This window comes from Adiantum capillus-veneris, chromosome 27 (assembly GCF_014529385.1).
Source record: "Adiantum capillus-veneris isolate H3 chromosome 27, ASM1452938v2, whole genome shotgun sequence".
NCBI classification, from domain to species: Eukaryota; Viridiplantae; Streptophyta; class Polypodiopsida; order Polypodiales; family Pteridaceae; genus Adiantum; species Adiantum capillus-veneris.
In genome coordinates, this window is record NC_140957.1 from 58306367 (window position 1) to 58378455 (window position 72089).

Sequence of the window (72089 nt, forward strand, 5' to 3'; positions counted from 1 at the left end):
GCTTGTCCAACCTCAGATCCATTGAAGAATGGAGAATAAAGGTGTACCAACTCTCCAAAATAGGCAAGAAAATCTCTATAAAACCCATGAATTGTTAATATATGCTATGCTGTGGAGTTTTGTTTGAAGGTCCACTCCTTATCCAAGCTACAATCCATTGAAGCATGGAAATAAGTAAGATATATCTATAGTCCAAGATAGGATCCATTGAAACATAGAGAGAATCAAGGTCCACCACTTGTCCAAGCTATGCATGGGTAATTGATATAAGGACCACTACGTTTTCACCTATACTATGCTCTATCATGGATGGTTTCATATACCACCAATTTTCCAACCTATTTAGTAGGTTGTATTATGGGGGTTTGGTTTCAAGGTACTTCACTTGTCTAAGGTGGGTTCCATTGAACCATGGAGAGAAACAATGTCTACCACTTGTCCGAAATATGCTCCTTTAAAACATAAAAGCAAGGTCCACCACTTGTCCAAGCTAATGTTTCTCTCCATTGAAGCATGGAGAGAAACAAGGTCTACCACCTGTCCAAAATATGCTCCATTGAAACATAAAAGCAAGGTCCACCACTTGTCCAAGCTAATATAACAAATGGGTGTTGGTTACAAGGTGTACCACACTTGTCTAAACTAGTCTCCATGCAAGGTCCACCACATGTCCAAGCTATATGATCTTGGTTTGAAGGTCTACCACACCTCTTGAAATTAGGATCCATGTAAGGTCCACCTTTTGTCAAGCTATGCCTTTAGTGAGTACTAAAACTAAGTAAATTGCAGTACTTAAATACCTTTCCAAGCTCATTAAGATTTTGGTCTCTAAGGCCACCACCACATGTCTAATCTATGCTCTAATTGATTACTTATGCTAGTTCTCAAAGTCCAAACATAAGCTCCCTTCTAGCAAGGTTAGTTTAAATTTAGGCTCCAACACCTGTCTAAGCTAGGTTCAATTTATGAAGCATCACCATTTAACCATGCTACGATCTAATGTATCATATCAAGGGGGTATTGATAAAAGGTCCAAAACTTATTGAGTTCAAGCTCTTAAGTAATTAAGTCTTTGTGAGTATTAAATGTTATAGTTTTAGTCTAAAGATCCACCATTCAAAAACTCAAGTAATTTATTATTTACATTCAAACCTTGAATGCTTGAGATAAAAAATACAAACTCAATCAATACTATATAAAGCAAAATCTAACATTAAGAGTATCAAATCAGTAACAAGAAACACTAACATGCACAAGAAACTCAAAACATACGTGTCTCCATTTCCAAAAAGTCCTCCATTGACAGAGGATGTTGTTGTTGTTCTTCTTCTTCTCTTTGTGGAGAGCACTCCTCTGTAACAGGCACAATGTCATCTGATTGCGAAGTGGATTGTTGAAGTCCAGCCCATTTTTCTATATCTTCATGAGACTTAGCAAAGTCTAGCAGCATGGTCTCCACGTTTTTTGCCTCCTCCACACTATCAATTAAGCATATAACTTCTTTTTTCTGTTGTATTCCTTCTTGTGCAACCAAGGAGCCATCACCAAAAACATCAACAAGCTTGCGGTCTTCAAAACAATATGTACGAATGTAGTGCTTGACCAAAGCTCTTTTTTTGGCCTCCAAATATTGCAAATCTGACATATCGTTATCTGCTACTTGAAGAAGAGAACAATCAATTGGCATGGGATGTTCCTCTGATCTTCTTCTCAGGTCTTCAAATGCATTGCCTTGTCCCAAGAAGGCAATAACTGTTAGGAATTGAATTGCTCCTTTGCAAGGAGCTGATGGAAAGTGATGCAATGCACCACAACAATGGTAGCTCAGATTATCTCCCATGGCGTGAAAGGCACATTGCAATTTTGTGAAGTTAGTGAAATCCACAAATGCAAGAAAGACAAATCCAGGATCTGTTGACCCTCCAGCAATAGCCAAGATCCCATCCAAAGCATTGTTAAATGTCTCCTCACTCCACTTCAAATTGCCTCCAACGTTTTTTGTCATATCTAAAACACATAAGCCAATAGGCACTTTATTATTGAAGTGGCGCATCAAGTAGAGATTGCCTTCCATTTGTAGGCTCACCACATAGATTGACCATGGCAAATCTCTAGGCTCAGTTTTCTCCTTTTGAAGGTGAATTGCCCATTGCATGTATTTTATTGCTCCATCTGGAAAAGCCATTTTCTTTGTTCCACGCGTCAAACTAGATTTGATCCATTCCTCGCATAGCATTAAAATTGTTTTATAAACAACATCATTGATGTTATACATTTTGACCACCTCCTCCCAGTCTTTACATGGTGAAGACTCATTCAAATTGTTGAAGCCTTCAAGAAGTGCATCTTGAATCAATTTGTCTTGCTTCAACTGCTTGATTCGATCATACATGTCAGTTGCATCACCATCCTTTGCACTCTTTGACAGTAAAATCTTCTCATCTCTAATCTCTTCTTGAATAGTCTTTACCTCTGATTCCTCAAGGCCACAAAGGTATCTAAATACAGTTGTTGGGGGTTTCTTATTCTCCTCTTCTAGCTTTTCAATGATTTCTATCCAGCAATCATAAACTAAATCAGAGTACGTGACCATGTGTGCCTGTTTAGCAATCCAACTTGCTGCTGCACTCATTCTTGCCAATCGAAGAAAAGCCTAAAAAGAAATAGAGAAATAATTAAACTATTGAGCAAGATTTGTTAATTAAACACTATCAAAAAGACAAAGAAAATAACTTACATCCCATCCGGCACGAGATGCATGTCCCTCTGCAATTCCACTTGCTGCCTTTGGTGGTCGTCCTGAGAAGATCCATTGACTCCGTAAATGTCTCAATATTTGGCTGTAAGGTTGCTTGACATACAATGCCTGAGCCTCCTCATTTGCAATGGCAGATATAGCAGTTGCAACAAATGGAGGAGCATTCACAACAATGCGAGCCTTTCTAAATTTATACACGCTAATCAGTCTTTCAAAGATCTCTTTGTTGTTTTGTTCATTGTGAAGCAAAACTTTTGCAGCATAGATTGAATGCTGCCCATCAAGAATCCAATAATGATAATCTTTAATTTTTTGCTCCTCTACCTCTTCTACTGCCAAAGGAGTCCCCTTCTTTGATTTTGCATTTCGAACAGGCATCAAATATGCACATGCTGCAGGCTTGGTCGTACTCCGTGAAAATCCAAATAACACACTTTCAGCGTGTTTTTTATCCATAATACGTGCATTATAGTGATCAGGAGCAAGCCAACAATTTTGAATAGGGATATCAAATTCCCTATATTGGAAAGGAAAATAATTTATGTACTTATTCATTCCACCTGTATCTTTTTCTTGTCCTTTCATGGCCTCAGCTTCTAAAACATCTGGATCCACAATTCTCATCTTTGACATTGAACCCTCTGTTGATGAGGATGCCAAAGATGCCTTGTCTACATCCAAAATGGAACTAGTTCGCTTAGCTCTACTTTCTGCACTTTTGCTTGCTTCTTTGTGGATGGTGGTCGTGAAGCTTTCACCTTTTTTCGTTGTAGTGTGGCAATGATGGAGCTTTGAAGTTGATCTGCTGTGATATTTGGATTTGATTCTGCAAACTTCCATCCTCGAGAAAACATTGTCTCTTCTTTGTTTCTAGACATGCGCTCCAATGCATATGCTCCTGGAGATAGTTGAAATTCTAGATTCATTGGAACTAGAATGTCAATGCATTCCACCTCCGGATGACTATCAACTACAGAGACAGATGCTTCCACAACTTGTCCAACATCTTCAAACAAGCTGTCATTCTCCTTTTTGGCAATAAATAGATGCACCTTATGAAATTGTGCACCCTCTATACCATGTATGTCCAAATACCATTTCCTAAGATCATTGCAAGTATAGTCAACTGAGACAGCAACCCTTGCAACCTGTTTTTTTGGAGCCATCTTTCCTGAAACAAAAAAAACCAAATGTTATTTTACATATACTTTTTTGTAATGGATTAAGTTTGTGTGAATACAAGGTCCACCACTTGTTCAAGCTAGATCTAAGCAAGTATACATAGTAATCTTTTAAGCTAGTAAACTAAGGGAAGGGAGAAGTAAGGTCCACCACTTGTCCAAGCTCAGCTCTAGACAACATGGAGAGATTCGAGGTCTACTAATTGTCTAATATAGGCTAACTATATTGAAACATAGAGAGAAGAAAAGGTCCACCACTTGTCCAATCTAGGGTCCATTGAAACATGGAGAGAAGGATGCTCCACCATTTGTCCAAAATAGGCTCCATTGAAACATGAAGAGAAGCAAGATGCACCATGTCTTCGAGATGCTAGGCTCCATTGAAATACCTTAAACCCACGATATTTTGTATATGTGGGGTTTAAATTCAAGGTCCACCACTTGTCCAACCTATTATCCCTAGTAGCATGAGTGGTTTGGTCTCAAGATTCACCACTTTTCCACTCTATGTCATTATATTAAGAAGATCTGGGTGTTAAGGTCCACCACTTGTCCAACCTATAAGGCTATATCTCTAAATGGTATTATTTACCACCACTTGGAATGCACATGATAGGTTTTACATAGGGGTCTGGTTCCAAGGTCCACCACTTGTCCAAGCTAACTCTATTGAAACATAGAGAGAATCAAAGGTCCACCACTTGTCCAAGCTAGGCTCCATTGAAACATGGAGAGAAGGATGCTCCACCATTTGTCCAAGCCAGGTTCGATTGAAACATGAAGAGAAGCAAGCTGCACCATGTCTCCAAAATGCTAGGCTCCATTGAAATATCTTAAACCCATGATATTTCGTACATGGGGGTTTACATTCAAGGTCCACCACTTGTCCAACCTATTATCACTAGTAGCATGAGTGGTTTGGTCTCAAGATTCACCACTTTTCCACTCTATGTCATTATATTAAGAAGATCTGGGTGTTAAGGTCCACCACTTGTCCAACCTATAAGGCTATATCTTAAAGGGTATTCTTTCTCACCACTTGGAATGACCATGATAGGTTTTACATGGGGGTTTGGTTCCAAGGTCCACCACTTGTCCAAGCTAACTCTATTGAAACATAGAGAGAAGCAAAGGTCCACCACTTGTCCAAGCTAGGGTCCATTGAAACATGGAGAGAAGGATGCTCCACCATTTGTCCAAGATAGGCTCCATTGAAACATGAAGAGAAGCAAGCTGCACCATGTCTCCAAGATGCTAAGATCCATTGAAATACCTTACACCCACGATATTTTGTACATGGGGAGTTTACATTCAAGGTCCACCACTTGTCCAACCTATTATCTCTAGTAGCATGAGTGGTTTGGTCTCAAGATTCACCACTTTTCCACTCTATGTCATTACGTTAAGAAGATCTGTGTGTTAAGGTCGACCACTTGTCCAACCTATAAGGGTATATCTTAAAGGGTATTATTTCTCACCACTTGAAATGTCCATGATATGTTTTACATGGGGGTTTGGTTCCAAGGTCCACCACTTGTCCAAGCTAACTCTATTGAAACATAGAGAGAAACAAAGGTCCACCACTTGTCCAAGCTAGGCTCCATTGAAACATGGAGAGAAGGATGCTCTACCATTTGTCGAAGCTAACTCTATTGAAACATGGGGGTTTACATTCAAGGTCCACCACTTGTCCAACCTATTAACGCTAGTAGCATGAGTGGTTTGGTCTCAAGATTCACCACTTTTTCACTCTATGTCATTATATTAAGAATATTGGGTGTTAAGGTCCACCACTTGTCCAACCTATAAGGCTATATCTTAAGGGTTATTCTTTCTCACCACTTGGAGTGACCTATGATAGGTTTTACATGGGGGTTTGGTTCCAAGGTCCACCACTTGTCCAAGAAAACTCTATTGAAACATAGAGAGAAGCAAAGGTCCACCACTTGTCCAAGCTATGGTCCATTGAAACATGGAGAGAAGGATGATCCACCATTTGTCCAAGATACGCTCCATTGAAACATGAAGAGAAGCAAGCTACACCATGTCTCCAAGATGCTAATCTCCATTGAAATACCTTAAACCCATGATATTTCGTACATGGGGGGTTTACATTCAAGGTCCACCACTTGTCCAACCTATTATCTCTAGTAGCATGAGTGGTTTGGTCTCAAGATTCACCACTTTTCCACTCTATGTCATTATATTAAGAATATCTCGGTGCTAAGGTCCACCACTTTTCCAACCTATAAGGCTATATCTTAAACTTTATTCTTTCTCACCACTTGGAGTTACCATGATAGGTTTTACATGGGAGTTTGGTTACAAGGCCCACCACTTGTCCAAGCTAAATCTATTGAAACATAGAGAGAAGCAAAGGTCCACCACTTGTCCAAGCTAGGCTCCATTGAAACATGGAGAGAAGGATGCTCCACCATTTGTCAAAGATAGGCTCCATTGAAACATGAAGAGAAGCAAGTTGCACCATGTCTCCAAGATGCTAGGCTCCATTGAAATACCTTAAACCCATGATATTTTGTACATGGGGGGTCTACATTCAAGGTCCACCACTTGTCCAACCTATTATCCTTAGTAGCATGAGTGGTTTGGTCTCAAGATTCACCACTTTTCCACTCTATGTAGTTATATTAAGAAGATCTAGGTTTTAAGGTCGACCACTTGTCCAACCTATAAGGCTAGATCTGAAAGGGTATTATTTCTCACCACTTTGAATGACCATGATATGTTTTACATGGGGGTTTGGTTCCAAGGTCCACCACTTGTCCAAGGTAACCCTATGGAAACATAGAGAGAAGCAAAGGTCCACCACTTGTCCAAGCTAGGCTCCATTGAGACATTTAGAGAAGGATGATCCCCATTGGTGGAAGATAGGCTCCATTGAAACATGAAGAGAAGCAAGTTGCACCATGTCTCCAAGATGCTAGGCTCATCGAAATACCTTAAACCCAGGATATTTTGTACATGGGGTTTACATTCAAGGGCACCACTTGTCCAAGCTATTATCGCTAGTAGCATGAGTGGTTTTGTCTCAAGATTCACCACTTTTCCACTCTATGTCATTATATTAAGAATATGTGGGTGTTAAGGTCCACCACTTGTCCAACCTATAAGTTTATATCTTAAAGGTTATTCTTTCTTACCACTTGGAGTGACCATGATAGGTTTGATATGGGGGTTTGGTTCCAAGCTCCACCACTTGTCCAAGCTAACTCTATTGAAACAGAGAGAGGATCAAAGGTCCACCACTTGTCCAAGCTAGGCTCCGTTGAAACATGGAGAGAAGGATGCTCCACCATTTGTCCAAGATAGGCTCCATTGAAACATGACGAGAAGCAAGCTGCACCATGTCTCCAAGATGCTAGGCTCCAGCGAAAAACATTAAACCCATGATATGTCATAGATGAGCGATGGAGCATTCTCTACCCACATCAAACCATGATCATGCTGGCTACCACGGCTCTGGAACTCCGTGATGAAGAAGAAGTTTTGCACCTTGCCGCATATGGAGGAATCAGTGCGCAACAAGCGTTTCATTGCGTTAAACCTGTTAACATAGAAACGAGCGGTCGTAATGGGATCGGCACGAATGAGACGACACTGGTATGAACTCAAACTCTCCCCAGGCTCTTGGCTCAGTGGGACCAGCTTCTTTAGCGCAGCAAGAAGCTCTTTCCATCTCCTCTCTGCGGAGGAGAATGTGACAAAAAATGTAGGTGGCCCAAGTTGTCGAATCATTGCGAAAACATTCTTTTTCATCTTTTCCTTGTAGTCAGGGGATGTGCGGAGTGCCTCGAAGTCTCTAGATCCTAGTGTTGAGCTGACGAATCTTTCTATGTTTCTGTCGTCTACTACTTGTCTTGCAGTCAACGTTGCACCGGCTAGCTTTCCCTTGCGCATTCGCACCCAAACAGAGGAAGCAACTTGGCGTGACATAATTTTGATAGACTTGAAAAATAAGTTCTCGATGCCCAATGCGAATCTTCTATCAACATTCATGAGCTCCCACTTTGCAATTTCTTGGTAATCTTTCATTGCGGCTTCTCTATATTTTCTAGGGGACCCAAAGAAAAGTGTTGGGAAACACAATTCCTCACAATACTCGTCTTTGAAAATGCTCAATGGAGAATTGCCCTCGCAAGGTGCAACATGAAGAATCTTGCTACTATAATCAACAACCTCTGCTGCACTTGTGACCTCGTGAAGCATGACATCAGTCTGCTCTTCCTCAACCTCATCATTGGTTGTAGTGTTGCTAAGGGTATTCGTAGAAGCTACACTTAGGCTAGAAAGATGCACAAGCCACTTGTTGTTGATGGTGACACCTTCTCGGATGTAGAGAGGTGTGGGTAGCAGCGTAGTGGTTGCACGCATCGTGAGCAGAGGTCGCACAACGCCACTTAAGTAACATCTATCATATTCAAGTTTTTGTTTGATTCCCACAAGAACAGAAGCCTCGTCCTCCATGAAGCGAGGTAGCACATCATGGCTCTTTTCCAAGTTGGCAAGCACATTCACGACACTACCTCTAAGCCCGTATTGCCCATCGTATGTAAGCTCACGTATCTTAGCGAAGGGGATACGAATGGAGACCAAGCGTGCCTCTACAGTGTTCAGGTCCGACACGTATGGAAGTGCTGGATTGAACCCTGCCTCTTGCAAGGCCCATAGACGTTCACTATTGCTTGACAAGTGTTTCTTGCATCGAGCGTAAGCAAATGCATCCCCATAACGTCTTCGCTTCCTTGAAGTGGATTCTGCAGCTGAAGGTAGAAGCTGGCGTGTTAGCTGACGGCGAAAAAGCAAGCGTCCACATTTTTCGCATGGTGTAATGGGCGTGTCTTTGATAGTTTTGTTATATTTCTTGATCGGCTTGCTCAGACTAGCACCGACGTGTCGTGTTTGCGCACCAGTGACCAGAGCATGGTGGATACATTACGAAACAGCTCATCTTCATCTCCAGCTCCATTTTTTCTCACAAAGATCCCCGATTTCAAGCAATATTGTGATGGCTATCTTTGTGATACACAAGACATACTTGTTGGACATTCCAAACCGCTTCAGTTCAGGTTCTTTATGCAGGATGAGACACCAATGATGCAATATAAGGCACATGTAGGGGTATCAAGTTGGAGTGGAAGTATTCGCCTTTGGAAAACAGACACAGAAGGCAAGCCAATGTTACCACATGGAGATCCACCTCTAGTACAAATGGCGGAGTATGTCAAGGCCCACGAAGAAGTCATTTTGGGGCTAAAGAACTATATAAAATTTTGGAAAAATTTAGGGAATGGTTCAAGTATTCCGCGATATTATAGACCCGTGATAGATTATTGGAGTAAGGTAATTGAAGAGATTGGAAAAGCAATCATATCAGAGGGAGTCTTGTATGAAATGTTTTGGCCAAAAACTCAAGAATATTCTCACCTACAAAGCACTACAATGAATTTGCAACAAGGAGCAGAAAGATTCCTAGGCCTTGAAGAGTTGAACGATCATTTTTGTGGGCCTCAACGAGATAGGCCAAGGGAAGAGTTTGACCCTATGTCTGATGTGCACCAAGGTGACTTTCTTATGCTTGTTCCGAGTGACACAGAAATCTATCCAGTGTGGCTTGCAATGGCTTTATCTGACATTGATAATGAGCCTACATCACCAAACTACAGAAAACTCTTGATTCAATATTGGGCACCTTGCGCGAGAAAAAGTGGGATGACAGATACTCAAGCTTACAGCAATTGTTGGAAGGGTTATTGGGCTGTCAACTATAAGGACCCACAAGTGTGGGAAACTGTAGATGCAATTGTTTGGTCCTGGAGACCCAACAAAGAAGGACATTTTCTAGAATAAAGATTCCAGAAAGGCATGCTCTAAAAGCCAAAGAAGGCCTCACTCGTGCACATCAACCACACTTGGATCAAAGTTCAGATATGGTATCAAATGTGGAGTAGAATTATGTGGAGCTTCTATTGTGACTATACTAGTCAGTTTGTAAACAAAATCTTTTTTGTATCTTCCTTTGTTTTATGTAATTTATAGTTATTATTCAAATCCATGTGTTGTACATCCTCTTGACTTTTGGTGTTTATCAACACCACAATCCTATGAGATTTTCACTTTATTTACTAACCACACACCTCAATTTTTCCCACTTTAAGTGGAAAATTCCCAAATTACATGAATTTAGTCGATTTGGAGATTCCCATAATGTGAGATTTTTACCAAAATACCTAATATGGTCTTCACATGATAAATAAACAAAGGCCCTATTTCCCCAAGTGACTTGATATTGAAGGCCACTCTAATATTAGTATAGACCTTCATTATACTCAGATTTACATTGAAAGATAACTATGAATACGTGTTAACACACATACGAAACAACATAACTCATTTACTCATATAATTGACTAGATACTATGATAGTGCAACTAATGCCACTAGCATCCACTATTGAGTAGAAAATACAACATTGAGTGTTATCCACAACAACAATATAACCATCAAAATTGTATGGTAGTAAATAAACATTTAAGCATCCCATCCAAGTATGCCCAATTGTGGGTGAGAACTAGGCATCTTCACAAATGCCTCGTTGTAAAAGCATCATCCCAACTGTCAAATCCTATGCCATTGTAGAAAAGACTAACATTGTCGCTGATGTGGAAGGCTCTGCATTGAGAACATGCAGACATCTAGCCATACATATCATCCATAGAGAAATTGTAGACAAAATGGCAAAAATAACCTCTCAAGGATGCAAGGCAAAAGCATGAATAGTGTATGGTAGCATATCCAAGGTGCAAGGTCTACCAGCATAAAAATAGGTTGTGCACCCTCTCCCTCATAAATAAGGTGCACCCTCATAAATAGGTTGTGCACCCTCTCCCTCATAAATAAGGTGCGCACCCAAAAACTAAAGCAATCATCCGACTACACCCCCAACTCACAAAACCAGATGGAAGCCCTACTCGGAGGAGTAAATTACACATCCCTCACCAAACATAATGAGCATAGGAGAAAACACACCGACATCAGTGTCTACTCTCATCCATATGATGGGGGCTACCACAAGTCTAATCATGTCCGAGTGTTGCATCACCAAGTTCCAAGCAGGAGACTTGTGTGAGCTAATATTTAGATACAATACAAGTTTCACTAGCAAGGAATAGTATTGAGTCACAAAAGCATGAGAAAGGCCTCCATCCAACCAAGAGGATAGTTGTGTGGGCCTGTACATTTGACTCTACTACACCTGAGTACAACATGTTGACCGATAGAGGTGTACTCAAAGAAGGGGATGGAACGAAAGCATCATTTTGTTGATTGCCCACACCGAAACTCCAAATCCTACTACAACTCAAACAAAAAGAAATTCTCCCATATCCAAGTCTTCAGTGACTAGCATCCTCCATCAGGAAGGCAGGATGCATGACATAAGAGTCTCACGGAAGATCGAACGAAGACAATGGGCTCTCAACAACCCATATCGAGGCATGACCATCTATGGTGGTTGGTATGCCCACAATAAAGTCCATAGAAAGACTACACTTGTTGTGACTTAAAACCTTTATAAGCTATCCAATGCATGAATTTTCATGCCACTACAAATATGCCTTTGCTAAACACTAAGGCCCATAACATCTAGTGTGCATGTATTTATCAAAAATGTATCCGAGCCTACATTTCCATGGCGGGAATGGTTTTTACTTACCAATTCTCACGGAAAAGTGTATGCTCATAGCAGACATTTAAGAAAAGGGAATATGTGTGTAAATACAGTTCCCATCGCAATTACTGTTAGAAAATATGACGTAGCTAAGTAGATAATTGAGTAGATTACTTAATGGAGAGATATAATTTTCACACACAAGAGATTATAGAATAGAGAGAGAGAGAGAGAGAGAGTACACACGATATACGTGGTTCACCCAATGTGGGCTACGTCCACAGAAAGCAGCCACTCAATGGCTTAAGTACTTCAAAACAAGAAGTAGGTTACAAAGGGATTATACCCTTTTGGAGCTTCCCGCCTTGCTTCACTCTCACCACCTCACACCCACCTTGTTGCATCAACTTCTCATTGTGAAATGTGTGTAGAAATGGCCTCCTTTTATAGGCCAAAAGGGTTGCCCTCTCTCATGAGAGGCAGCCATGTGTAACCGCCCTTGTGTAGATAAGTCCGAATTGGACCCTCCAATCCGCCCACGTGTGGCTGCCCTTGAGAAGACAAGTCCGCTTTTGAATTCGGCCATCGGCCATTGAATTCGGCCACCAACCATCGGCCATTGACTTTCGACCACCGGCGATTGACTACCGGCCACCAGCCAACTGGCCAACCGGTCGTTTTTTGACCACTTTTCGGCCGCCGTCCGACCATAATATTCCGACAAAAAGGAATATTCTGGTGAGTGATTTTTCTTCAAGCATGATGGATTCTCCTCATAATGGGACCGTTACAAATGTGCGTTTTTAACACAGAAAATTACAAGGGGTAAATCAGGCTCCATACTTAACAATCTCCCACTTGGAGATTGATCTCCAAACCAAACCTGTGACTACTTTCCATCCTGGCTTCTTATCCTTGAATGCCGATTGAAGATGAGCAAAAGCTCAACTTCTCCTGTTGACCACCTTTGTAAACATGTCTGCAGGATTTTCACTTGTATGCACTTTTCCTAGCTTTAGTTGTCCCTCTTCCAAAAGAGTGCTATGAAGTGATATCTCACCTCAATGTGTTTTTTCCTTGAATGAAAGGCTGAGTTCTTCGCAAGATGGACAGCGCTTTGGCTATCACTATACAAGACACAATTGTCTTGTTTGAATCCAAGCTCTCCTAAGAATCTGTGAAGCCACATAATTTCTTTGCTTGCCTCTGTCATTGCTACTTACTCTGCTTCCGTGGTAGAAAGAGACCACTTTCTACAACTTTGAAGCCCATCTTATTGCTGTGCCTTCAACCGTGAATATATAGCCAGTAGTGCTCCTTCGAGTATCTTTGTCACCTGCCATATCTGCATCAGCATACCCTTGAAGAAAAATACCAGTTCCTCCAAAATATAAAGCATTTGTTGTTGTCCCTTTCAGATACCTAAGTATCCACTTCACAGCTTGCCAGTGCTCTTTACCTGAGTTGTCCATGAATCTACTTACAACTCCCACTGAATGTGCAATGTTTGGCCTTGTCCAGACCATAACATACATAAGAGAACCTACCGCTGCAACATATGGAAATTTAGACATATGGGCTATCTCCTCTTGTGTCTTTGGACACATATCTTTGGTTAGTTTAAAGTGACCAGCCAAAGGTGTAAAAACTGTTTTTGCATTTTGCATTGCAAACCTTTCTAGTACCTTCTTGATGTAATCCTCTTGAGATAGCTTTATTGTCTTCTTCGTCCTTTCCCTTGATATCTTCATACCAAGTATCCTCTTTGCAGCACCTAAATCTTTCATTGAAAAAGATTTAGACAACTTCTCTTTTAGGTCTTTGATGTCCTGCAGGTTAGCACTTGCAATCAGCATGTTATCAACATACAACATTAGGATGATGAACTTCCCATCTCCCAAATTCTTTGTGTAGATGCAGTGATCCGAGTTGCATCTTGTGAATCCATGATCCAACATCCATCAATCGAACTTCAAGTACCATTGTCTTGATGCTTGCTTTAAACCATACAAGCTCTTTTTTAATCTACAAACCATTTTCTCCTTACCTTTTACTTCATACCCCTTTGGTTGAAGCATGTAAATTTCCTCGTCTAAGTCACCGTGAGGGAATGCCGTATTTACATCCATTTGCTCAAGATTTAGATCATGAGAAGCCACAAGGCTTAAGACAAGCCTAATTGAGTTCATTTTTACAACACGAGAAAATATTTCATTGAATTCAATACCTTTCTTTTGAGAAAACCCTTTTACCACAAGCCTAGACTTGTACCTTTTCTTCCCACCTTCTTCTTCCTTCAGCTTGTACACCCATTTGTTTTGAAGTGCCCACTTACCTTTAGGCAACTGAACCAACTCCCATGTTTGGTTGTGATATAGTGAATCCATCTCCACTTGCATGCTCTTTATCCATTCTTCTTTGGATTCGTGATGCATAGCTTCTTCGTATGATTCTGGCTCTCCAGAATCTGAGATCAAGAGATGGTTGAAGGATGGAACGAACCTTTCTGGACGTCTATTGCTCTTGTAGATCTTCGGGAAATACGTTGAGGCTCCTCGTTCGCTTGACGTTGTTGCACATTGTCACCGTTTGTTGTCCTTGAGTCTTCACCGTCCTCAAGCTCCATGTACTCATTACCTGTTTCTTTTGTTTGTTTTCTTTCCAAGTAATCTTTATACATATTTTGTTCATTGAAAATTACATCCCTACTTCAAATATTTTACCATCTTCAGGATTCCATAGGCGATACCCAAAGTCACCTTCTCCATAGCCAATGGAGAAACACTTTTTGGACTTTGCATCTAGCTTTGATCTTAGGCTTTTATCTATGTGCATGAAAGCCTCACACCCAAACACTTTGAGAATTGCATAATTCACCGGTCTACATGTCCATGCCTCTTCTAGAACTCCCCCATCCAATGTCATTGAGGGTGACCGATTGATTAAGTACACAGACGTACTTACAGCTTCCGCCCAAAGCTCAAGCGGTAGGCCTGCATGTAGCCGCATGCTTCGTGCTCGCTCCATGATTGTTCTGTTCATCCTTTCGGAATTGCCATTTTGTTGAGGTTTCCTTGGGGTTGTTCTTTGCCTCCGAATACCATTGCTAGCACAAAAGCTTTCAAAAGCTTGGCTGCAATATTCGCCTCCATTGTCGGATTTGAGGCATTTAACCTTAGTACCTGTTTCATTCTCCACAAAGGCTTTCCACCTTTGAAATATGAAAAACGCATCGGATTTATTCTTCATTACATAAACCCATGTTTTCCTAGTCGCATCATCTATGAATGTTACATAATACAATGAGCCACCATGTGATGGTGTACTTGCAGGACCCCAAACGTCAGAATGAACCAAATCAAGTTTTTTATTTTTTCTTCCATTTCTAGATTTTTAAAATTTTACCCTCTTTTGTTTACCATAAACATAATCTTGACAGAACTCTAAGTCCACTTCTTTCAAACCTGGTAGAAGCTTCTTTGTTTGTAGGATTTGCATTCCTTTGGCACTCATATGCCCAAGCCGGTAGTGCCAGACCGCACTGTCAACTTCTGTAGTTGTTGCACAAGCTGAAGGTTGCGTGCTAACAGTACACAAGTAAAGTGTACCAACCTTTTCTCCCTTGGCAACCACCAAAGATCCCTTTGAGATCTTCCATTGTTTGCTTCCAAATGCAATGTTGTGACCTTCATCGTCCAATTGTCCTATCGAGATCAAATTTTTGCGAAGAGAAGGAACATGCCTAACATCTTTAAGCTTCCATTCATTTTCGTTAGCAGTTTTGACACAAACTGCACCTTTGCCGACAATTTCACAAGCTTCATCATCTCCCAAGTACACATACCCAAAATTACCTTTGGTGTAATCTTGGAAATGTTGCTTGTGTGGTGTCGCATGGAATGAGGCCCCAGAATCTACTATCCAGAAATTAGACACACTATCTAATAAGAGAATTAGAGCATCTTGCTCTACTTTACCTGCCACATTGACCTCCGATGTTGGCTTGTTGTCTTGAGGCTCCGACTCCTTCTTCTTCTTGGACCAACAATCCTTCTTGACATGGCCTTCTTGCCGCAGTTCCAACATTCAAGAACTGACTTTGTGCGTGACTTGCTCCGTCTTGAGTGATCACAACCCTTTTGGTTTTTGAACCTCTCCTTAGGCCTTTCTCTTGTTTCCACTGACAGTGCAGCACTTGATGATTCTCATGTGCTTCTCCTTCGCATTTCCTCGCTTAGGAGAACACCCACAACATCATCAAACTTAAGAGTATTTGTGCCAAAAATAGAATTACTTACAGCCATCACAAGGTTGTCCCAACTATCTAGTAGAGACAATAGTATAAGGAGAGCTCGCACTTCGTCATCAAAATTTATTTTCACCGATTGAAGTTGACTTATGTTGGTGTTAAAGTCATTTAGGTATTCTACAAATGAACCATTCTCTGTCATCTTTAGATTGAACAAGCGCTTCATGAGAAATACCTTATTGGATACCGATGGTTTCTCGTAGAAGTCATCAAGTGACTTCATCAAGTCCTCCGTGGTCTTCATCTCCAAAACGTTGAAGGCCACCGTTGACGCAAGCTACCGGATTGTTCCCAGTGCCTTTCGATCAAGGACAATCCATGCTTCATCTGCCATCGTCGTCGGCTTCTTTGCAAGACCGCCTAGTGAAAAATAGAGGTCCTTTTGGTAGAGATAGTCTTCAATCTGCATCTTCCAATGTTGGTAGTTTTTTCCGTTGAACTTCTCGATCTTGAGCTTCCCTTCCTCCGACATTACTCCCATTCAATTCAAGGAAGCATTTCCTTAAGATAATTTAGCTACGAGCAAACCTTGCTCTGATACCAGTTGTTAGGAAATATGACGTAGCTAAGTAGATAATTGAGTAGATTACTTAATGGAGAGAGATAATTTTCACACACAAGAGATTATAGAATAGAGAGAGAGACAGAGAGAGAGAGAGAGAGAGAGAGTACACACGATATACGTGGTTCACCCAATGTGGGCTACATCCACGGGAAAGCAGCCACTCAATGGTTTTAGTACTTCAAAACAGGAAGTAGGTTACAAACGAATTATATCCTTTTGGAGCTCCCGCTGTGCTTCGCTCTCACCACCTCACACCCACCTTGTTACATCAACTTCACATTGTGAAATGTGTGTAGAAATGGCCAAAAGAGCTTCCCTCTCTCATGAGAGGTAGCCATGAGTAACCGCCCTTGTGTAGGTAAGTCTAAATCGGACCCTCCAATCCACCCATGTGTGGCCGTCCTTGAGAAGACAAGTCCGCTTTTGAATTCGGCCACCAGCCACACCGTCCATTGACTTCCGACCATTAACTACCGGCCATCGGCCAAACAACCGGCCGTTTTTCGACCACTTTTCGGCCGCCATCCGACCATAATATTCCGGTGAGTGATTTTTTTTCACGCACGATGGCTTCTCCTCATAATGGGGGCCTTACAAACGTTCGTTTTTAACACAGAAAATTACAAGGGGTAAATTAGGCTCCATACTTAACAATTACTAGGCAACTCTGCTAAATCATTCGGACCACAATAGAGAGTGATGATAAACCACATCTACGTACAAATAATGCAACATTTTTATTGACATGACATAGTTTGGATATAGAAATAATAGGGACACAAACTTGCAGCCTAAAAAGTCAAAACAACCATCCGTTCATGTTGTTTAACAATGCTTGTTACAGTAGCAACTCTTACTAAGTATCCAATAATTTTTTTCTACTGAAATTGTTCCCAATATAATATACTTGAAGTGATCTATTAGTGACTTTGTCATGACACATAATTTAGAAAAAGGCGCTAGTATTACTCCTAGAGACTTATATGCTCCACATGTGGGATATGTCTCATATAGTGATGTCAGGAAATATGACATTTGTCAAGTACAAGTACTTGTGTGTGGATGTAATTAAAAACATTCGACGACACGAGTGAGAGCAAGCCTCACAAACTTTGCTCCACACTGGCTAAGCTAAACTCCATGAGTTCCTAAACCATGTTGTACACCTTGTGACTAATAACAAGCACCAAACAGATCCGTACCTTGTAGGCCTATAGCGGTCGTATTGGAGGTGACTACTAAAATCTAGATCCTCAATTTGATTGGAGGAAAATTAAACACGGACAATGAAAAATTAGTAGAGGAAGTACCTGGTACTCCAATATCTTCTCCTCTCCATAATTGCTACCTGGTAGCCACGCAAAACTATGTCACTATTGCGTCAACAAAAGGTTTGCAACACTATTGCACAAAATAAAACCTTTTGTTTTATCTTGTCCACCCAAGAACCCTTGATCTTAGCTTGAAAACCCAAAATCCTTGGGCAGATTCCAAAAGGATATTGCTAAAATTACTAGGTAGATGGGTATCATCATAGGTCACCTTGCTACCAATAGTCATTTTAAGCAGGTTGGGAGAATGACCTTATCTACTAGCCCTTGGCAATTGAGAACTTCTTTCCTTGAAAGCACAAGTTTGAAGGGTCATATAAGTGACCATTGACACATACACAATGATTTGTCAATTATAAGTTTGGTAATATCCTAAAAAATACCATTCCTATAGACAAAATCGATTCTATAGACTAAGCAAAAGATCCTCTCAAGTTGTAATCTTGTTCACTATTGGATCATTTAAACAAAAATATCATTCCATTGAGAGAAATATTCTCACTGTGGATAGTGAAGCCATGCTTGTCTGCTATAGAATCAAATCATCATTTGTAGTGCATACACCTTGTGCACAGAATCAATGATATATATAGTACCCTCCAATGCAGTCACATGCACCAAGAGCAATGCAATATACCCACCTCAAGTGCTATTGAGTAGAAGGTTAAAGCTATGGGTAATTCGTGCAACATCCTCAATAGGAGAATCATCAATGAAAATTACCTAAAATGGAGAAGATCTTACCTATTCTGAAGGAATCCTGCGACTCCTGTGCATGTGAATATCATTTTTTGAATCCCTCTTGGAAATTATCAAAGAGAATAACTGACCATTAGGTGTCAATGATGTCCTTGACAAAGTTTCTGGCATCATAGTGGAACCGTAAAACTGCTTGGGTGGAATGAAGTCCACCTTACTAGCACGCCTTGCCTGCCACTCAACAAAATAGATGGATAAGCCCTTGGCTACAATGACAGTCTCAATTGGTAGTAGCTATCTACTCTTAAGTGCCTTGACTATTTAGAACTAGCATTGATAAAACACAATTCGACCTTGTCATACACAAGATACAAAGTTGTATCCCCATGATGCCAATACCCCAGCTCTTAATGCCGTGTCATCATTCCAATTCAATGAACAAGCCTTTCTTCCTTTCAAAGCACTTTATTGTGCAAGTTATGCTACTTTCCAAATTAAAGCTTTAAAACCTTGTTGCTCGTTTCATGCCAATTGTCACTAAATCCAAAAGAAAGTGCTTGTTGGAGAGTGAATTTTAGTTTGATTTGGCAATCCTTGCTTGAATCCAACTCATAGCCATGGATTTTGGCATACTTTGAGCGGTCCTATGTACCGTGTAAGCCCCTTGACTTTGTTCATGCTGGTTCCCAATGAAAGAACATTCCATATGCTGATAGCACATCTCAAACTTGGGAAGCTACTACGCCATATGCATAAAACTAAAGCCTTGCTTCACACAGTAATAATTCACTAATGAACATAAAGTAACAATTTTAGTGGTGTATCAGTCGTCAATAAACTCTGTATCAAAAACTTTGCTACATATGAAGCAAGACCCTTAAAGGCATCACTTTGTCAGCATTAGAGTTTGAAAAGCTCATAAACTCGATGTACGGACTCATGACCATGCAAGGTTAAAGGCTCCTTGCTTTGCATGGGCTTCCTCATCTATCATATTGAAGACCTGTTGTAACCTATTCGAAGCTCAGATTGAGCCCATGCAACCTCTTGCGATGTTAAATTACCCCTTATCGACATGCCTTGCCAGTTACATGGCCTATGAATGGACATCCTGGGCTTTGGGATGACCTCTTCATTCGATCTTGCCAAGCAATCCTCTTCTTTAGGTGACCCTCATGAGCCACCATAAGGCCCGTGGGAACGTTTCTTGCCGAATTCATTGGCCTAGAAATCTGCAAGCCCAAAATTAGGCCCCAAAATATGAGCCCACTTTACCACGCTGATGGTGTCCTGTTTGAGCGTTGCCTCACAAGGTTCCAAGCAGGAGACTTGTGTGAGCTAATATCTACATACAATACAAGATTTGCCAGCAAGGACCAGTACTGAGTCGCAAAAGCATGAGAAAGACCTGCATCCAACCAAGTGGATAGCTGTGTGGGCCTGTACATCTGACTCTACTGCCTGAGTACAACATGTCAACCGATAGAGGCGTACTGAAAGAAGGGACTGTAACGAAAGGATCAGTTTGTTGATGGCCAACATCGAACCTCCAAATCCTACTACAACTCAGACAACGAGCAATGCTCCCATATCCAGGTCTCCAGTGACTGGCATCCTCCATCATGAAGGCACGACATAAGAGTCTCATGGAAGATCGAATGACGATAATGGGCTCCCAACAACCATCAGAGAGCAAAATCTATGAGGACCTCATAAAAGGTGAGTCTCAAATGCACGCCATCATCCATGGCGATAATGACAGGGTAGGTGAAGTCTCTCTCTCTCTCTCTCTCTCTCTCTCTCTCTCTCTCTCTCTCTCTCTCTCTCTCTCTCTCTCTTATCTTTAACTCACCATAATCCCCTGCTTAAAAGCATATCATATGCAAATGCATGATTGACAAGGGAAATCAAGACTTGGTATTTGAGCTAAAAAAACATGTACAAATGCTGAAATCCACATGGATTAACACAAATGCATCACTGACAAGGGTCAAGACTCGGTATTTGAGCTTTTAAAAAATGTACAAACGATGAAGTCCACATGGATTAACATAAATGCATGACTGACAAGGGACATCAAGACTTGGTATTTGAGTTAAAAAACATGTATAAATGCTGAAATCCACATGGATTAACACAAATGCAGACCTTGAATCATGCATTGTTAATGCACGGTTCACGGGAAGCGTATGGCATACAACAATGAAAAAGCCATAGTCCTCTCCTATTATGACAACAACATTGGATTTTTGAGCATTTCGATGCGGCGATCAAGGTCATCAATCTGAAGAGCCCACTCGGGTTTTAAAACAATGGGTTTTGCATTCCGCCACTCACCGGAGTCATCCATTGCCCTCCCCTTTCCTCTTACAGCCCTATCATTAGGTTTGCGACTTTTGTTCTTCTTCTTGGCCTTTTCAATGGCTGCCTTCTGCAAAGCCCAAAGCACCTCTTGCCCACGCAGAGCTGGCTGAGACACGTTTGAAATATCTTCTAGTTGCGGAGACTTAACACTTTGCTGCACGACACTTGCATTGCTGGGGCTGGCGTTCGTCGTTACATGGACTGATTTGGCAACCACAGATGGAGATAATGCCTTTTCTATGGAACTGGCAAAGGGACCCGACACTGTCGCAGACTCTGTCGTATCTTCATATATCCGTTGCCATCTTTGTACTCTTCTAGAGTCTGCGATCATCTGAGAGATTCCACCAAGCTTTCCTGCCATGTCATTTCTCGTGGCCCACTTTTGGCTCAGGAAAGGGCTTTTTCGAGCATCCTCTACAGAGTCCAATCTGAAACTCAGTATCTCATCATTTTCCATTGCTATTTCTGATTGCAAACTCTCCAACAATGCCTTTGAGTTGCGGCCCTGAGCCGACATTAGGTCATCCAAAACATCAAACCCTCTTGATGAGTTCCTACCACTCCGACGCTTTATGGATTGAGCATTTTTTCCTGTTGTCTTTGCAGGTTGCGCATTTTGGCCTGCAAAACCATTGGAGGTACTGGCGCGATCTTTCTCAATATTAAAAGATTCTAAATCTTCTGTACGTGGGGCTTGCTGAAGATGGGCAGGTGGATCCAAATACAGGTGACGCCTCTGCGGCACCGAACTGACAACTTTTTTGGAAGGTGTATCCTTACGTAGAGCAGAGAAACCTCTCAATCTTTGCAAAGCTTGTTGCTGGTTATCATGTAAATCTTGGGCGCCATGCAACTGCTGCCTAAGACGACCGTTTGATCGCAAGCCTTTGAAGCCCTTATCGAATTTCTTTTCCTCAGAGGAATTCGATTCTCTGAGAGTTTCACTGCTGCTGCTCTGTGTGAGTAAATGAGCTCTGCTGACAAGAGAGGCCCTGGCAAAAAGCTCAGCTCCAGATTTCCTGCGGAAAGCTTTCACTTTGAAAGAAAAGGAAGGTTTCGGGATGCTAACCTGTGAAGCAGGCGGAAGAGGATCCGTCTCTGTGAGAGAGATGACGTGGAATGAGGGTGCGGTTAACACCATCTCAGAAAATGATCTCCTTCCTGCGCTGCCAGAGACTAGACCATAAGAACAAGACTTACGTGGCCTTCCTCTTAGCCACCATTTTATAAATTTATACCCTACATAGGCTAAGGCCTAGGTAGTTTTGAAGTTAGAACTAATTGTAACCGGCCAACCTTGGCACTAAGTAACACCTATATTTAATGCGGGGGAGAGTAATGGGATCGACGGTCGGGGTTGGGGGACAGGACCTCGAGGCGCACTAAACTTGGCTAGTGAGAAAAACAAGGCGCACCGTCGAAAAAACGAGAGGCACTAAACGTGGCCAGCGAGAAAAACGAGGGACACCGTCAAGATTTAAATCCGGGAGCTCGCAATCCAAGTTTAGGGTCACATAGGCTAACCACCTCACCCGCGCGCACATTATGTATCCAAAACTGTTTTTACGATATAATATTGTGAGTTGATATGCATTGCCTACATTGTCCAGGTTTAGTGCGTGTCCAGGTTTAGTTTTTGAGGCAAACATTTGCGGCTGCGATCCTTTCGATCTTCGTGCGTGAACTTCTCCGTCCTTGATCCCATTACCCCCCCCCCCCCCTCTTCAAATATAGGTGTCACTTAGTGTTGAGGCCGGCCAACAATGCTTCTCCAAATCAACGGCACTCGATCGGTCACACACGAAGGGCCTGCTATATATATAGCAGGTCTTATAGTGGGGCCTCGGCACTTCCGGTTAATGAAACTCGATCAGTCACACACGGAAAGCTGGGGTATCGGCACTTCGCACACTTACCACCGTCGAAGTTTTTGTAGCCGAGAGCTAAGCCTGAGGGAGCATCCAAAGCAATGTAGGAAGCCAATTGGTCTAACCCATGATTGGGCTTGTTGAAGGAGATTGTCAACAATCGGGTAAGGTGAAGGCTATGAAGAATCAACATGGCAAGAATGGTTGTGCTCACGAGCCACTTGTAAGGCTTGTGGCATTAAGGTGCTCTCTAGCATAGTATAAATAGATTCAACCCACATTACACAGGGAATTTCTTTTTGTCTTTTGCCATACGCACAATCGTGAGTGGACAGAAATTATGTTATCTCGAAAAGAATATTTTTTTGCTATACTCACAATTGTGACTCGAGGAATTATATTAACTCGAAAAGAATACAAAATCTGGTGATTTGAGTGCACAACATAATTGCATAGCTTTGAGAACTAGGCCCTCCCAAAATGAGGTCATTGAAAGGGAAGCGACTAGGGAGGATGGCACCGATGAGGATCCATGGAAGCTAATAGGCGTGCAGAGCAAAGAGACGAGAGAGAGACGAGAGAGAGAGAGAGAGAGAGAGAGAGCTTCGACACAAAAATGGAACTCTCGTATATATTGTTTTGTAAATATCTCCATAAAACCGTTGTACCTATTTTGGTTGGATTGTTCACAACTCTTTTATCTTTATTCCTTTTCGACAATTGAGATCCATTTTTGAGTGCGTAGCATGTAATTTGTAGCAACTCACCTTTGGGGGGGGGGGGGTATGTCTAAGAATACTATAGCAATTCATCTCTAAAGCTTACATAACCAACTCAAATTCTAATTTTAGCATCTTGTGTTGATAGAGAATCGGTCTTCTTATCAAAATCCACAAATATTTCTATCTTTGGAGAAATTTATAATCATAACTAGAGTGCTTCGTTAGCTATGTTCCATCGAACTGAGATCGAACAAAATATTGGAAACTGAGAGAGAGAGAGAGAGAGAGAGAGAGAGAGATTTCATGAAAGAGTGTTAGATTTTTTTACCTGAGAGTGTTTGAGATACCGATCGTCGTGGTTTAGTGGTGTACCTCCGCATAAATTGGTTACCAATTGTAGTGCTTCAGAGAGGTACCTCGCCAAAAACCACAAGGAGAGTTAAGAGTTTTGTCAAGCTCAATGTTCATGATCATACATGATCTCAATGTTATTAATTGTTTGTTGTTCCATTTTTATGTTTTTAAAAAAAAGAAAACATGCAAGTCTCCTTGCATGGGGGAGTTTGCACAATCCTCCCCAATTTTTATAATACGAAGGAACGTGCCATTCCCACGACAGCGTGCAATTTTCAGTGTGTTCATTAACTGCATTCTCAGTATCAAAAATCAGAAAATGATAATGCTTACTCACCGCGATTGAATGTATGTCGGCAATGGACTTCCTTGCATCAACGATGTTGGGCATCTCCTGCACTTAACCCGCTGTAAGAGACGACATCCCATGGAGGATATCCTTAATGAAGATTTTGTGCTATTGTGAGAACACCACAATTTGTATATATATCGATCAAACCACCACCAAGCATGAAATCGTACTCCCAACAAACGTTGACATCGTGAATTCTAATATCTATGACTGTGTACGTGATTGCATCTGTTGACCCGCATGCCTTCCAGATTCCTATGTAGACGTAGTTGATTGCGGCTGGATAGAGACCCTTCCTGCGATCTTGTGGCGACGTTCCGCGCAACAAGCTTGCATAAGGTCAATAGCCTTCAAGGTGCAAGCATAGGTGAATGCATTTGTAGAAACGCCTTCCGTTTGCATCGGCTTCATGTTGTGTGTATGATGGGGAAAGTGCATTCCAATGCTTTGCATCCACTGAAAATATCGTAGAGCTTTCTGGCCCTGCATTTGTTGCACACATCCCACAATCAGTGCATTCAAAGAGGCGACATTCCTGGCAAGAAGCTCCTCAAGGACTTTTTGTGCTTTGTCAAGCGCACCACATCTGGCGTACATATCGCCCAAGGCATTGCCAAGCACCACGTGACTAACAATATCAGTCTCAGTTGTTGTGTCCATAAGAGCATCTTGCGTAGAGCTACTTGCCTTCGAGATGCATACGTAGGTGATTGCATCTGAAGAGAGGTGCAACTGGAAAGAGGCCCTCGTGTCGCATCAGCTGAAAACAACCTAGAGCTTTCTGGCTGTTCTGTTTGCATACCTGTTTTTGAATAGTTGTGACTGACGAGCACTCTCATCACGAGATAATATAAATTGGTTGTGCTCGTCACATACTTCTATTTGATCTTGATAAGATAACTAAATCTCACCCATGTCAACATATTACGAAGTCTTTCAAGATGCTAGCATAGGTGCTTGCTTCCATAGATGATTGCATTGGAGAAAGGCCTTCTGCTTGCATATGCTTAGAATAGCCTTGACGAGCTTCCTTGCCGACATCCTGCATCGATTCGAAGTGATTACCCATCTTGTGGTTTTTCTGTGAAGGTACCAAGAAAGAAGAAAGGAAGCCGATCCCCTTTTTGCACTGAAAGGCTATAATTATGACGATTTCTCAGTTTGCGATGAGAAAGACGCCAGAGGGCCGAAATTGTAGTTTAGAGCATGAATAGCTCGATAGCTGTACGTCTTGACAAGGCGGCTGATGAAGGTCATAAAAAAAGCGAGCAAGCACTTGCCATTGGATGGTCGATGCCATTCCAGATAGGAAGCTCCTCAGCCACATTTTGTGCTTTCTCAAGCGTACCACATTTGACATACATATCGACCTAGACAATACTGCCAAGCACGACATCTTTCTTTAATAGCCTCCGACTCACAATATACTTCTGAGTTTTTGTGCCCATATGAGCATCTTGTGTAGAGCCACATGCCTTCAAGGTACGTGCAAAAGGTAATTGCATATGGAGAGAGACCCTCGCTTTGCATACTTATCGACCAAGACAGTGCCAAGCACGACATCTTTTCTCAACAACCTTTGACTAACAATACAATTGTGAATTTTTGTGCCCATATCAGCATCTTGCTTAGAGCTACATGCCTTCAAGATGCATGCATACGTGATTACATCTGTAGAGAGGCACTCACTTTGCATCTGCTGAAAACAAACTAGAGCTTTCTGTCCCTGCCTACGTGGGACAAATCTTGCAATTAGTGCATTCCAAGAGTGCACACTCCAGACAGGAATCTCCTCGAGCACTTGCGTAGAGCCACATGCCTTTAAGATGTAAGCGTAGCATTCAAGACGAAAGTATAGGTGACTGAATTTTGAGAGATACACTTGCTTTTGCGTCCGCTGAAAACAGCCTAGAGATTTCTGGCACTGCTCTTGTTGCGCGCATCCCGCAATTAGTGCATTCCAAGAGGTGACATTTCGGACAGGAAGCTCCTCAAGCACGTTTTGTGCTTTCTCAAGCGCACCACATTAAGCATACGTAACGACCAAGACAGTGCCAAGCACGACAGCTTCATGTGCCCTTGTCAAGCATATCCTACAATCAGTGTGTTCCGAAAGACGACATCCCGCACCACATGTGGCATACATATCGACCAAGGCATTACCAAGCATGGCAATTGTTGGCAACGACCCCTCACTAACAATATCATAGTGATCTTTTAGGCCAATATGAGCATCTTGATGCACGCTTATGTGATTGAATTTGGAGAGACGCCCTCACTTTGCATCCCCGTTGAAAGCAGCCAAGAGCTTTCTAGCCTTGCTCCTGTTGCGTGTATCCTGCACTGAATGCATTCCAAGAGACAACATTCCGGATAGAAAGCTTCTCAGACACATTTTTTGTGCTTTCTCAAACACACCACATTTAGCATACATATCGACCAAGGTATTGCCAAGCACGAAATCTTTCTAGCCCTACTCATGTTGTGCGTAGATCCACATGCCTTCAAGATGCATGCGCAGGTGATTGCATCTGCTGAGAACAATCTAGAGCATCCTGAAATCACTACATTCCAAGAGTCCACACTCCGGAATCTGGCGCTACTATTGTTGTGCACATCCCCAATCAGTGCATTCCGAGAAGCGACATTCCAGACAAGAAGCTCCTCAAGCACTTTTTGTGCTTTTTGAAGCGCACCACATTTGGCATACATATCGATCAAGACAATGCCAAGCATGACATCTTTCTCAAGCGCACGAAATTTCACATACATATCAACCAAAATAGTGCCAAGCATGACAACTTTTTCCAGCAGACTCTGACAAACAACATAATTGTTTTTTGTGTCCATATCAGCATAACATCTTTTTGTGTCCATATCAGCATCTTGTGCCACATGCCTTCAAGATGCATGCATAGGTGATTTCATAGGCTCTCCCATGAATACACCCCATTTGGCACATGTCGTGCAACAATAAGTGCATACCAAGCGATCGCATCCCATCCCGATCCTGGAGGCAGTTGGAGTACGTAGGTGATTGCATCTGGAGAGAGGCTCTCGCTTGGCATCTATTGAAAACAGACTACGACCTTGCTACATGATGCACGCTAGTTGATTGCAGTTGGAGTACGTAGGTGATTGCATCTGGAGAGAGGCCCTCGCTTGGCATCTGTTGAAAACAGACTACGACCTTGCTACATGATGCACGCCAGTTGACTTCCTTCTAGGCAAAAATTCTGCTAATGTGTCAACAATTAGAACCCTCAGAACACTGCTCAGCTCCAGACAAGCTAGAGGTTCATTCTCCAAAGGCTTCTCACGATGTCCCAAGTCAAAATGCCAGCAATCACTTACTGCACAACCAGGCAATTTCTTCGACAACCTGGAGGCACCGTCAAACCTTCGACCATTGCCACAACTCTATACGCAAAGCTACTAAATCCATGATCAAGATTTCACCGTAATAGTCACAGTTGAAAACAGACTACGACCTTGCTACACGATGCACACCAGTTGACTTCCTTCTTGGCAGAAAGTCTGCTAATGTGTCAACAATTAGAACCCCCAGAACACTGCTCAGCTCCAGACCAGCTAGAGGTTCATTCTCCAAAGGCTTCTCAGGATGTCCCAGGTTAAAATGCCAGCAATCACTTACTGCACAACCAGACAATTTCTTTGACAACATGGAGGCACCGTCAAACCTCCAACCATTGCCACAACTCTATACGCAAAGCTCCATCTATGTCTCATACAACGGGGAACCCACAATCCTCCAGCTATGATCAATACACGAGGGCTTTGCGAGCCCGAGAGCAACACTATGGCCGGGTCTATAGTGGCCGGCGTCACTAGAGGAGCCAACTCGGCTCAATCCAAAAAAGGAATACAATCGGGTTCGACACCCCAGGCTCACCCGAATGGCATACAACAAAATGGGCTCGAGTCTCTGTCGAGAGACTAGCCGAAAGCCTTTGAACCGGCTCGACACTCTGGCTCAGCAGAGACCAAGTGGAGAGCAAAAGATCCACAACCCCCTGCGGGTGAATTCCAGTCCACAGCCCACTGCGGGCATCGACAAGTAACCAAAAATAAGATAGGGGCCTTGTGCTGCCAGCTGTCCGAAGTGTCTTGCACGCCACAAGCAACCACACGGGATCTGCTCCCGGTTCCAACATGCGGCTCCAACTGGCCCTTTACAGGGCACTGACTGTCATCTGTGTGCAACCCTCACAAAAGGGCCTGCTTGCTGCCTGCGTTCGCTACCTGCTATGCTATGCTATGCTTTTCGCGGGAGATCGTGACCCGTTTTTTTTAGCGCTGTAAAGCGTTGCAGTAGCTTTTACAATAGCTTTGATGCGCTGTTTTTACAGTAGCGCTGCAGCCACGTGGGCTGTTGAGGGGTTAACGACACGTGGCTGCTGAGGGGCTAACGAAGTAATTAGGGGTATCTATACTATATATTAAGGAGACTGGTTTTCCAGTGCCACGTGTCGCAATTTCCTTCATCCGGCTACAGTGAGGACAGTGCGCACGCAGGGGGGGAGAGAGAAAGAGAGAGAGGCGGCCGGCCACACTAGTTTTGAGAACTTTGGAAAATTTGAAAGGCGCTTTGAGAAATAAGGATAAAATATTGGAGGTATTTTTGGAATTCTTGAAATTAGAGGGGTATTTTGGGAATTCCCACAAATTAGAGGGGTATTTTTTGGGGGGAGAGAGAGAGAGAGAGAGAGAGAGAGAGAACTCAAGACCACTTTCTAGTCACTGTCCAAGCTGTGTGTGTGTGTGAGAGAGAGAGAGGAGAGAGAGAGAGAGAGAGAGCGCTGCGCGATGTTCTGAGAATTTTTATTACAGCTTCCCAATGCTCGAGAGTAGTCCTAGTCACTCTGCAACCTTTAACTTATTAAGAGGAGAGGCAGAGAGAGAGAGAGAGAGAGAGAGAGAGAGAGAGAGAGAGAAAAGCATTGAGCAAGCACTGTCAGGGAAAGCAACGCTGGAGCCTGGAGGGGCAACCATCATCCATGAAAATGCGAAGTCTGAAAAGACACACACACACACAAGCCATCGTCACTTTAATCTTCACCCCCTGCCACCAGCAGCCTTCATGTTCTTTCTCTTCACACGACCAGGTCTGTCGCCCCCGAAGGGACTCGACAGTGCAAAATCAGTATGCTTCTGTGAAATATCCACTCTTACCAGAAAAGAGGCAACATTGACAACTTGCTTGCCAACCCTGATATGCCTCTGCTTGATAAGCACGATTTGGCCATGCTGACTTGAAGACAAGAGTCTGCAGACGACGCTCCAAGAAGTTCTCAACTGTTGATGCCAAAACATAATCAAGCTTGTTTTGGCTTTCATCTAGAAGACCATATCTGAACATGCGAAGATTTTGTGTGGGTTCTTCTCATCGAGTGCAAGCAACATTCGGGCATTGTTGCGGATGCGGCTCAATGCATATTGCACTCTCCACAATTCTCTCTTGTTACGGAGTCCATATTCCCCTACAAGCTTCAGTTCTGCATCGAGCCGCTCCTACCCATAAGGACGGCGGGGCTTCTTGAACGTATTTCCATAGTTGCGGTAGAAACTGACGTGCACCATGCTGCCGCCTCCTTCGCCAGAAGAAGATGCACTCTGAAAAACCCTAATGAGTCTCTCTCTCTCTCTCTCTCTCTCTCTCTCTCTCTCTCACACACACACACACACACACACACACACACACACACACACATCTCGAGGCTATCTCTTCTCCTCCCTGGCCAGCCAGTCCGATGGTGGGGGAGCAAGCATTTTCCATGTGAGCGTTTTCAAAGTCGAGAGCTTCCATCCATTGTGTGTATGTGTCTGTTATTTAAGGCAAGGTAAAGGCGGTGAAGGTTGAATGTGAGATGAGTTCTGGCTTTGAGGCTTGCCTGCACGCTTAATGTATGATCGAGAGCCATGGCGAGCTCACGCCCTGTAGTGGCAACAGCAGTAGGGGGCATGGTATAGATATAGTTGAAAGCCCAACATGCTAACATGCTAAAATAGGGATGGTGCCTTTTCATGATTCACCCTTCAACCTTGTCTTTGCAATGAGTATCTGTGTGTGCTTGGCCAATCAAAACTTTTTGCATCTGGGCAGGCCAAAAAATTAAAATATATACTTCAAAAAAATTATTCTCTTTTTCATTAGCAAAAAGGGAACCCATCACTAAGGCCTCCCCCCTTTGGGGCAAGCCAAAATGCCTTACATATATAAAGATGAAAACTTGCCATACAAACTCCACCTAAAAATTGACTGTGTCTACATGCCATAGGGTATGTATCCACGAGTAATGGGCTTGAACCTAACAATCTTACCTTGAAGCCTAAACTAGACGCACCACTCTCGTCACATAGAGTTTTAGGTTCGCTCTTAACCATGACTTTTAGGTATAGTCATAAACTGTGAGTTTTAGGTGTGCTCACAACCAAGGGTTTTGATATACCCACAACCTCGTGCTACAACAATGAACCCCTCCTCAAACACATAGGGTGTAGGTCAAAGGAGCTACCAACATATGGAGTTTTTGGTTTACTTCCAAACCCTTGGGTTTAGGTTTACCCAATAACCTCATGAGAAGTGGTTAACAACAAGGACTTGAACCAAACAGATTTTTGGGAGGGCTACCCCTTATTTGTGGCAATGTCTATAACCCATACAATTTTAACATGGCAATAACTGACAGTTGATAAGCTAAAACAAGGCTTTGGACAATGATGTTGACAAAAAACAAAACCATAATAAACCTATGACACTCAACAAGGAAAATTAGTTTTTGTACTTTGCACGTGTTGATTGACCAGCTGTTATAGCAAATCTTTGATTGGGGTGCTTTTCATCTATAAGATCACCTTTTGTGCGAGCAACATGTACCACAATCTTGGGAAACTATCCATGTTTGGATCTTTTGAGAAATATTATATCCACTGATTGAGCAATTATAAGAATTCATTGTTAACTGCATTAGCTCTTCCACTATTACTTGCATAAGCAAGAGTTGTGCTTGTTGTCTTGCCATAAGCTTTCATGAGCTTGGACAAATATCCACCATCTCGCCTTTGATTAAGCTATTATTGAGATCAATAACTTTTGAGATGCTAGCACAAGTTTCATCAACCACAGATACTGTAACATTTAATGGTCTAGTAACTTGTGTGTAGCGGAAAATAACATAGACATAATGAGCATTTCATTAAGAATAGATTCCTAATGAGCAAATCAAGAGTGCTTGGATAGGGATGAACAATACTTCAAAAAGACAGAGAAATTAAGCTATTGACAACAATTGAGGACCGGATTTACATGGAGTTGGTCCCCCCCTCCAAAAGGCTTTGTATTATAGGTTTCCCCCATCAAGGGATACATTTTACAATACAATACTTTGTGCTCCTTCAATAACTTGCTGGTGCAATGAAAATGGAAGCTTCAAGCATCAAGCTTACACTTGAAAACAAAACATCAATTCCCTCACGGTCTCAGACCCAAGACCTCACACACCTTCGAAGATGGTGAGAGCTAGCGGGGTATGAGAGTAGATCGAGAGGAAGAAGGAGTACTCTTACGAGAAAGAAGTATGTCTCCTCACATAATCACTCTTAATAGCTTTTCATAGCTTAGTAATTAGCATGGTAGAGGAGATGAGCATGCATTGGAGCTTGGCTCTTGGTTGGATTTGCATCACAAAGCCAAGAGTTGTTGGTGTAGGCCTCCCTTCTCACGAGCTTGGAGTAGATGATGAGATTTCCATTAAAGCTTGAGAAGGAGATAGTCTTCTTTACTTCACACATGAGATTGTGTGAGTGTGTGTGTGTGATAATGCCTTGCAAAAATCAGCCCCCTCTCTCTCTTGATCGACCCCTCTTGCTATTTGCTCATGCTAGCATCCTGTTGGCCCCTGCAAACAGGATGACCCCTGCAAAGCTTAGCAATGACAATTAGGAAGCATAAGTGATAGCCTTGTGACATGTGTCCCCGTTTCCCCTTTTGTGAGAGCTTTAGGTATTTAAATAATGCAATTAAACTCTCATTGGACCTATTAGTCTTGTGGCCAATAGGAATCAGGCAAGCCATTGGGCTGTTGAATGCTCATTGAACCCCTTGGGAGACCGTCCACCAATAGTCTTCTAAGAGCTTAATTTCTATTGGTTATTTTATCAAGTGTTTTTAAATAAATTAAACTAAATTTACTCTAGCCTAATTTTCATTGGTCCACCTCTATGGCCATCCAATAGGATTTGAATCCACCTTGGGGGCAACTGGGCTAGGAAGCTGACATGTGTCCACTATGCCCTTTGTGTAAAGGGAGCTTGGAAGAGTGTGTGTGTGTGTGTGTGTTTCTCTCTCATCCCCTACTAATATGGTTCGCCCCCTCCTTGATAGGGATGTGGGAAGACTTTTGAGTCTTCCCACAAGCATCCAATTTTCCCTAAGGCTTGACCATTGAATATTGATTTAATTTTGGAACCTTAGCATATTGGAAATCTCAATGGACTGAACCTTAGGGTCTTTGAAGCCCATTGATGCACATTGCTCTTTTGCAGATGGCCCCCTTTGGATCCCTATTTTCTCTCCTTTGGATCCTATTGTGACGGGTCTGCCAGCCTAACCAATATTCTAGCTTTTTCTCCCCTAGTACTTCCCCATATTGAATGATCAGTTTAACATGAGAAAATCATTTAAGAGAATTAGATATTAGTTATTATAACATTACCTCTCTCTTGAAATCATAGTCGTCCTCGACTTTGAGGTAGAGAAGATAAAGCCTAGGCATTAGTCCTTTTTCTAGCGGGTAGAGGATCCCTATTTTACCCTATGACATCGTTCTAGAATGGATGACTAATCCATTTGGCGCTTGAGAGCCTAAGCTGCCGCAAGGATGTCTGCACATTAGTCCTGTCAATCTTCCATAGTAGAGTGGCAAGCTCTACTTGGTGTTTGGAAGACGTCGTCTCTGCAAACTTGATCCTAAGCATGCATACTTCTTAACATTTGTGCACAATAAAGAAAAAGAGAGTCTTATAAGACAAAAAATTTGTTCATTTCAAACATTTTTTAGAGTTTCTTACTCTAGGGAAGCATTCTAAGCATTGACAAGGTTTAGGTTATCCTTTGATTGTATGCCTTGCATCCATCTAGCATCCTCAAAAGGATAGTTCTTAAACTTAATAAGATGCCATCGGATAATATTACCGCCTCTCAATACCTTGTCTTCATGTCAGAGAATGGACTCAGGCTGCATCACCTCTTCTTGGTCCTTGATCTCCGGTGGGTCTTCAGTAGTTGGTTCTTGAGGTGGCTCTCCTTTGTAAGGCTTTAATAGGCTCACATGGAAAGCATTGTGTATGAGCCAATGACTAGGCAACTTGAGTTGATAGGCCATCTCATTGATTGGTCTAAGAATCTGGAAGGTACCATAGTACCTTTTTGCTAATTTAGCATAGTACTTTTGGTGTCCCGTAGGATTCTTGCCCGTTGTGTACCTTAATCGAGCCTTGGAAAATTTAATAAGACCCAATCATTTTGTTTAAAGGCTTGAGCTCTTCTATGCTTATCAACAGCAGCCTTTTGCCTTTGCTGTGAGATAGAGATAGCGTCCTTAATCTTTTGGAAAGATTCTTGTAGGTCTCGGCTATACTCATCTGTAGAAAAGATCTTCCTGTGTACCTTAAGTAGCAGGGGACTTTTAGATCTTTCCTCAATTGCGTCAAAAGGTGCTTTTTCGATGGAGGTATGTATAGTGTTATTGTAGGCATACTCCACTAATGGTAAGTACTTCTCCCATTGGGACCTTTGATCTACTTCCATTACGTAGGCTTTTAATAGAGCAAGAATTGTTAGGTTAGCTATTTCACTTTGGCCATTCGTTTGAGGGTGGTAGGCCAAAGAAAAGTTTAGCCTTGTCCATAAATTCTCAAAGATACCCTTCCAGAAATTATTGGTCATTTAGGATCTCTATCGGACACTATGGACATTGGCAAGCCATGGTACTTGAAGATTTGTGATATGAAGAGGGTTGCCATTTGATGGGCTTTGATAGTCTTTTTGACAGTTATAAAATAAGCTTGTTTGTTGAACCTATCTACTATCGTTCAGTATTTCCATGGATAGACTTAGGCAATCCAAAGATAAAATCCAGGGATATGCTCTGCCATGGTGAATTAGGGATTGGCAAAGGTTGAAGCAATCCAGGTTGCTTCCCTCTATCAAACTTGGTCTTTTGGCATACCACACATATTCTAGTATGTTTGCTTTCATGGCAAGCCAATAGAAATATGTTTCTATCCCTTTTAGGGTAGACCGAATCCCTCTATGCCCTGCATAAGGAGGAGTATGAGATTCATACATTACTGTCTCACGTAGTGAGTTAGTAATGCATAGTCTATTTCCATAGAGAAGATAACAATCTTGTAAGGTAAATGGCTCCTCTTTCTTCCCTAGTTCAAGGGCTGAAATCACATCTCTAAATTTGGGATTTGTAGCGTATCATCTATCATAGAAAATAGATCATTGTGAGTTGCTATGGAAACTACATTTACTCTCTACCGACTTGAGAGTGCATCGGCTACTCCATTATGCTTGCCAGCAATGTGAGCAATATGAAAATGAAATTGTGAAAGGAAATTTGTCCACCTCATTTGTTTGTTGGAGAGCTTGGCCTGCATCATGAAATACTTAAGGCTTTGGTGATTCGTCCGCAGAATGAAAGGAGTCCCCAATAAATAGTGCTTCCATGAGTCTAAGGCATGTAGAACTGCGAGGAGTTCCTTTTCATATATGCCTAGAGCTTCCTCAACAAGGTCGAGCCTTCAACTTTCATAGGCTATGGAGCACCCTTCTTGGAGCAAAACAGCTCCAAGGCAATCACCACAAGCGTCACATTGGACCTCAAATGGTTTTGAGAGATCCGACAGTGTAAGCACAAGTTGAGAGATAAGCTTTTCGAAAGCATTGTTCTCCTTGGCAGACCATGTATACCTAATTTTTTTCTTTGTTAGGTCATGTAATGGTCCCGTGATTTGTGAGAACTTTTCTATGAAGCGTCTACAGTATGCACACATACCTATAAAGATTCTTAGTTCATGTAGATTCCTTGGATTAGGCCATCCTTTTATTACCTCTAGCTTTGATGAATCCATTTGGATGCCATCTTGAGAGATAATGTGACCTAAATACTGAATCTCTTGTAAGAAAAACTCACTTTTATTTTGATTAATATAAAGTTTATTCTCTCATAAGACTTGAAATATTACTTGGAGGTGGTTCTTGTGTTCTTCTAGTGAATTAGTATAGATGATTATATCATCAACCAGTAAAGGTTCGATGAGGCCTAACTAGCTTCTCCATCAAGCAATTAAATGTGGCTGGTGCATTGGTCAAGCCAAAAGGCATGACAATGTATTCGTAAAGACCAAATGTAGTGCGAAATGCGGTCTTTACAATGTCTTGATCATCTATCCTTATTTGATGGTAGCCACGTTTTACGTCAATCCTACTGAAGTAGGTCAATCCTTGTAGCTTATCAAATAGGTCTTCTACCCGTCGAATGGGAAACCTATTCTTGATAGTGATCATATTTAGTGCTCTATAGTCGACACACTATGATATGTGCCATTTTTCTTTTGCACTAATAACACGGGTGAACAAAATGGAGATGAGCTAGGCCTAACCATTCCCTTCTCAACTAACTCATGCACTTGCCGCATAATCTCCTCTTGTTGAGCTTGAGAAACTCTATAAGGAGGTTTGTTAGGCGGTGAAATTCCTGCAAGAAGTTCAATTGCATGGTTATCATTGCCTCGTTTAGGAGGTAGCTCACAAGGGATGTCATCGATAAAGACATCTTGAAACCCCTTGAGAAAATTGGATAACTCTAATTCCTTGTGATGGTTTATATTTTCTTTTGCTAAAGCATTAGGTTCATTTTGAGAATCTTTAACAAAAATCATGTACATGGAAATAGAGCTCTTTATTGACTTATTGAAAGCTTGCGTATATACAATGGGTATGGTGTTACCCAACTCCTTAGCATCTATGTACACATCTTTTTCCGTGAACCTAAAATAGATTTGCCTTTCAGGGAATTTAACATTGGCAGCCATGCGATCAAACCATGGTGCCCCTAGGATTACATCCCCATGCTTGAGAGGAGACATAAAGAAGTCCTCCTTGTCCACATAGCCTTGGACATGGAGCCTCAATTTCCCAATTAAGGGAGTGACTAAGTCTCTTGCCTCTTGAAAGCACCATCAGCGGGTAGGACATCTCCCATCTCGTAGGCTTGGATGCCTAGCTTGGTGGCCAACTCTATGAATATGAAATTGTGAGTAGAACCAGGGTCAAAGAGAATAAAAGCATCATGTTCTCTTACCTTTCCCCAAGCATGGCATAAGATCCTTTGTGGTGAGCATCCTCTTATTGGATTTTGACCAAGGTAGCTCTAGGAGGCTCATTTTGTGTATTCTTGTGGGGACACGCAAATAGGCATGCCCTGTCATAAAATCTAATATCTAACCAACCCAAATGATTTTCTCATATTAAATTGATCACTTAATGTGGGAGAATAAACGGGAACAAGTGTTAAGATATAGATATGTGCTTATAGATCTATCTCAACACGGGGCCAATGGTAAAGGGGCCCAAAAGGGAGATGGTCTATCAAAGAGAAAGGCTAACCAATGGAGCATAAGACCTTAGGGTTAGCTTCATTGAAGACCTCCAATAAATGTGTGTAAAAGTCCTTTGACCTTAGGTAAGCTAGGGCTGAGCTTGAGGTGGGAACCCGGCCCAAGCTCGAGGTGCTTGTCTTGCTTGAGGTGCTTGTCGTGCTTGAGGTGTTTGTCATGCTTGAGGTGCTTGATTAAAATGCTTGAGGTGCTTGGCTGGCTCCATGCTTGAGGTGCTTGACTTGCTGCATGATTAAGGTACTTGAGGTGCCTTGAGAAGCTTGCCTGAGATGCTTGTCGGAACACCCCCTAGTTCAAGTGCTTTGTCATGCTTGGTGAGTAAGGTGCTTGATCACCTAAAGTCAAAAGAATTCCTACAAGAGGGGGGGCGAGCCCTTTTCCTAGGGGCTAGAGAGAGAACACCCACTCACACACACAAGGGAAGCCCCAACTTGAAGAGGCAGCAAGGACACATGTCAGGCCCCTACCCCTGTTACCTTCATGTGTTGCTTGAAGCCTATTGGCTAAGCTTCAAAGGGGTCCAATGATAAATTATATGAATTATCTAATTGTTTTAGCATTTATCTAGCCCTCTCTCTCAAAAAGGAAAGGGGGACACTTGTCTCAAGGCTACCCCTACTGCTTGTAATGCCTCCTGCTCATGATTGGCTAGCCTGGGAGGGTCCAATGAGCTTCAAGCATGAGCTACAAGGGGGGGTCGACCCAAGATAGCTAGGGGCTTGCTTGAGGGGTATACTCACCCACACACACTCACAATCACTCTCATTGTGTGCTATGCAAAGTGCAAGAGCTCCCTCTCCAAGCAAGTAGAGGTTGAGAGCCTACACCAACACTCTTGGCTATGGAGTGCAAATCCAACCAAGAGCCATGCTTCAATGCTTGAGCTTGTCATCTCCTTCTTCTTCATTACTATGCTATTATGTATGCTAGCAACAAGAGTATGATAAGTGAGGAACTAGTTCTTTCTCCTATGAAATGTTTCTTCTTCCTCTTCCCTACCCTCAATCCCTGCTAGCTCTCTCCACCTTTGAAGGTGTTTGAGGTCTTGGGACTGAAGCTTGGGACAATTAAAGCTTTCTTCAAGTTCATGTTATGCTATGATTGTGATGCATGAAGCTTTCCATCTTCATTGCATCACCTAGGTCACAAGGAACACAAAGAATGTATTGTAACAAGTCTCTCTTAATGGGAGACATCATAATACAAATGCCTATTGGAGGGGGGACCGGCTCCACATAAATCCGGTCCTCAACTGTTGTCATGTTCTCTAAAGTCTCTCTCTTGCAAAAGTATTGTTCATGCCAAGTTAACTATTTGCTATGATTATGTTGCTATCTTCAATTATGTATACCCGCTATGCTCACAAAGTTATTTCTCAAAAGTATTCTCATTAATTTCCGCTATTCTCAAGTTGAATAGGCTAATTCCATTACATTGGTATCAGAGCATTTGGTTTCTCTTTTCTTGCTTAAGAAGAGAGGTCCTTAAGTAGCCTATAAATGGTTGATGTTGTCAATTATAATAGGGTAAGTGGAACTGGGATCTAATATCGGTTTTGTTAAGCCCACTATGTGGGGGATGGTGCAAACCTCGGGAGCTTTGGACTTAATAATGGAGTCTTTTTAGACTTGCCTACGGCTTTACCATTATTGAGCCATAAGAAGTCCGAAAGGAGCTAGCCCTTGGCAACTCTGCTATGTTAGACCTACTCCTCTACTCTCTATAATTAACCACTTTGAGCCGTGGGTGTAGATACTTAAGAGCCAATTTTCAAAGGCTAAGAGGAGTGGCAACTAAGGTTTTGAATTGCCAAAGCATACACTAAGTACATACATAAAATTTTGTTAACATGGCTGACAATAATCAAGAGAGTATAATGAACATTGATAGCTTTGATTTTGCACATGAAGGTGCTAATGATGATGCTCCCATGTTTGTGAATTATCTTGTGACTAGGTTGCAACAAGCTATGGGCAACCCTACCTTGCAAGCTGAAGTTACTCAACAACTTCGTGCCTATGGAATTTCCCTTCCTCTCCAAGAGGAGAGAGATCTTAGGAGGCCTCTTGAAGAGACCCCCAAAAGAAGACTCTCTCCCATTCGAGAGGAGGAATCCAAAGAGAAAGAAAGCAATGAAAGTCTAAGTTCTTCTGAAGATGTGGCTCCACGAAGAAGGCGGTCTAGACGATCGCCTACTCCTCCCAAGAGGAAAAGAGCAACCCATAGTCCTTCTCCTCATCACTCTGAAAGGCAAGAGAGGAAACAAAGGAAGAAAAGGTCTAGTAAGAGGTCACCCTCTTGTCCTTCTTCTTCACCTTCCTCCTCTTCCGATGAAAGTTATGGCTATTCTCGTAGAGAATACAAGAGGGGAGGACATCGCAAATCATTTCCTGCATGGCGAAGGTCACAAAAGCTAAAGAAGTTCAAGGAGGGAGGAAAGAGTATCTCTTTTCTCACCTACGATGGCACCTTTGGTGCTACCGACAAAGTCTTGGCCTTCATCCAGCAATTTGACGCGGCCTTTGGGGATGAGGGCTTCACAGAGTCCTCCAAGCTACGTCATGTAGCTATGCACTTCCAAAAATCAGCTCGTCAATGGTGGGCTAGCCTTCGTGGCAATGGAGAAGCCCCAAAGACATGGAAAACTCTACGAGTTTCCATCATGAAGCAATTTTTGCCAAGCGATACTAAAGATAAAGTTCTTACCGAATGGCGCGGCTTGAAGCTTCTCTCTCATGAGTCTATCAACAAGTATGTAGACAAATTTTGGGATTTACATCTCAAAGCTACTGTCTTTCAAAAGATAGACTTTGCCGAGCAAAGACAGCAATTCTGTGCGGGATTACCTAAAGAGATGGCCGAATACATCAACTCTCAACGGCCCGGTACTATTACCGAAGTAATCCACCACACCATGGTTGCTTCACGCATCAATTTCCATCAAGGGGCTAGAAGTAATGTCAAGCCCATGGAAAACAAGGATAAAAATGATGCAAAGGGGAAATCCAATGCTCAAAATAACTCCCAAGGCACTTCCAACAACAACAACAACAACAACAACAATCGGTCCAAGGAGAAGGGAGTTTACAAAAGTAAAAACAAACTCTCTCTTGAAGAGCTTGAAGCTTTTCGCAAGGACCATAAGTGTTTCAAGTGTGGAGAGCAAGGACATGGCTATCGTTCTTGCCCCAAGAAGAATACTCGCAATGAGACTCCTAGAGCTTCCACCATCGAAGCTCCAAAAGAGGATGCTCATTGCAAAGGATCATCACTCTCCTATGCTTGGGGAAAGGTAAGAGAGCATGATGCCTTCATCTTGTTTGACCCTGGCTCTACTCTTAACTTCATATCAATAGAGTTGGCCACCAAGTTGGGCATTCAAGCTTTTGAGATGGGAGATATAGTAGTCGTTGATGCAGCTTTCAAGGGACAACAAGCCTCCGTTACTCCCTTGATTGGGAAGTTGAGGCCAAATGTCCAAAGCTATGTCGACAAAGAAGACTTCTTCATCTCTCCTCTCCAACATCAGGATGTTATCCTAGGGGCACCATGGTTTGATCGCATGTCTGCCCACATGAAGTTCCCTGAAAGGAGAATTTACTTCACTTACAGGGGAAAGAACATGTATATAGATGCTAGTGAGTGTGGTCGCACTATTCCACTTGTAAATCCTCTTTCTTTTGATAAGTCAATGAAGAGCTCAGTTTCTGCGTACATGATTTTTGTCAAAGAGTCTCCAAAAGATACTAATGTTTCATCAAATGTAAATGATAGGAATCAAGAAGAGTTAGACTTGTCTAATTTTCTAAAAGGATTCCAAGATGTGTTCATCGATGATATCCCTATGAACTTACCTCCAAAACGAGGGGATGATGACCATCGTATTGAGCTCCTTCCTGGAAGCTCACCACCTAACAAGCCTCCTTATCGAGTCTCACAAGCTCAACAAGAGGAGATCATGAGGCAAGTACAAGAGCTGGTAGACAAAGGGATGGTGAGGCCTAGTTGTCATAATAATCAATATCTAATTCTCCTAAATGATTTTCTCATATTAAACTGATCATTTAATGTGGGGAAGTGCCAAGGGAGAAAAAGCTAGAATATTGGTTAAGCTAGCAGACCGGCCACAGTAGGGATCCAAAGGAGGGAAAATAGGGATCCAAAGGGGGGGCCATATGCAAAAGAGCCATGTGAAACAATGGGCCAAAAAGACCCTAAGGTTCAGCCCATTAAGACTTCCAAAATGCTAAGGTTCCAAAATTCAAAGGTTGTGTCCAAAGGTCAACCCTAGGGAAAATTGGATGCTTAGTGTGTGCCCTAAAAAGTCTTTGCACATCCCTACATGGGAGGGGGCGAGCCCCAAAGCTAGGGGATGAGAGAGAAAGCCACACACACACACACAGGCTCCCTTTACACAAAGGGAATGAGGGACACATGTCAGCTCCCTAGGCCAGATGCCCACAAGGTGTGCCCAATTCCTATTGGAAGACCCTTGAAGTGGACCAATGAGAATTAAGCTAGAGTAAATCTAGTTTAATTAATTTAAAAACATTTAATAAAAGAAACCAATGAGAATTAAGTCTCCTAGAAGACTATTGGGCAGTCTCCCAAGGGGTCCAATGAGCATTCAGGAGCCCCATGGCTTGCCTGATTCCTATTGGCCAGGAGGCAAAGGGGTCCAATGAGAGTTTAGTTTAATTATTTAATTACCTAAAGCTCTCACAAAAGGGGAAAGGGGACACATGTCAGAAGGCTATCACTTATGCTGCTTAATTCCTATTGGCTTGACCTGGGGAGGTCCAATGAGGCAAAAGCCAGACCTAATTAGCAGCTAGGGCTCGCCCAAGAGAGAGGGGGGGGCTGATTTTTGCTTGGCATTGACACACACACACTCACACTTGACCATGTGTGAAGGAAGAATACTCTATCTCCTCCCAAGCTTTAATGGAGAGCTCATCACCTACTCCAAGCTTGTGAGATAGAAGCCTACATCAACACTCTCTTGGCATATGGATGCAAATCCAACCAAGAGCCAAGCTTCAATGCATGCTCATCTTCTCTACCAAGCTAATTACTAAGCTAAGCTATGCTAATATGAGTGATTATGTGAGGAGATGTACATATTTCTCGTAAGATACTTCTTTTTCTTCTCAATCTACTCTCATACCCTGCTAGCTCTCACCATCTTCGAAGGTGTGTGAGGTCTTGGGTCTGAGAATGGGGATAATTCAAGTTGTGTTTGATTAAGTGTTTTGCTTGGTGTATGAAGCTTCCATCTTCATTGCACTAGCTAGTCTTGAAGGAACACAAAGAATTGTATTGTACAATGTCTCTCTTGATGGGAGAAACCATAATACAAAGCCTTTTGGAGGGGGACCGGCTCCATGCAAATCCGGTCCTCAACTGTTGTCAATAGCTTAATTGCTCTCTCTTTTGAAAGTATTGTCGATGCTATCTAACTAGGTGTTATGCTTTTTGTTGCTCTCTCCACCCAAGCACTCTTGTAATTCTCATTAGGAATCTATTCTAATGAAATGCCCACTATATTCATGCTAATTTTCCGCTACACATAAGATTTAGGCCATTAAATGTTACATTGGTATCAGAGCTCAAGGTTTCTCTTTTCTTGCTCAAGAAGGGAGGTCCTCAAGCTAGCTACAAATGGTTGGTATTATTAATTGCCTGTGAGTAAGTAGAATAGGGATTTTTCAGCCTTGCAGTGCGCCTGCCTTTGTGCAGTTAACGGGGCATCACCGTCGAGAGCTATGGTCTTAAATAGTGGAGTCCTAGGGGACTTGCCTACACCTTAACCACTATTGAGCTATTAGAAGCTTGACATGAACCGGTGCTGTTTTGGTGTCGAAAGACCCTCTCTTCTATTCCTTGCAATTAATGGTATTCGAGCCGCGGGTACAGTAGCTTGAGTGCTTTTTCTAAAGGGGTAAAGAGGAGTAGCAACTAGGGCTTGAAGTGCCAAAGTACACCTAAAAAGTTTACACCTAAAAGTTGTTAGAATGGCTGACAATAGTAAAGAGAGTGAAATTAATGTTGATAACTTTGATTTTGCTCATGAGCAAGCTACTAATGATGCTTCAATGCTTGTTAACTATCTTGTTTCTAGGCTTCAACAAGCCATGGGCAATCCATCTCTCCAAAGTGAAGTGCAACGGCAGCTCCGTGCTCATGGGATTCTCCAAGCTCATCACCATGACGAGAGAACACCTAGGAAGCCTCCTTGTGAGACTACCAAAAGAGGTCTCTCTCCGATTCGGGAAGAAGAAGAGAATCCATATGAAGGGCTCAAGAACTTACTTCTTGATGATGCATCTCCTTCCCAAAGGAGAACTCAAGAGCCTCCACCGAAGGAACGAGAAAGAAGCGAGTCTCCCGCCACCTCGGCGGAGATGGCTCCACGAAGACGGCGGGCTAAACGCTCTCCATCACCACCAAAGCGGAGAAGACCATCACACTCTTCTCCACGCCATAATTCAAAGAGGGATGATAAAAAGCAAGAGAAGAAAAAGGCGAGAAAGAGGACACCCTCTTCTCCATCTTCTTCATCCTCTTCCTCTTATGAAAGCTATGGTGAAGACGACAAAGATCAAGACAAGAAAAAGGCGAGAAGAGGTCACCCTCTTCTCCACCTTCTTCAAATTCTTCATCTTCTGAAGAAAGTGATGGTGCAACTTTTGAACCATCAAAAAGAAGAGGCCATAGGAAATCCTATGCCGCATGGAAGAGGTCGTCCAAGCTGAAGAAATTCAAAGAGGGAGGGAAGAGCATCTCTTTCCTTACCTATGATGGCACCTTCGGTGCTACAGACAAAGTTTTGGCCTTTATCCAGCAATTCGATGCGGCGTTTGGAGATGAGGGCTTCACGGAGTCCTCTAAGCTACGCCATGTAGCTATGCACTTTCAAAAGTCCGCCAGACAATGGTGGTCTAGCCTACGAGCCAACGGTGAAGCTCCACGAACATGGAAGGCTTTAAGAGCTTCCATTATGAAGCAGTTTTTGGCCACCGATGCCAAAGACAAAGTACTCACCGAATGGCGAAGCTTAAAGCTCTCTCCCAATGAATCCATCCACAAATATGTAGACAAGTTTTGGGACCTACAACTCAAAGCCACTGTCTTCAAAAAGTTGGATTTTGGAGAGCAAAAGCAACAATTTTGTGCGGGCTTAACCGAAGAAATGGCGGAGTATGTCAACTCCCAAAGGCCACGTACCATATCGGCGGTAATACACCATACTATGGTGGCCTCGCGAATCAATTTCCAAACGGGGGGTAAAAGAAATAATAAGCCCCCGGAAAACAAGGGTTCCAATGAGCCTAAGGGGAAGGACAATGTCCAAAAGTCTCCTAAGGGCACTTCCAACAAAGCTAAAGAGAAGGGAGTTTACAAAGGAAAGAATAAACTCTCTCCTGAAGAGCTTGAGCGTTATCGTAAAGATAACCGGTGTTTCAAGTGCGGCGAACAAGGGCATGCGTACCGCGCTTGTCCCCAAAAGAACAACCGCCAAGATCCTCCTAGAGCTTCTTTGGTTGAAATCCAAGAGGAGGAGATTCACCAAACTCACCACAAAGGATCTCCTCTATGCCATGCTTGGGGAAAGGTAAGAGAACATGATGCTTTTATTCTCTTTGACCCTGGTTCTACTCACAATTTCATATCTATGGAGTTAGCCACCAAGCTAGGCATACAATCCTACGAGATGGGAGATATCCTACCCGCAGACAGTGCCTTCAAGGGGCAAGAAGCTTCAGTCACTCCCTTAATCGGGAAATTGAGGCTTCATGTCCAAGGCTATGTGGACAAAGAGGACTTCTTTATCTCTCCTCTCAAGCATGAGGATGTAATCCTAGGGGCACCATGGTTTGACCGCCTGGCTGCCCATGTTAAATTTCCTGAAAGGAGAATCTCCTTTAAGTTCAGGGAAAAGGACATGTATATAGATGCTAAGGAGATGGGTAACACCATCCCCATTGTACATACACCAGCTTTCAACAAGTCAATAAAGAGCTCTATTTCCGTGTACATGATTTTTGTTAAAGATTCTCAAAATGAACCTAATGCTTTAGCAAAAGAAAATAAAAGCAACCAAAAGGAATTAGAGTTATCCAATTTTCTCAAGGGGTTTCAAGATGTCTTTATTGACGACATCCCTTGTGAGCTACCTCCTAAACGAGGTAATGACGACCATGCAATTGAACTTCTTCCAGGAAGTTCACCGCCTAACAAACCTCCTTATAGAGTTTCTCAAGCTCAACAAGAGGAGATTATGCGGCAAGTGCATGAGTTAATTGAGAAGGGCATGGTTAGGCCTAGCTCATCTCCATTTTGCTCACCTGTGCTATTAGTGCAAAAGAAAGACGGCACATATCGTATGTGTGTCGACTATAGAGCACTAAATAGGATCACTATCAAGAATAGGTTTCCCGTTCCACGGGTAGAAGACCTATTTGATAAGCTACAAGGATCGACCTACTTCAGTAGGATTGACCTAAAAAGTGGCTATCATCAAATAAGGATAGTTGATCAAGACATTGTAAAGACCGCATTTCGTACTACATTTGGTCTTTACGAATACATTGTCATGCCTTTTGGCTTGACTAATGCACCAGCCACATTTAACCGCTTGATGGAGAAGCTGTTCAGGCCTCATCGAACCTTCACTGGAGTGTTCTTTGATGATATTATCATCTACTCTAATTCATTGGAGGAACACAAGCAACACCTCCAGGTAATATTTCAAGTTTTAAGAGAGAATAAACTTTATGTTAATCGAAAGAAAAGTGAATTTTTCTTGCAAGAGATTCAATATTTAGGTCACATTATCTCTCAAGATGGAATCCAAATGGATCCATCCAAGTTAGAGGTAATAAAAGGATGGCCTAAACCAAGGAATCTTCATGAACTAAGAAGCTTTATAGGTATGTGTGCATACTATAGACGCTTCATAGAAAAGTTCTCACAAATTGCGGGACCATTACATGACCTAACAAAGAAAAATGTTAGGTATACGTGGTCTGCTAAGGAGAACAATGCTTTCGAAAAGCTTATCTCTCAACCTGTGCTTACACTACCGGATCTCTCAAAACCATTTGAGGTCCAATGTGATGCTTGTGGTGATTGCCTTGGGGCTGTTTTGCTCCAAGAAGGGCACGCCATAGGCTATGAGAGTCGAAGGCTCGACCCTGTTGAGCAAGCTCTAGGCATATACGAAAAAGAACTCCTTGCAGTTCTACATGCCTTAGACTCATGGAAGCACTATTTATTGGGGACTCCTTTCATTCTGCGAACGGATCACCAAAGTCTTAAGTACTTCATGACGCAGACCAAGCTCTCCGACAAACAAATGAGGTGGGCAAATTTCCTTTCGCAATTTCATTTTCATATTGCTCACATTGCTGGCAAGCATAATCAAGTAGCCGATGCACTCTCAAGACGACCGAGAGTGAATGCGGTTTCCATAGCAACTCACAATGATCTATCTTCAATGATAGATGAGTATGCTATTGATCCCGATTTTAGAGATGTGATTTCAGCCCTTGCATTAGGGAAGAAAGAAGAACCATTTACTTTACAAGATGGTTATCTTCTCTATGGCAATAGACTATGCGTTACTAACTCACTACGTGAGAAAGTAATGTATGAATCTCATGCTCCCCCATATGCGGGGCATAGAGGGATTCAGTCTACCCTAAAGGGAATTGAAACATATTTCTATTGGCCTACCATGAAAGTGAACATACACGAGTATGTTTCCAAATGTGTGGTATGTCAAAAGACAAAATTTGATAGAGGGAAGCAACTTGGATTGCTTCAACCCTTGCCAATCCCTAATTCACCGTGGGAGAGCATATCCATGGATTTTATCTTTGGATTGCCTAAGTCTATCCATGGGAATACGGGAATATGGACGATAGTAGACAGGTTCAGTAAACAAGCTCATTTTATACCTGTCAAAAAGACTATCAAAGCCCATCAAATGGCAACCCTCTTCATTTCACAAATTTTCAAGTACCATGGCTTGCCAATGTCCATAGTGTCGGATAGAGATCCTAGAATGACCAGTAATTTCTGGAAGGGTCTCTTTGAGAATTTAGGAACAAGGCTAAACTTCTCTTCGGCCTATCATCCACAAACTGATGGCCAAAGTGAAATAGCTAACCTAACCATTCTTGATCTACTAAAAGCCTATGTAACGGAAGTAGATCAAAGATCCCAATGGGAGAAGTACTTACCCTTAGTAGAGTATGCTTACAATAACACTGTACATACTTCCACAGGAAAAGCACCTTTCGAGGTAATTGAGGGAAGATCAAAAAGTCCCTTGCTACTTAAGGTACATGGGAAGATCTTCGCTGCAGATGAGTATAGCCGAGACCTACAAGAATCTTTCCAAAAGATTAAGGATGCTATCTCTATCTCACAGCAAAGGCAAAAGGCTGCTGCTGACAAGCACAGAAGAGCCCAAGCCTTTAAAGAAAACGATTGGGTCTTGTTAAAGTTTCCCAAGGCTCGATTAAGGCACACGACGGGCAAGAATCCTACGGGCCACCAAAAGTACTATGCTAAACTAGCAAAAAGGTATATGGTCCCTTCCAGATTCTTAGGCCAATCAATGAGATGGCCTATCAACTTAAGTTGCCCAATCATTGGCTCATACACAATGCTTTTCATGTGAGCCTATTAAAGCCTTACAAAGGAGAGCCACCTCAAGAACCAACTATTGAAGATCCACCGGAGATCGAGGACCACGAGGAGGTGCTGCAGCCCGAGTCCATTCTCCGACATGAAGACAAGGTATTAAGAGGCGGTAAGACTATCCGACGATATCTTATTAAGTTTAAGAATTATCCTTTTGAAGATGCTAGATGGATGCAAGGCATACAATTAAAGGATAACCTAAACCTTGTCAATGCTTACAATGCTTCCCAAGAGTAAGCAAATGTACAAAATGTTAAAAATGAACAAAAATTTTTGTCTTATAAGACTCTCTTTTTCTTTATTTGTGCACAAAAATGAAGTAGTATGCATGCTTAGATCAAGTTTGCGGAGACGACGTCTCCCGAACACCAAGTACAGCTTGTCACTCTACTATGGAAGACTGATAGGACTAATGTGCAGACATGCTTGCGGCAGCCTCAGGCTCTCAAGCGCCAAATGGACTAGTCATCCATTATGGAATGATGTCGTAGGGTAACATAGGGATCCTCTACCCGCTAAGAAAAGGACTCATGCATATGCTTTATCTTCTCTACACCATAGTCGAGGACGACTATGATTTCAAGAGAGAGGTAATGTCATAATAATCAATATCTAATTCTCCTAAATGATTTTCTCATATTAAACTGATCATTTAATGTGGGGAAGTGCCAAGGGAGAAAAAGCTAGAATATTGGTTAAGCTAGCAGACCGGCCACAGTAGGGATCCAAAGGAGGGAAAATAGGGATCCAAAGGGGGGGCCATATGCCATAGAGCCATGTGAAACAATGGGCCAAAAAGACCCTAAGGTTCAGCCCATTAAGACTTCCAAAATGCTAAGGTTCCAAAATTCAAAGGTTGTGTCCAAAGGTCAACCCTAGGGAAAATTGGATGCTTAGTGTGTGCCCTAAAAAGTCTTTGCACATCCCTACATGGGAGGGGGCGAGCCCCAAAGCTAGGGGATGAGAGAGAAAGCCACACACACACACACACAGGCTCCCTTTACACAAAGGGAATGAGGGACACATGTCAGCTCCCTAGGCCAGATGCCCACAAGGTGTGCCCAATTCCTATTGGAAGACCCTTGAAGTGGACCAATGAGAATTAAGCTAGAGTAAATCTAGTTTAATTAATTTAAAAACATTTAATAAAAGAAACCAATGAGAATTAAGTCTCCTAGAAGACTATTGGGCAGTCTCCCAAGGGGTCCAATGAGCATTCAGGAGCCCCATGGCTTGCCTGATTCCTATTGGCCAGGAGGCAAAGGGGTCCAATGAGAGTTTAGTTTAATTATTTAATTACCTAAAGCTCTCACAAAAGGGGAAAGGGGGAAACATGTCAGAAGGCTATCACTTATGCTGCTTAATTCCTATTGGCTTGACCTGGGGAGGTCCAATGAGGCAAAAGCCAGACCTAATTAGCAGCTAGGGCTCGCCCAAGAGAGAGGGGGGGGCTGATTTTTGCTTGGCATTGACACACACACACTCACACTTGACCATGTGTGAAGGAAGAATACTCTATCTCCTCCCAAGCTTTAATGGAGAGCTCATCACCTACTCCAAGCTTGTGAGATAGAAGCCTACATCAACACTCTCTTGGCATATGGATGCAAATCCAACCAAGAGCCAAGCTTCAATGCATGCTCATCTTCTCTACCAAGCTAATTACTAAGCTAAGCTATGCTAATATGAGTGATTATGTGAGGAGATGTACATCTTTCTCGTAAGATACTTCTTTTTCTTCTCAATCTACTCTCATACCCTGCTAGCTCTCACCATCTTCGAAGGTGTGTGAGGTCTTGGGTCTGAGAACGGGGATAATTCAAGTTGTGTTTGATTAAGTGTTTTGCTTGGTGTATGAAGCTTCCATCTTCATTGCACTAGCTAGTCTTGAAGGAACACAAAGAATTGTATTGTACAATGTCTCTCTTGATGGGAGAAACCATAATACAAAGCCTTTTGGAGGGGGGACCGGCTCCATGCAAATCCGGTCCTCAACTGTTGTCAATAGCTTAATTGCTCTCTCTTTTGAAAGTATTGTCGATGCTATCTAACTAGGTGTTATGCTTTTTGTTGCTCTCTCCACCCAAGCACTCTTGTAATTCTCATTAGGAATCTATTCTAATGAAATGCCCACTATATTCATGCTAATTTCCGCTACACATAAGATTTTAGGCCATTAAATGTTACATAGTTTCTCTCCCTTTTGTTCTCCAGTCCTTTTAGTGCAAAAGAAAGATGGTACATACCGTATGTGTGTGGACTATCGAGCACTAAACCATATCACTATCGAAAACAGATTTCCCGTACCTTGGGTAGAAGATCTGTTTGATAAGCTACAAGGCTCTACCTACTTCAGTAGGATTGACCTTAAGAGTGGCTATCATCAAATAAGGATAGTGGATGAAGATATCTTAAAGACCGTGTTTCGCACAACGTTTGGTCTTTATGAATATCTAGTCATGCCTTTTGGCTTGACTAATGCACCAGCTACATTCAATCGTTTGATGGAGAAAATTTTTAGACCATATCGAAAATTCACTGGAGTGTTCTTTGATGATATCATCATCTACTCCAAGTCTTTGGAGGAACATAAGCAGCATCTCCAAGTGATTTTTCTAAGCATTGAGGGAGAACAAGCTTTATCTCAACCAAAAAAAAAGCGAATTCTTCCTTCAAGAGATTCAATATTTAGGGCATATTATCTCTAAAGATGGTATCCAAATGGATCCATCAAAGTTAGAGGTAATAAAAGCATGGCCTAACCCAAGAAATCTACATGAGCTAAGAAGCTTTATTGGTATGTGTGCATACTATAGACGCTTCATAGCAAAATTCTCTCAAGTAGCAGGACCACTACACAACTTAACTAAGAAGAACGTTAAGTTTGTATGGACTGCTAAGGAGCAAAATGCTTTTGAAAAACTCAAAGAGAAGCTTACTTCCCAACCAGTCCTCGTGCTTCTAGATCTCTCAAAGCCATTTGAGGTCCAATGTGATGCTTGTGGTGATTGCCTTAGAGCGGTTTTGCTTCAAGAAGGGCATGCCATAGCATATGAGATCCGAAGGCTCAATGGTGATGAACGAGTCTTGGGCATTTATGAGAAAGAGCTTTTAGCTGTTCTACATGCCCTGGACACATGGAAGCACTACCTATTGGGGACTCCATTTATCCTACGAACCGACCACCAAAGTCTCAAGTATTTCATGACGCAAACCAAGCTTTCCGACAAACAAATGAGGTGGGCAAATTTTCTTTCGCAATTTAATTTCCATATTGTTCACATAGCTGGTAAGCACAATCAAGTTGCCGATGCACTTTCACGATGACCAAAAGTTAATGCGGTGTCTATAGCTACTCACAATGATCTATCCTCTATGATAGATGAGTATGCTACTGACCCTGACTTTAGAGACATAATGTCAGCCCTTGCTTTGGGGAAGAAAGAGGAACCATTCACCTTGAAGGATGGTTATCTTCTCCACGGCAATAGGCTATGTGTTACTCATTCCCTTCGTGAGAAGGTTATGTATGAATCCCGTGCTCCTCCATATGCAGGGCATAGAGGTATTCAACCTACTCTCCGAGGAGTAGAGACGTATTTCTATTGGCCTACCATGAAAGTGGACATACAAGAGTATGTTTCAAAATGTGTCGTATGCCAAAAGACCAAGTATGATAGAGGGAAGCAACCTGGATTACTCCAGCCATTGCCTATTCCAAATTCACCATGGGAGAGTATATCCATGGATTTCATCTTTGGATTGCCCAAGTCTATCCATGGGAATACAGGAATATGGACAATAGTCGACAGGTTTAGCAAGCAAGCACATTTCATTCCTGTCAAAAAGACTATTAAGGCACACCAAATGGCAACTCTCTTCATATCTCAGATTTTCAAGCACCATGGATTACCCACATCCATCATGTCAGATAGAGATCCTAGAATGACCAGTAATTTTTGGAAAGGTCTCTTTGAAAATCTAGGAACAAGATTGAATTTCTCTTCGGCCTATCACCCACAAACGGATGGCCAAAGTGAGATAGCCAATCTTACGATACTCGATCTACTCAAAACTTATGTTACCGAAGTAGATCAACGCTCACAATGGGAAAAGTATTTACCGCTAGTAGAGTATGCCTACAATAATACTGTACATACTTCTACGGGGAAAGCACCTTTCGAGATCATAGAGGGAAGACCTAAAAGTCCCTTGCTACTGAAAGTACATGGGAAGATCTTCGCCGCCGATGAGTATAGCCGTGACCTACAAGAATCTTTTCAAAAGATTAGGGAGGCTATAGCCATCTCTCAACAAAGGCAAAAAGCTGCTGCTGATAAGCACAGAAGAGCCTTAATGTTCAAAGAAAATGATTGGGTCTTACTCAAATTTCCTAAGGCTTGATTAAGGCAAACGACGGGCAAAAATCCTACGGGCCATCAAAAGTATTATGCTAAACTAGCAAAAAGATACTATGGTCCTTTCCAAATCTTAAAGCCTATCAATGAGACGGCTTATCAACTCAAGTTGCCCAACCATTGGCTTATACACAATGCCTTTCATGTAAGCTTACTTAAGCCCTACAAAGGAGAGCCACCAATTGAACCAATTATTGAAGACTCTCCCGAAGTCGAAGACCAAGAAGAGGTGCTACAACCCGAAGCTGTCCTTCGGCATGAAGACAAGGTACTACGACATGGTAAGATAATCCGACGGTATCTTATTAAGTTCAAAAATTATCCTTTTGAAGATGCTAAATGGATGCAAGGAGTACAACTTAAGGATAGTATGAACCTTGTCAATGCTTACAATGCTACATTAGAGTAAGCAAATGTACAAATTTCTTTTAAATGACTCATGTTTTTGTCTTATATGACTAGTCCTCTTTTTAATTGTGCACAAATTTAACTAGTATGCATGCTTAGAATCATGTTTGTGATGACGACGTCTCTCAAACACCAAGTAGAATTTGTCACTCTACTTTGGGAGAATGAAATGGACTAAAGAGCAGACATGCTTGCGGCAGCTATGTCTCCCAAGCACCAAATGGATTAGTCATCCATCTTGGAAAGATGTCGTAGGGTAAAAAGGGATCCTTTACCCGCTAAGTACGATTGACTAATGACTAAGACTTTATCTCTTCTACCTCATAGTCGAGGACGACTATGATTTCAAGAGAGAGGTAATGTCATAAAATCTAATATCTAACCAACCCAAATGATTTTCTCATATTAAATTGATCACTTAATGTGGGAGAATAAACGGGAACAAGTGTTAAGATATAGATATGTGCTTATAGATCTATCTCAACACGGGGCCAATGGTAAAGGGGCCCAAAAGGGAGATGGTCTATCAAAGAGCAAGGCTAACCAATGGAGCATAAGACCTTAGGGTTAGCTTCATTGAAGACCTCCAATAAATGTGTGTAAAAGTCCTTTGACCTTAGGTAAGCTAGGGCTGAGCTTGAGGTGGGAACCCGGCCCAAGCTCGAGGTGCTTGTCTTGCTTGAGGTGCTTGTCGTGCTTGAGGTGTTTGTCATGCTTGAGGTGCTTGATTAAAATGCTTGAGGTGCTTGAATGGCTCCATGCTTGAGGTGCTTGACTTGCTGCATGATTAAGGTACTTGAGGTGCCTTGAGAAGCTTGCCTGAGATGCTTGTGGGAACACCCCCTAGTTCAAGTGCTTTGTCATGCTTGGTGAGTAAGGTGCTTGATCACCTAAAGTCAAAAGCATTCCTACAAGAGGGGGGGCGAGCCCTTTTCCTAGGGGCTAGAGAGAGAACACCCACTCACACACACAAGGGAAGCCCCAACTTGAAGAGGCAGCAAGGACACATGTCAGGCCCCTACCCATGTTACCTTCATGTGTTGCTTGAAGCCTATTGGCTAAGCTTCAAAGGGGTCCAATGATAAATTACATGAATTATCTAATTGTTTTAGCATTTATCTAGCCCTCTCTCTCAAAAAGGAAAGGGGGACACTTGTCTCAAGCCTACCCCTACTGCTTGTAATGCCTCCTGCTCATGATTGGCTAGGCCTGGGAGGGTCCAATGAGCTTCAAGCATGAGCTACAAGGGGGGGTCAACCCAAGATAGCTAGGGTCTTGCTTGAGGGGTATACTCACCCACACACACTCACAATCACTCTCATTGTGTGCTATGCAAAGTCCAAGAGCTCCCTCTCCAAGCAAGTAGAGGTTGAGAGCCTACACCAACACTCTTGGCTATGGAGTGCAAATCCAACCAAGAGCCATGCTTCAATGCTTGAGCTTGTCATCTCCTTCTTCTTCATTACAATGCTATTATGTATGCTAGCAACAAGAGTATGATAAGTGAGGAACTAGTTCTTTCTCCTATGAAATGTTTCTTCTTCCTCGTCCCTACCCTCATTCCCTGCTAGCTCTCTCCACCTTCGAAGGTGTTTGAGGTCTTGGGACTGAGGCTTGGGACAATTAAAGCTTTCTTCAAGTTCATGTTATGCTATGATTGTGATGCATGAAGCTTTCCATCTTCATTGCATCACCTAGGTCACAAGGAACACAAAGAATGTATTGTAACAAGTCTCTCTTAATGGGAGAAATCATAATACAAATGCCTATTGGAGGGGGACCGGCTCCACATAAATCCGGTCCTCAACTGTTGTCATGTTCTCTAAATTCTCTCTCTTGCAAAAGTATTGTTCATGCCAAGTTAACTATTTGCTATGATTATGTTGCTATCTTCAATTATGTCTACCCGCTATGCTCACAAAGTTATTTCTCGAAAGTATTCTCATTAATTTCCGCTATTCTCAAGTTGAATAGGCTAATTCCATTACATGCCCTTGCTCCCCAAACAACGGTTATCTTTATGATAATGCTCAAGCTCTTTAGGAGAGAGTTTATTTTTGCCTTTATAAACTCCCTTCTCCTTAGCTTTGTTGTTGGCGATGCCTTTAGGAGACTTTTGGACATTGTACTTCCCCTTGGGCTCTTTATTACGGTCCTTGTTCTCCATAGGCTTAAGATTTCTCTTAGCCCCTTGTTGGAAATTGATTTGTGAAGCCACCATGGTATAGTGTATGACCGCGATATGGTGCATGGCCTTTGTGGAGTTGACATACTTCACCATATCTTCAGTTAAACCCGCACAAAATTGTTGTTTTTGCTCTCCAAAATCCATCCTTTTGAAGACAGTGTCTTTGAGATATAAGTCCCAAAACTTGTCTACATATTTGTGAATAGATTCGTAGGGAGAGAGCTTCAAGCTTCACCATTCAGTGAGTACTTTGTCTTTGGCATCGGTAGCCAAAAATTGCTTCATGATGGAAGCTCTTGAAGTTGTCCATGTTTGTGAGCTTCACCGTTTGCCCGTATGCTAGACCACTATTGCCTGGCGGAATTTTGAAAATGCATAGCTACATGGCATAGCTTAGAGGACTCTGTGAAACCCTCATCTCCAAATGCCGCATCGAATTGTTGGATGAAGGCCAAAACTTTGTCCATAGCACCAAAGGTACCATCGTAGGTAAGGAAAGAGATGTTTTTTCCTCCCTCTTTGAACTTTTTGAGCTTGGACTACCTCTTCCACGCGGCATAGGATTTCCTATGGCCTCTTCTTTTTGGTGGTTTGAAAGCTGCACCATCACTTTCTTCATAAGAGGAAGAGGATGAAGAAGATGGAGAAGAGGGTGACCTATTTCTCGCCTTTTTCTTATCTTGTTATCTATCATCCCTCTTTGAATTATGGTGTAGAGAAGTGTGCGATGGTCTTCTCCGTTTAGGGAGTGTTGGAGAGCGTTTTGTGGAGCCATCCCGCCGAGGTGGTAGGAGACTCACTTCTTTCTCGTTCTTTCGGTGGGGGCTCTACCATTGAAACTTGTGTTCTCTTTTGAGAAGGAGATGCGTCATCAAGTAGCAGATTTTTGAGCCCTTCATACGGATCCTTTTCTTCTTCCCTTATCGGAGAGAGACCTCTTTTGGAAGTCTCACAAGGAGGCTTCCTAGGTACTCTCTCTTCTTGGTGGGGAGTTTAGAGAGTCCCATGAGCATGTAGCTGCTGTTGCACTTCACGTTGGAGGGATGGATTGCCCATGGCTTGTTGAAGACTAGTAATAAGGTAATTGACAAGCATAGGGAAATCATTAGTAGCCTGTTGATTAGCAAAATCAAAGCTGTCAACATTAATTTCACTCGATTTACTATTGTCAGCCATCTAACAACTTTTAGGCGTAAAGTTTTTAGGTGTACTTTGGCACTTTAAGCCCTAGTTGATACTCCTCTTACCCCCTTTAGAAAAGCACTCAGGCTCCTGTACCCGTGGCTCGAATATCATTAAGTGCAAGGAATAGAAGAGAGGGTCTTTCACCACCAAAACAGTATCGGCTCTTGTCAAGCTTCTAATAGCTCAATAGTGATTAATCCATAGGCAAGCCCCATAGGACTCCACTATTAAGACCACAGCTCTCGACGGTGATGCTCCGTTATCTGCACAAAGCAGGCACACTACAAGGCTAAAAAATTCATATTCTACTTACTCAATTGCAATTAATAATACCAACCATTTATAGTTAGCTTGAGGACCTCTCTTCTTGAGCAAGAAAAGAGAAACCTTGTGCTCTGATACCAATGTAACATTTAATGGTCTAGTAACTTGTCTGTATCGTAAAATAACATAGACATAGTGAGCATTTCATTAAGAATAGATTCCTAATGAGCATAGCAAGAGTGCTTGGATGGAGAGAGCAACAAAAACATAACACCTAGTTAGATAGGCATGAACAATACTGCAAAAAGAGAGAAAAATTACGCTATTGACAACAGTTGAGGACCGGATTTACATGGAGCCGGCGGTCCCCCTCCAAAAGGCTTTGTATTATAGGTTTCCCCCATCAAGGGAGACATTTTACAATAAAATACTTTGTGTTCCTTCAATAACTTGCCAGTGCAATTTAGATGGAAGCTTCAAGCATCAAGATTACACTTGAAAACACAACATCAATTCCCTCACAATCTCAGACCCAAGACCTCACACACCTTCGAAGATGGTGAGAGCTAGTGAGGTATGAGAGTACATCGAGAGGAAGGAGTATTCTTACGAGAAAGAAGTATGTCTCCTCACATAATCACTCTTAATAGCTTAGCATAGCTTAGTAATTAGCATGGTAGAGGAGATGAGCATGCATTGGAGATTGGCTCTTGGTTGGATTTGCATCACAAAGCCAAGCGTTGTTGGTGTAGGCCTCCCTTATCACAAGCTTGGAGTAGATGATGATCTTTCCATTAAAGCTTGAGAAGGAGATATCCTTCTTTACTTCACACATGAGATTGTGTGTGATAATGCCTTGCAAAAATCAGGCCCCTCTCTCTCTTGGTCGACCCCTCTTGCTATTTGCACATGCTAGCATCCTATTGGCCCCTGCAAAGCTTAGCCAATGACAATTAGGAAGCATAAGTGATAACCTTGTGACATGTGTCTCGTTTCCCCTTTTGTGAGAGATTTAGGTATTCAAATAATGAAATTAAACTCTCATTGGACCTCTTAGTCTTCTGGAATCAGGCAAGCCATTGGGCTGCTGAATGCTCCTTGGACCCCTTGGGAGACTGTCCAATAGTCTTCTAGAGAGCTTAATTTCTATTGGTTATTTTATCAAGGGTTTATTTAAATGAATTAAACTAAATTTACTCTAGCCTAATTCTCATTGGTCCACCTCTATGGCCATCCAATAGGATTTGAATGCACCTTGGGGGCAACCGGGCTAGGAAGCTGACATGTGTCCACTATGCGCTTTGTGTAAAGGGAGCTTGGAAGAGTGTGTATGTGTTTCTCTCTCATCCCCTACTAATATGGCTCGCCCCTCCTTGATAGCGATGTGGGAAGACTTTTGAGTCTTCCCACAAGCATCCAATTTTTCCCTAAGGCTTGACCATTAAATATTGATTTAATTTTTGAACCTTAGCATTTTGGAAGTCTTAATGGGCTGAACCTTAGGGTCTTTGAAGCCCATTGATGCAATTGGTCTTTTGCAGATGGACCCCCTTTGGATCCCTATTTTCCCTCCTTTGGATCCCTACTGTGACCGGTCTACCAGCCTAACCAATATTCTAGCTTTTTCTCCCCCAGTACTTCTCCATATTAAATTATCTATTTAGCATGAGTAAATCATTTAGGAGAATTGGATATTAGTTATTATAACAAATTCTTTAGCATTTTGATAAGCTCCTTATTGAGCTAGTTCGGTTAGCTTACCACCCACAGCGAGCATCACTTTTTGAAAAACTGCTCGTAGCCTTGCTTTAGATAGCATTTTGAAAGCCTGCCCTAGAACTCCTTTCACGTTGTCAAAGCCTTGCACTTGCAACTTGCAGCGTATTAAGAAGCTCGTCAAATATCTGTAGACAGCGCGTTGAGATGATGAGACAAGGGATACTGAAACTGCCACCAATTGGCAGCGTTGTGAAAAGCTCTACCTGCATAGGGATTAGAAACATCATGGATGCTTACCGGATTTTTGCTATACTTGGAGACTTATGACCCAAGGAAACCCTCAAGCTGCAGAAAGGTCACCATGGTCTAGGAACACTCCTATGGTCAAAACATCAAAAAACAACTATTTATGCACTCAAAACAATAGATTTAGCTTGCAGACAGGCAGTCGCGAACCACAGTGAAATTGACAATGATAATACTTAACTTAAAGAGTACAAGTCAAGTAGCACAATGCAATTTTTGAAAAAAAAAATGGATTACCAGAGCTTGAAAAAAATTGATTACAAGTTGAATGAGAGTAGCCGCTTGCAGTCGTACACTCCAAACTCTCGAAACTTTTGATAATGATACAAAGGTTGTGTTCAAACTTAAACATTTGAACTTTATACCTACCGGTTAATAAGGCTCAAAACTGAAAATAGAGATTACAACTCAGATTTTACAAAGGTTTGGCTTAGTAATCAGCTCAATAGTTAGAGTTTCTCGTATTTACAAAGATTTTCTCAAAAAAATAGTTTGAGTACAAAATTGATGGCTTTGTGAATAGGTGGACGACTAGGAGGGTGCCCGTTTGGTCCACCTACTAACATTCCCCCTTCCTATCTGTTTTACATCCTCGTGCAAGCTTGGTCTCCAGCTTTATCATTAGCTTTGTGTGCAACTTTATCTTCAGTAGTCGAGAGCTCTCTTTTCCAATGTCTTGGTGACCATTCTGAACTTTTCAACTCTGGCCACCATATTTGCTTGGATTGCTAGGTCCTTGAATGGGTTGTTGAGGATCATACTTTGATAAGCTATGTGTTAGGGATTGTCTCCAGGTTCCAAGAAATGCCTTGTGTACCTTGAACGAACACTTGCCAAGGGTGTTCTGATACTCAATATCTTCAAAGGTTGTGATGCAGGTAATGATCTTCTTTGCAATCTTGACCAACATATGGCATGTGAGATCGAGAACATCCCTCATTTGTGTGATTTTTGCCTGCAAAGTGTGCACCATATATGATTCTGTTGGCTTATGGTTGTTGATTGTCTTTGTTAACAATGAATATTTCTACACGGATGGTTACCTGCTTTTCCATGTGCCATAACTCTCCCAAGATGGCCTTTTAATGATTGAGCAGAAAGTTGGGTCGATCCTGAGGTGTTGTGGCACACTTTGATAGGTCATTTCATCCTGTGGTCGCTTTTGAAACCACTTCTTGTGCCATAGAGGTTACTTCTCTACAATGGATAGCATTTGATCCACCAACACTGGCACATCCTTGTATTCTCCCTTTTTGTTGGGTTCAAGTGATGGCCCATGAGCTTTCTTTTCCATGAGAGGGCTTCCTGCTTCATCAACGGCAATGGTACCATTTTGTGACTGGACCACCTCATTAGGATTGATCAGTAGTAATTCTGCGGATTACAAGACCTTAAGCTCATATATCATATACTCTTGTGCGTAGGTCTGGAATCTCAACTATCCACCTTTTCATTTCCTCTGGCATTTGTGAGCTCTTTTGTGTCCTGAACATCATGGAGCCCGCCCTCAGTAGATGTACTTGGTAGATTTACTTGGGGAAGGTAGAATCTCAACTATCCAACTTTTCATTTTCTCCCTGGCATCTGTGAGCTCTTTTGTATCCTCAAAATCATGGAGCCCACCCTCAGTAGATTTACTTGGTAGATCTACTGGGGGAAGGTCTACTCTTGTTATTTCTACTTCTGGTGTTGGTGCTTGTCAAGCTGATACTACTACCTTTGTTTGTAGGGCATTGATTGTCATGTCTTTTCTTTGAAACTCCTATGTGTTCTTTTTAGCTTGCACGGCAAGATCAGCTTTCCCCTTAGCTAGATATTCTTTCAATATTTGAACCTCTTTGTGTTTCTAAGCTTGTATGGCCATATGACCGGCTCTCACGGTCTGTTTGTCATACTTTTCTTGAGCTAGCTTTACCTTAATTGCCTTAATCTCCTCGAGAACTATAGACGGTTCTTGTGAAGTAGATACTGGAGCAAGTGTGTATTGCATGGTTAGGAGCTTGGAGAGAGTGTGCTTTACAACATCATACAAGTCACTTAGCTTTGCATTCTGGTGCTGCTCCTTTTCCAAATGAACATCTAGTTGCTACTACTCCACTTGCATATCACTATTTACTACAATGTGAGCTTGTAGGTCATGGAAGTATCCTTCTGCTTCCCTTGTTGCTCGTTCCAGTCCTTCTTGCAAGTTCTTTGTGTCCTCCAGGAGGCCTTCTGTTTGTAGTTGCAGCCTTGCATTCTATGTCTTTGCCCCATTTGCCTCCTTCTTAGCATCTTGAGCATCTAGGTCCCTGAGTTGGGATATTGTCCAGTATCATTTGAATTGAAGCTTTATTGCTTCTAAATGATGCTAGTTGAATGTGACAGAGATGGTGATAGGCCAAGAAGGGAGAGAAGGTGGGCAAGTTGAGAGAGAGAAATAGAGAGAGAGAGAGAGAGAGAGAGAGAGAGAGAGAGAGAGAGAGAGAGAGAGAGAGAGAGAGAGAGAGAGAGAGAGAGAGAGAGAGAGAGAGAATGAGAGGGAATGGGAGAGGGGCCAAGAGGGTGTGGGTGGTGTGTGTGTGTGTGTGTGCGTGTGTGTGTGTCGAGAAAGACATTGGTGCCACAGAGAGAAGAAGAGAATGAGTCAGAAAGAGGGAGGGATGATGCAAGGAGAGGATGAGTGGGGGGAAGATGGTGGTGGGGTTATAGGGAGGGTGGTGGCAGGCTCCCCCCTCCTGCATTTAAAAAACGTTTTTTTATATAAAAAAGATCCTCTCATCGGATGGCTTCCCACGGCTGAGAAAAAACACCTCCGAGACCCCCCCCCCACCCCCACCCACAATCCGAGAGGAACAACTCAAAATCAGCCACGCCCAAGAAGACTTCTTGAACAATAAGCTCATCAAGCATTTTTTGTTAGCTCTCTACCCTCAGCCTTGAAGTTTCTTGAGCTTGTGCATGCCGTCAAGAAGCGAGCATAGATAATTGCATTTGGAGGAATGTCTTCCCTTTTGACCCTCGTAAAGGCGGTTTAAATCTTGCTTGCCATACCCAAATGGCACACCCATAATCATACCAAAAGATTTATCCCAGACTAAAAGCTTTTCTTTGAGAACCTTTCTACTTCCCTCAATTCACTATATTTGGAAAACATTGCTGGCAGATATGCCGCGAGAAGACGTTAGCATTAGCGAGAACTAAACCAACATACCAAAATGTCGGCCAAGGACGTAGCTCAACCCGCAGGCGCGTGGAAGAAAATAGATGGTCATCAAACACCTACTCAACCTTCTAAGACAATTGCTACTCGAGGAAATCAAATTCAGACATCCTATGTGCTTGTGATTGTAAAACAACCTACGACAGTCACACTACCAAAATCAAGACCAAAAGTCCTCGGATCACCTCAAAACTCACAGGGGCTACTCTACTTACCTAGAGGTCTCTACCCTATGGACTCTGACCCTATATCCTGCCCGTAATCACTTGGTGTAGCAAACTCGTATGAAGATAAGCAGTCTATTACATGTCACCGATTCTCAACTTGTATGATCCTAATGTGTAGCTCTACTTGCCGTGAATCTACTAGTATGAAGAACTTGCAAAATAGACACACCGTTTGCAAGATAACTCACTCAGAAGCTCGTGAGAGCTCACCTCACGACAGAACCAAAACTTCGCAAGCTTGGCATTGCTGGGTAGCTATTGCCATTGCTAACTCATTGGTGGTGTCAGCTTCATAATGGTTGCTCCGTAGGGCGTGTAATGAAGAGATAGGACCTCTCTCTCTCTCTCTCTCTCTCTCTCTCTCTCTCTCTCTCTCTCTCTCTCTCTCTCTCTCTCTCTCAGTCACACAGACACGGCACACAGTAAATGCAAAGATTGATTAATTAAAAAAGTTCTCCTTAGAATTACAAAACTTTGGATTATATACAATCCTCTTGAGGGTACATCTTCATGAAAAATAATCTCTTAGATCTATTAGAATAAAATATTGCAAAAAATGGGTGATTCTTCTCAGTGTTCCATTAGTCAACACTCCCCTCTCCGCGTCCATGGCGTCCCTGACATGACTGGTCCATGTCTTTGTCTGGTCTTTAGTCTGTTCCATTTCTCAATAGAACCCTGGTGGCTTAATAATCTTCAAGTATGATTCATATTTGATGTTGTCGATGCTCACTATTGGTCCAAAAATCTTGTTGTCATATGTGAAAAAACCTGTATAGAAAGCCTCTTCAAAGGCTTGCATGTGGAAGCTAGGTAAAAACGTCAAGCATTGGTAGAAGTGGTGTAGCACTTGTGGCAATGGTTGAGTGGAGAGGTCGTAAGACAATTTGAGGAGAGTGTCGCCTGTTGATAGTAGTCTTGAGTCCATAGCTTTGTACAGCATGAACACCTTGATGCGGATCTTCCTGAGCATCATGCATGTCAAATTAGAGGAGCCTGTAAAGAGCTTAATGGCACCGGTTAGGGTTTTCACAATATAAGTCCCACTTATTCTCTCTCCTTCTTTGGGTGGTGGAAATGGGGTATTTACGCCAGGTTGAATGTTTCTCCATAAGCCTTGAGTGGTCCTTCTAGGTTCTCATCCTTGGTACTGGGTAGTAGGAGACATCATCTCTGACATATTTTGGAGCATCAACCAAACATACTACGTATGCTGGGTACTTTATGAGACAACCTTTTCTCCACTTTGGCTGTGAGTCTACTATTCTCTTGGAGACTTCTTGATCTTTTATGTCTCCCTCAAATAGTGGTGTCGTCTCCTCTACTTGAATTCTTTTCTTTATAGTGAGCACTTCATACTTGAGCAAAGGGTAAGGGAGGGATGGCTGCATCCAGTCTCCTCTGATTACATTTGTATCTAGTCGTAGCACTCTCACAAAGTGTAGCATCCTCTGCTTCCATTCCATCAGTGCTTTGACACCTTCTTCGGTGGCTATCTCTCTCAAACTTCAGAGACGGGCCTCGTCCTCCGCTGTCATCTCCTGCCCTTCCTCTTGAATTTATTGAGGTATCTCCACCAATATAGGTTCCTCCAAGATTTCTCGAATCTCCATTGGCTCTTGTTGGGCATTGACTCCTTAGTCACTTGGACCCGGATTTGTATCTTGACCTCTGGCTCTCTCCACTTCTTGTCTTAATTCTATCAATTGCTTCTATATCAGCTTGTCCCTTTTGGTGGCTTCCTTTGCATTGTTAACTAGAAGCTCTTGCAACATTTCTAATTGACAATTCAGCTCGTTATTCTCTTGTTGGATCTCCTGCTACTCTTTCTTGAGTCTTTCTTCAGTTGCCAAGGAGCCTTCTGCTATGTGAACTCTTTGTCTTTGCTCTAATTTCAGCTCTTTCTGAAGTGTCATGCTCTGAGCTTCCAAGGCACCTATGGCATGATTGTCCGCTCCTGCACTTGCTATTGCAACCCTTGGGGTCCCTCTTAGACTTTGTATGGTTAACTTATTGGAGCTCAAATTTGTCCTTAAGCTCTATTATCTCATCCCGAGGTGAACTCCAGCTCATCTTCAGATTTTTCTTTCTCCTCTTGCAGATTGGAAATTTCTTTAGATACCTTAGCCATCTGGAGGGTGAGGGTATCCCTTTTTGCTTCCACTTCCTTCAGGATGTTGCTTCGTGCTTCTTGATCTCTCTTTGTGACTTTTGCTCTCTTTGCAGTTATTTGGTGAGGTTTCCATGCTCTCCTATCATATTTTCCTCTCTCGTCTTGAGCAAGTTGTTTTCCTCAAGAGATCTAGTTCTGATTCTATCCAAAATTTGATGGGGAAATCTTACATCTTCTTCATTTTCTGCTACCACACTCTTTGTTTCTATTCTAGGCAGTGGTCTAGCCAGGGTAACTTGGTGGCCCATACTTAGCAGCACTCACATTGGAGGAGGGCACCACGGTCTCTTGAGAGGTCTCCATCTTGGCCCTAGTGGGATTCATGACTCATGACCACATGGTAAGAGCATTGGATAGGTCAAAACCACCTCAGATTGCCAATTTTGACATTTGAGACATCATACACGTATGATGTCTTTTTTGTCTAAATGAATTGAAACTCATACCATAGGATGTCCATAGCATGTGTACACTGTCTATAGCATCATGATTGAATTTGAGCTTGTAATTGGATGTCGAAGGCTAAGAATGGGATCTGTACACTTAGGTTTTCATCATATGAGAAGCTCAAATGATATCCAAATATGATGAATATTTAATGGAAAGATCATAAAAGATGTGATTAAAGTGCTAGGGTTGTCAAAACTACTGCATTGTGTCAAATTCAGGGGTCTAGACATCATACGTGTATGATGTCTAGGTTGGTTTTTTTGGCTCAGACTTTATTTATAGCTTGCTCATGATGTGTGCATCACTCTAATGTGTTCAGATTTGAATTTGGACAAGTGCTCATTTTCCCATGGCCATAGAAGGTGCTTGTAACACTTGAATTTGAAAAGTGAAGTGTATAATGACCAAAACTTGGTGTAGAGGCTATATATGACATGAGAATGAATTCTGGATAATCAAAATGCTGACATATTCACTACTTAGCCGGTCTACACATTATGCACGTATGATGTGTATACTTGAAAGACTAAAATGTGAGCATGGGGATATGATGTGTAGGCTATGTGAATGCCTTGTGTCAAGTTTCTTTGAATTTTGAGCATTATTCCTATGGATAAGACCATATTTTGCTTGAGGACTCTAACTTAGCGGTTTTTGACCAAACGGTGGCTTTATGTGGTCCAATTTTCATGGAACTTGGTATGTGAGCTGTAATGAACATGATGAAGAGGTTGGTGTGGGAAGTTTACCATTTGCATGTGTAAAAAGGCCCACTATACATGATGTTTTTGGTTTCAATGCATGGGGAGGATCTATGCAAGTGCCCTAAGCCCTTTTACCTCTGGTTCAACTTTCAAATTCATTAGTTTAGCTTAGAAACTCCCTGTTTGGTACTTTGGACTCTGAAGTCAATTTTCGCTCTTGAGATGACTTTCTGCAATGATTTGTTGATCACCTAAGCTTGTAGATATTGTGAGGCACCTTTTCATGCCGTTGGTGTAGCATTCGGTATTACTGCTAATTAAGTGAACGTCAGCTAACAAGAGCTGCTAAAGGCCCAAGCCTCACAAATGCACATCGAGGATGAATACAAAAAAGTAGTAAAGATTGGAGTTACACATTTTTTACATTTTCCAAAATGGCCATGTATTGTCAATTCCTAATTTATTTCAAGCCATTGTAATATTTTAAATGTATTATGGGCTCAATGAGAGTTTGAAGCTGTAAAGAATAAGTTATTTAGTGTGCCTAGATTGCAAATTTAGTAAGTGTGGAGCCCTAAAGGCTTTGGGCGCCCGAACAATGCATATTTTTGACCTAGGTATATAAGACAGTGTGTAAATGGAATTAGGGTTCTCAGCCTCATTTGTTTTGAGACCACTCTTTGGTGAGAGCTCATGAGGTGTGTGGCTATGGAGTCCCTGAGCTTCTCCTTGCTCATGTGACTTGATTAACACTATTTAATGCTTAACTCTCTTTCACTATGCCTCTCTCATACTATCTAAGATTGCCTATGATGCTTTGATTAGCTAGATCTTAACTAATTAGTGGTTAATCCCTCTCTAATCTTGTGTGCTTGCCCTCTTTTTCTTGTGTGTACATGTAGGTTTGATCGGAGTGTGGTGCTCAATAGATCTATATGTGTGCGCTTGTGATTAGTGTGTCGCATGATGGGAATAGTGACGTGTGTGTCTATGCAATTTCTAGTGTGTGTGATTGGGTTGATTTGAGGTGAAGAGAAGTGGATATGGAGATTGCCAATCATTGTGGCTTAGCTCCTCCATAGGCCGAGAAGCTCACCTTATTGAGTCACCATTCGCATTGCCATTATTAGCTCACTAATCGTGTGAGTGTTTCCATGCCCTAGCCGGGTAGCTCATCTCTCCGGATTGATAATTTTGTCGGACGTTGAAGCTATGCTATGATGTTACCCCCAACATTTGGTGCCGCTACCGGGAAGCGATGGCCTACGCTAGTGTATTTATGGCATAATTGGATGTGTTTTCTCACTAATTTCACTTGTATGTTTATGGTTTTGTGAATTTTGGATGTGTGCGCATGAATCAATGTGTTCATTTTTCCGTAATTTGTCACCATATCTTACCAATTGTGTGCTTACACACTATAATTTCACACTAACCCCTTGCTAATTTCACTACTTTTTGCTAGCTTACACACTAATTTTCTACTAATTGGACTAACATTTTGTGCTTATGCCTTGATATTTGCCTAATTAGAGGCTTAGATTGCATTCTAACATTGCCAATTTGTGCTAATTTATTACCAATTTCTTGATTTTGAAGTGCAAGTTTAAGGATTGGAGCTTCCAACCGTTCTGAAATTCATGCCGTCTTAATACCGAAATTTTTCAGATTTGGAGACATATGGAATTGACAAGTTCAATTGCTAATTGGTGAATGTACATTGCTAATTGTGTGCCTAATTGATCTAATTGCATGCTTGAATGATCAATTGCAAGTGTGTGTGCACTAAAATCAAGTGTGTGTGCATTCTAATCGAGTGTGTGTATGCCTAATTTTAGGTCTGTATGCACTATTTTGTCCTTAATTGTGCACCTAAAAATCAATGTGTGCTTAATGATTTTTCAATTGTGATGATTGATTTGTGTTTTGGTCATGTCCAATTAGAGATTTGTGAATTCAAATTGCAATTTCGACAAGATTAGCCCTTGTGTGTGCACACCTAAAAAATGGTAAAAACTGCCAATTTAGAGTGTGTGTGTGTGTGTGTGTGTGTGCGCGCACGCGCGCGCCTAAAAAGTGCTCAGTGTGCATGATTAACTCAATGTTTGATTGCAAATTTGATGTGTGTAATGGTTAATTGCCGCATTTTTTAGCTCAAAATAGGGATTTACACATTACAAATAAGTCAATTTTTAACCTGATTTTGTCGGTTTAATTACCTAGTTTTGATTTTTATTGGTGAAATTATTTTGCATTTGAATTATTATAAATAAGTCCAATTTTAACTTGATTTTGTCGGTTTAATTACCTAGTTTTGATTTTTATTGGTGAAATTATTTTGCATTTGAATTGATGTGCTAATTGTGGTTTGATTTGGCTGCACTAATCCGCTATGTGTGGAGAATTTTTAGAAAACTTTTGGGTATTTTTTGCAATTTTGGCAATTTATTGCTAATTTTTGCTTAATTCCGAAAACATTTGATATCTTGTGACCCTGACGAGTTGTTCTGTGTGCGTATTAATGGCATTATTTTGAGCGCATTTCTGCCCTTATTTGTTGAGTTTTGAGCGTTCCGTTATTTTCGAGGATCGGGTTGTTGATTTTGTCGTAATTGACGTTTTTGACAAAAATTGCAATTTTTGGTGTGCTTATGCATGTGAAAAGCGTTTGATTGTGATTGCCATTGATTTTTTGACATTTTTAGAATTTTTTGGATTTTTTTGTCAATTGTTTGGATTTCCGAGTGATTTTTAGTGTTTTTGGCTAATTTTCGGGCTAAATTTGGCATTTTCGGACATTTGAAAAATTTGAAATTGAAAATTTTGCGGTCCAATGTCAGCGCCTGGTTTACGTGAGAATCCTCTCTTGTCTTGATTAAGGATAAAAAAAACAAAAAAAAAATCCCTCTCCCCCTCCATCTTCAGTCTCTACTTCTCTTTCTCTCTCTCTCTCTCTCTCTTTCTGCCTTTTTATTAGGCGCATAATAAAAAACCTCTCTGTCTCTTTGTGAGCACGCCATGCTTTGGCAAGCCCCGCCCACACATTAACACACACACACACACACACACACACACGACACCTTCTCTCTCTCTCTCTCTCTCTCTCTCTCTCTGACCCTCACTGCAAGTTGCCCCCATTATAAATCAATGGGCAGGGCTGCGAGGCGTCACCGTTTCTCTCTCTCTCTCTCTCTCTCTCTCTCTCTCTCTCTCTCTCTCTCTCTCTCTCTCTCTCTCTCTCTCTCTCTCTCTCTCTCTCTCTCTCTCTCTCTCTCTCTCTCTCTCTCTTCCAGAGTCTCAAGTGTAGCTCCCTCAACACGTTCCCCTACTGACTGCTGACAGCCCTCTGCACATGTACAAATCTGCTAGCCTCATCTCTTCCTCCTCGCCACTGCCCACCCGTCCAAGCTTGTCCTATAGGAAGCGCTTTGGATCGCACACCCACTCTCTCTCTCTCTCTATCTCTCTCTCTAACTTTCTCTCTCTCTCTCTCTCTCTCTCTCTCTCTCTCTCTCTTCTCTCTCTCTCTCTCTCTCTCTCTCTCTCTCTCTCTCTCTCTCTCTCTCTCTCTCTCTCTCTCCCCTGCTATCCACGTCACCGCCAGTACTCACTCCCTCTCTCGTCCTCTCTTTGTGCGGCCTGCTGTGCCTGCTGTCCACTAACTAGCACTAACAGCCCGCCACATCAGATTGTTTCCCTCTTTCTTGTACCCAGAGCAATAGTTTCTCTCTCTTAACTCTTTGCACCCACGTGCACTGCTGACCGCTATTACACCGCCTCCTTCCCTCTGCATCGCTGCAGCAGCCCGGGACTATCTTTGGCGCCAGCATCGTCATCACCGTCGACAGTGGAGCACTTGAACTTTGAAGTGTTAGTTTATTTTTATTTAGTGTTAGTTTTATTTAATAAAATTCAAAAAATAAAAATAAAAATAAAAATCCATAAAAAGGGAAATAATTCAAAAAACCACCAAAAAATAAAATCAAGAAAATTCACAAAAAAGTAACAAAAATCTTTAAGAACCCAAAAAATAACAAAGGACATAAAAAATCTTAAAACATTCACCAAAAAAAAAAGTAAACACCACAAAAAATTCATTTAAAAAAAGAGAAATATTAAAAATCCAAAAAATCCATAAATTTCAAGGAAAACACCTTTAAACATTCATAAAAATAGAAAAAGTAACCAAAAACTTATAAAAAATAGAAACCTTATAGAAAACTCATAAAGATTAAAAAACTACACAGATAATTCACAAAAAAATATAGAAAATTCATAAAAACTCACAAAAAAATTATAAAAAATATATGAAAAATAACAAATCAAAAAGTCAAAAAAAAATTTTAAAAATTAAAAAGATAATAAAAAATAAAAGAGGAGGAGTCGAAAAAGAAAAAAAGCTGCCAAAAATTCACACTTCAAGCAAGAAAGTCAAAAATCAAACGAGATGATCAGAGGAAGCAAGACAAAAAGAAAACATGGACTAACTCACGAGCCACGGGCCGAGCAAACAGTAGAAAAGCTAGAAACAACAAAAAATGCAAAAAACCGAGCCAAGCGAGCAGTGAGACGGTCTTGAAATCCGAAAATTTATCGAAAAAAACAAAAATCAAGAAGTTTGAAACCAAACGATCGAAAACCCATCAAAATGGAATCGAGCACATAAAAGCACAGTTCAAAATGGATTTTCAATAAAATCAAGCCTTTAGAGTAGTTTCACGCGTGGAACTTGCGAGTCCGGGCTAGTTTTGATCTTGCTTTGAGAAAAGAATCGACAAAGTTGATTTGTAAAACTCATCGAATCTCAAAAGTTCGAACTAGATTTTGGGAAAAGCCTCTGAAAATTGGATCTGAACCATTTCGGCCAAGAACATCATTGTTCTAGCCCAGATTTGGAAGTTGGAACGTAGTGCAGTCAAGTCACATAGAAGAACTTGAAGTGACCGTGCTGACAAATATTGGCGACTGCAAGTAATGGCATTGCTGATTGGGCCTCACATTGGAAGATCGGGAACACTAGTGGAGATTAGTGCATATTAAGCTATTAAAGAGCCCAGATTTTCATCATTTCAAAGGATGCAATCAATTTTGACACTTTCGAGCTAGAGTTAATCAACTCTTGTGAGTCTAAGAGCAATCAACTGCTAAAAGTACTTTGGCAAAAGCAGACTTGTCAAACCCAAGCAGGAAAAATTTTGGTAATCAACACCAGGATCTGCCAAGAGATAGTTTTTATAGATTGAGCCAACATGGACTCAAGTCGACGAGCCGAGAGTTCAAGTGCACAAGAATCAAAGCTAACCACCAGTAGCAGTAGCAACACATGCACAAGTGCAACAGAGAAAATTTTACAGCTATATGGCTACAATGGAGATAAGATTTTATATATAGATTCGGGCGGCCATAGGTATCTTATGAGTAGCAAAATAAGCACACAAGCCACGATCCTTTTGATGAGAGTAAATCCAGATTTAGAGAACTCCCAGATGTTCATAGACTTCAGTGGAGCTAGGTATTGCAAGCTTAAAGATGAAGTGCAGATAGAGGTTCAACAAATTAACCCAAGTGGTTATCCAGACATCTGCTCAAGTCAACAAACCATCAAACTGGTGCATATGCAATCAAGGTCTTGTACATGGACTATAATGGTTAAATCTGTAGTTGAGAACCAGAAATGGAAGATCCACCAGATCAACCAATAGAAGCCAGGCTAATCGAAGAACCAAGCCAAAGATGGTACAAAGGTAAAGATGGAGCAGTCTATAGCTTGATGCTTAGTATTCTAAAAGAAGATGCCGACAACTTGGCAAGCAGAGAAACAGAAGCTCCTCAACAAGAGCTTGACATGAGAGAACCAAATGAAATACCACCATTCATGGTGTATTGCTCAGATTGTGGAAGAAAAAGTGGACATTTTTCCAAAGATTGTCCAAGAAATCCAGACAATAGGGACACATCAACTGCCAAGCAAGGTACATAGAAAATTGGAAATGCAATCTCAATGTAAGTGTATTCTAACTCGTCACTTTTAATGCAATTAAATGATTCTACATTACCGTTAGAAGCACTAGTAAAAGCACTGCAAGTTCAAAATCAGCATAAAGATGCACAGGCACCTAAACAGCTTAAAATTGATTCTTTGAACAACAAACTCTAGCGTGAATTTGGCCAAAGTGTCCAGATATCACAGAATGTTGAAAAGACGGTTAGGTTTGCAAATGATTCTGCATCCTCCGCCACTAGTGTGCAATCCTTCATGAGTCTAAGGAACACATCAAAGAGACTGATGTTAGATTTGTATGTGGCACATAATTCATATGCACACTATGTAGACCAAAAAGGGCAACTGTACAAAAAGGATCAACCAGTGTTTGAACGGTCCACATCCCAACTCATAGAAGTGCATCCAGTGATAGATAAAAAAGATGGTTCATTTCAGAGGATAGAATCTATTATAGCCCATCCTCTCTAGAGCTAAAGAATATTACCCGAGTGAACCCAAAAATGTGTTCAGAGCTAAACTCTCCTCCATCAAAAATCAAGCTTCGAGGTTGTGACCAAACGAGCATATACTTTGACCAAAGAAGACATAGATATAGACAAGAGTCTAAAAGCTATGATGCCTTGGGTCCTAAAACCACGGAAGCTCATATCATAGGAACCCATGGGATAGACAATATCCGGGCAAAGATAATGCTATCTACAGCTTGACTTGGGAAATAATTTGTCATGTTTCACGGAGATACATAGGAAACTATGCAGAAGGTTTACAGATGCCAAACAGCAACAGTGCTACCCAAAGTGTGCCTTCACAATCCCAAAAGGTGAGACTAAACTAGAGCCAAATAGTTTTGAACTCTCATAATGAAGCAGGCTTTAGTGATCACCCCAGGAAGGGAGGAGCTGTAAATTCACGCAATTTCAGTTAGAAGTCCTAGAACCCCTAGCCAATAGTCCTCCTCAACTTTAAAGTAGAAACCATTGAAAGATTATATGGTTGTTGGAAGTTTCCAATGAACCCAAACTCCCTCAAAATCTGTAGAAAAATGCTTCTATGAAGATCATTAGGGACAAAAGTTTCAGTTGATCTCCACAAGTCAAAGTCAAAAGTCGACAAATCCAATAGTGTTCAAGCAATTGCATGTGACCAAGCTCACGTATGCATATCGAGATGCAAATGGCAATGAATACCAACAGGTTCATGACCCTGTAAAAACCCTTATAATTGGTG

General features: G+C 41.9%; 1 protein-coding gene and 1 pseudogene across 1 annotated transcript; both read right to left on the reverse strand.

Moving 5' to 3' along the window:
- Positions 1-20516: 20516 nt before the first annotated feature.
- Positions 20517-22095, reverse strand: LOC147422042 (death domain associated protein). Its single transcript, XM_086503566.1, has one exon. It carries the CDS (start codon positions 22036-22038, stop codon positions 20758-20760), a length of 1281 nt encoding a protein of 426 aa, XP_086359692.1. The 5' UTR covers positions 22039-22095; the 3' UTR covers positions 20517-20757.
- Positions 22096-29023: 6928 nt separating this feature from the next.
- On the reverse strand, positions 29024-30156 carry LOC147422043 (small ribosomal subunit protein uS4z pseudogene; annotated as a pseudogene).
- Positions 30157-72089: the final 41933 nt, after the last annotated feature.

Bases quoted from the DNA above. Each gene is read 5' to 3' on its own strand.
- LOC147422042 (XM_086503566.1), bottom strand. From the start codon at position 22,038: ATGGTGTTAACCGCACCCTCATTCCACGTCATCTCTCTCACAGAGACG.